Here is a 72,089-nt window from a genome sequence, read left to right on the forward strand (position 1 = left end):
TCTGCATGGTCAATGTAAAAAGCAAAACCAGTGTTAATGGCTGCCAATCATAAAATATATTGACAATCAGAAGCAAATCTGGTCCCTCACCACATAAGGATGACATATAAAGAACAATTTACTTAATTTAATATTTTTTTCTACATTTTTCTATAAGAAACTATTGGCTTAGGGGTGCCGTGAAAAAAATTCTGATACTCTAGGGTGCCGTGATTCAAAAAAGTTTGGGAACCACTGATATAGACTCTTTTTTTACAACCATTAGTCATTCAACAAAAAAGTTACCTGAAGGACACGACCCATATATTACAAATTTTGACTACAGTAGAATGGAAGAAAAGTTACATACTAGGAACAAATTACATGAAGTCACTCTACACATGTATTTCTCATGACATAGGATGTGAACATACGAGACAATATTTATCAACATCAACAAACATTCATAATAGACAGATACATTTTATCATGGACAGTATTGATTTCACTTTGCGACATAATTATTTTTGGAACAATGGAAAATTCTTCCTACAAAAATATGGAACTGCGATGGGCACATCCTTTGCCACAGGATATGCAAATTTGTTTGTTTCAAAATGGGAAGATGATCATATTTGGACAAACAATGAACACATCAATGACATTTTGATATGGATAAGATACATTGATGATGTTTTCTTCATCTGGACTGGAACAAAGGGAAATTTATTTATTGAACATAATAACAGCAATGAAATTAATCTAGAATTTACAACTTCTTCCAGCAAGGAGGCGGTCATGTTCCTAGATCTGGAAATATTCATAAAAGAAAATAAAATTTTGACAAAAACTCAAATCAAAGAAGTAAATGGGAACAATACATTGCCGGCCTCAAGTAATCATCATAGAAATTGGATAAAAAAATATCCCAATAGGTCAGTTTAGAAGATTGCGTCGCAATTGCACTAAAAATGAATCTTTTCTACAGTAGAGTACAAATATGATGGACCATTTCATACAGAAAGGCTACAAAGAAAAAAAATCTAATAGAACAAATTGAAAAGGTAGAACAACTAGATAGAAAAGAACTCATACAATATAAAAAACAACAGGAATCTGAAGACATCCAGAAGGTGTGTTTTATCACACAATTTAATAGTAATCATAATGCAATTGAAAATATGATGTCCAAACACTGGCACGTACTTAAATTAGACGATCAATTGAAAGACCATATCACAGAAAAACAAAAAACTATATACAAATGAGCCAGAACAATCAAACAAGAATTGATAAGAAGTTTTATTCCTCCAGAAGAATCCGTTCCGATAAGAAAAAAGGGGCATCATTACTGTTTAAATTGTCAAGGTTGTAAAAACAGTAGAAGAATGAGTACGAAACCAACAAGCATATTTCGATCAAACATTACGGGAAAAGAATATGAAATTAAGAAACACCAAAATTGTGACAGTGAAAATGTTATATATCTAATGCAATGCCCATGTAAACTTCAATACATTGGACAAACAAAGCGTAAAATTAGAACTAGAATATCCGAACACATATACAACATTAAAAGAGTTCTTACTACACATAGTGTCTCAAATAATTTTCTCAAAAGACACAACAAGAATCCAGTCGGACTGGAGTTTACAGTGATAGAAAAAAATAAAGAAAATTGGAGAGGAGGAGATACAATAAAACTCTAAAAGCAACATGAAAGCCGATGGATTTACGGCACCACAGGGACTAAATATAGACTTTGAATTCAATGCATTTTTAACTTAATTTCCTCCCCCAAAAAACAATACTTTTTCAATTATCATTTTCACAACTCATTAACAAAAACGTGGCATCTTCACTTTATTTTATTTTATTCCATTTTATTTTATCTGGATTGAGGAAATCCTATACAGTCTACTCTAACATGTGGTTGTCACAACTGAGGGCTGAGGCTGACTGAGGGAAGCCTCAGATGTAAGGGCTGGCGTGTAGGAGAACCGTGGAGGTGAGATTAGGTTCCTAGACATACCGGATGTTAGAACACCATGAACCTGAAGGCGTGACCACAACAACGGAGTAAAATATAACAGTCAGTTTATTGAACACACAGTATAAATCTTGGCAATGAGATATTTTCAACAGTGAGTGCAGAATGAAAATGCAGTACAGTTCTTGGGAATGCAACTGGTATTTGAGACAGTGGCTATGCACAACAAGATAACAAAGTCCTTGCCAAAATCCGGAGTTGGAAAGTCTGTGGCAACAGCTAACCGCTGTAATGAGGAACGAGCAAGTACTGCCCAGTAGGTGGTAGATAGGAGTCTGGGATAGGCACTGATACACTGAGGTTGAAGAGATGTAGATAGGATTGCCAGAGACTACCAGATGGAACCGGTGTGAGGAAAGATTTGCTGAACTCACCACTGGAGCAACAGTTCGATGATGAGCATTGATGGATACTGTGGTCCGATGTGTGGAATGATATGCAGGGCGATATATATGAATACCTCTGGAGATGACGTGAAGCACCACTGTAGGCAGATGGTAACACCAATCACTGCTGGAAGCTGAAAGCCAGTGACACTTTACCACTGAAGCTAGTGAGCGATGCCGTAGATAATGGAAGCAATAACGATACCAGGACACTGCTGGAAGCTGGAGGCAGAATAGAACCAACGCTGGAAGTCGATGTCAGGACGGCAGTAGAAAGCCAGGAAGCAGAGCTTGAACACTGCAGGAGTCAGGCTGCACCGCAGGATGGTAATTGGTGCCGGTCTCTTGGAGAAGCTGAATCACAGCAGCTGGAATACCTGGAAAGTCAAGCTGAGAATTCACCAAACAGGAGAGACATGTATGCAGGATTGACAACCAAAGCACTGACGATTATCCAGCCCTGGAGCAGGATATTTATATCAGCTGGTGAGCAGGGATTGGCTGGATAATTACACAGAGTCCAGACTGCAGCGGATAGGCTGAAAACAACATGTGATGAAAACAAACATGGCTGCACCCATGTTTGAAACTGGAGGGAAAGTCTGTTTGTATTTTACATGTGAGAATCGGCAGTAATGGCGGCGGAGGCCGCAGAGGGCAGGAGACGCCATACTTTAAATAGATGTATGTTTAATATAATGTTGCCATGTCAGCGCTGCTGCGATCACAGAGGAGAACTTTGAGACACAGATATGCAGCGCGCTGCCCGCAGACAGCACAGGTGGAACCCAGGCCTGAAACACCGGGCCAGTCTCAGAAGGCACTTAGCAGGTAAATAATGGGGGCTAACCTGGATCATGACAGTAGTTACCTCCATTTTTTCAACTTCCGGCCGCAAGTTCCGGTCAGAACAATAAAGTTTTTATGTATAAATAAACACAATTTTTAACCATCTAGTCATCCTTGAAAAAGTGCGCCAGACGTATGAAACGCATTGGAGACTACTGGAGTGGACATGCTTTTACTTGGACAGCGCCTTTACACCCGTCTTGCCGAGTGCCGCCCGTCAAGGTGATTTCATCAGCCGGAAGAACTGCCGCTGGACGCAGCGGTAGTCTCACTTGCAGCGGGAGCTGGATACCACTAACTGATCCCCGGATTGCACACCGGACTTACTGACAATTCATCTTAGAGGTAGGGACAGGTAGGGCACAAGAACTGTGTAAAGACTTTGGAAACGTCACCCACTCTATAATACAAATTCTCCAAAAGTAGTGTAAACGTTATCTAGCTTTTATTTTTTCCAACAGGTGCCACGTCACATTAGCGCTAATTTTTACATTTTTAAGGAGATGCAGGGAGTTGGAAATGAAAAGGTCATGAGTAGTGGTCAGTTTGTTGCAAACAGATTTAGCATTCCAGAGGGAACAGGATAGGGGTAGGAGTTTGTGGGAGAGATGTGAATCAGATTACCAGGGTAGCTGTAGCATTGAGGTAAGATTAATTTGGAAGGAAGGGATATAGAGGGTGTAATAATGGTGCAGGGTGTTCTGATGGTGCTAGGAAGGGAGACTTCAGGAGTGAGGCATGGAGGAAGTGCAGTATGATAGTGGCAGAGGAGAGGTGAGGTGACAGGCAGAGGAGAGAGAGAGCAGGGTTGAATAGTGTGGTAGAGAGCCTGTGAAGGTACAGAAGTAAATTGCATTGGGGAAACAAAAGAGGAGGGGAAAGGAGGCAGAGGGGAGGATGGGAGACTGAGAAGAGGAGAGAGGATGAGATGTGGGAGACTGGGAGAGAAGGATAGAGCTGGTACCAGGGGACAGAATAAAGGATTAGGAAGACAAGGATTAATGGAGGAGATAACTTGTTCCGGTGCCCTCCTAGTGGGTGTTTGAATAATGGACTGCTGTGCAACTGCCACTGACAAGGAAGTCCAGAAACAGAGCACTGTGTCCTCCCCCCTCCGCGACTTGGCATCTCTGGCACCATGCATTCTTTATAGCCCCAGCTGGGCAAGCTGTCTTAACTCTTCTCTGTGAGGAGGGAATTCCCAAGAATCATCTCACCCTTTTTAACCTCTTTGTGGGTGGAATTTTGGAAAACCCCTTCTTAGTGGGTGCCTACGTCACAAAAGCAAGCTACTGTCCAAATGTCAAGTTCCTAGTCCTTATGGTTCAGGAGATTTTGTGATGAGTCAGTGGTATTTGCCAGATAGATAAAAAGATAGATAGATAGATAGATAGATAGATAGATAGATAGATAGATAGATAGATAGATAGATAGAGATATGTATATATAGATATTATGTGTATCTACTTTATGTAGAGCAAATTAGGTCTTTGTTTTTCTTGCCTTTTGAAATGCAGTGCATGCTTTCAGCACAATTGCAATATTTGTCTCTCATTACTAAAACATCACTTGGATACAATTGCTATCAGCTGGTTCATTATGCTCTCTCAAACCTGTTTGTAGCAATAGCACACTTTCTATAGGCAGCTAAGCCTTTCGAAATTCAATATATTTGGTTAGTATGTTGTGTATCATTGCTCTGTGTTTTTTTTTTATGCAAACTTCGTTTAATATCCCCAGCAGGCTCTCTACTTTTTATTTAACAAGCAAAGGAAAAAAAAAACCTGTACATATGCTAAAGCATTACAATATCCTGTGTGGTGCTGTTGTGTGAAAATCCCATTCTTTTTTAATAGCTGTTTGTTGTCTCAGGGTACACTGTTTAGTTTCTTGTAGCGCCTTGATGTTAATGCATTTTTAATGACCGCTAACTCGCATTTTCCACAAATCTCATTTCAGCATAGAGAGAACAATTTATGGGCCGGGTTCTTGCGAGAGAAAGTCACATTATACACATTTTGGGTGGGGGGAACTAGAAGCAATGATGGCATTGTACTGGCTGTCTCACATTTCGCATGCCCCATCAAATATTCTCCTAGGAATTTCTGCTATTTCTCAGAGCCTCATTTCGTATGAAGTGTTAAAGAAATATGAAAATGATGAAGCAGGTGCCGTAGCCAACCTTAAACAGATATCGATTCCCACATGACTGGATTTTTTTCCTGTCAAGATCAGAGCTGCGAGTTTAACCTGTCTTGACAAGAAAATCCTTTGATATATATTTCTGAGCTGACAAGCTTCAAGTGTTGCAAGCATATCGCCTTCTTTATGTTTAACATCTAGAGTCGCCGTAGGAAGCTTTAAACAGTTCAAAAAGGCGGGAATGTGCGTCAATCCTCTGTCACCTAGGCAGCCGTCCCACAAGCTGTGCTATTGATGCATTGTTTTTATGCAGGAAAGAACTAAGTGTTAACTAGCCCCCATCCATATTGTTAGCGGGTGCTCACAATATAACATTTATCTACAACGAAAATGATATGTTGTCTTTTATTACAGATGTTGGACAAACAGTTCAATACATTTTCATTCGTGTATGAAAAGTTTCAAATCAATAGTTCCAACTATTATTCCAAGTCTAGACTCTCAACACTGCTTGTTATTGAAAGTTCGACTTATAGAGCTAAGTGGGTGAGTTATAGTGCCGCTGAAAAGAATCTTTGTGAAAATTGGTGCACAATTAACTGGTTAGAAGTGCGCCCTAATGGACCCAGTAATGTGTGGCAGCCTTACAACACTGAGGTCTTGGGTTCAATTTCCACCAAGGCCCTGTTTGTGTGAAGTTTGTATGATCCCCTTGTTTGTGTAACTCTCCAAATATCTCCAAACCCAACCTCTTTGATCTTTATATGATCTACATCTCTCAATTGCAGGACTTTCTTTGGGTTGCACCCACTCTGAGGAAAGCCCTCCAACACACAATAAGACTTTCCTCTACTCTCCAAACCAAGCGTTGCCTGAAAACTCACCTCTTCAGGCAAGCTTATCAAATTCCAGAACCGCCCACATAACCTTCAAAAACTTTCCTATCCAGTTACATCCCCACTAGACAGTCCACACAAATCCTCACATATTTTCTCTTTTTTTACTTTCCCATACTTTTAACCCCAGGCCAACATTGCTGTGTGACCATATCATACAGCCCACCCATAACCTTTGCAATCTGGTGGACCATTATGCAATAGATAACGCCTGTCCTTGTGTATCAATGCTTACTTCCCTTTAGATTGCAAGCTTGCGAGCAGGGCCTTCCTACCTTTATGTCTGTCTGTTATTACCCAGTTTTGTTTTATGTTTCCAATTGTAATACGCAACGGAATTTGCTGCACTATGGGGGTCATTCCGAGTTGTTCGCTAGTTGCCGATTTTCGCTATACTGCGATTAGTCGCTTACTGCGCATGCGCAAGGTTCGCAGAGCGCATGTGCTTAGTTATTTTACGCAAAAGTTAGGTATTTTACTCACGGCATAACAAAGCTTTTTCATCGCTGTGCTGATTGACAGGGAGTGGGTGTTTCTTGGCGGAAACTAGCCGTTTTCTGGGAGTGTGCGGAAAAACGCAAGCGTTCGAGTTGCAAAACGCGGGAGTGGCTGGAGAAACGGGGAAGTGGCTGGGCAAACGCTGGGTGTGTTTGTGACGTCAAACCAGGAACGAAAAGGACTGAGCTGGTCGCAATGGCTGAGTAAGTCTGTAGCTACTCAGAAACTGCGGGGTAATCGTTACGAGAAAATTAGCGAAGCTTTCGTTAGCAATTCTGCTATGTTAAGATACACTCCCAGTAGGCGGCGGCTTAGCATGTGCAATGCTGCTAAAAGCAGCTAGCGAGCGAACAACTCAGAATCACCCCCTATATAAGAAACTGTTAATAAATAAAATAAATATATAACTGCAAAACTCTGAATACTCTCATAATCCCAAAACATACTGGTGATATAGGGGGCTTTTGACAAAAAATAGAAACGTAGTGTATACGTGTATGTACATGGTGTAGGGAATATAGATTGTAAACTCCACTTGGGCAGGGACTGATGTGAGTTCTCTGTAAAGCTCTGAGTAATGTGTGTGCGCTATGTATGTCACTGTTAATGAGATGCAATAGTAACTAATCTGATGTTTGTTTTCACTTTGTAAACTGTGCTAGAAGGGGATGCAATTATGTTACCAGAAGTCCGGATCCCGGCGGTCAGGATACTGACGCCGGATTCCCGACTGCTTAAAATGCCGACACCCGGTATCCCAACATACAGGGTCTATTCCCACTCATGGGTGTCCAAGACATCCATAGAGTGGGAATAGAACCTTTGGTGAGCGCAGCGAGCTCATGTGCTCGCAGCGTGGCGAGTGTAGCAAGCCTGCAAGGGTCTCCGTTTCGCTAGCCACCCTATCGCCATTCTAGCAGCTGGGATCCCGGCGTCGGTATGCTGACCGTCGGAATCCCTACCAGCGGTCACGCATACTCAACGCGCTAGAAGTGATATATATAATTTTATTGCTTGCCAGAGGCTATTGCCCGCAGTTCTCCTAAATGTTCCGTCTGAAGCTGTTTATTTATTTTTTTGAAAGCCAAAATATTTGAATATGTTAAATCACTGCACTGCGTGCACCATGGTGAGATGTCTCTCTGTACCGCAAGAGTCTATGGGGGTCATTCCGAGTTGATCGTTCGCTAGCTACTTTTAGCAGCCATGCAAACGCATGGTCACCGCCCACGGGGGAGTGTATTTTCGCTTTGCAAGTGTGCGAACGCTTGTGCAGCCGAGTGGGACGAAAAAGGTTTTTGCAGTCTCTGAGTAGCTCTGGACTTACTCAGCCCTTGCAATCACTTCAGTCTTTTTGGTCCCGGAATTGACGTCAGACACCCGCTCTGCAAACGCCTGGACACACCTGCGTTTTTCCAAACACTCCCTGAAAACGGTCAGTTGCCACCCACAAACGTCCTCTTCCTGTCAATCTCCTTGTGATCGGCTGTGTGACTGGATTCTTCATAAAACCCATCACCCAGCAATGATTCACTTTGTACCCATACGAAGCACCTGCGCATTGTTCGCTGCAAAAAACGGCAGCGAGCGATCAACTCGGAATGACCCCCTATGTTAATACATGAAATATTTTCTGTTTGTTCTTGTTTGTTGATTACTGTGCTGCTTTGAGAAGAACGCAAATTAGGGATGACCATCGGAAAAGCACCATCGAATAGTATTGTATTTCCAAAATCATAACATGTCTTGCAATGACATGTTATTATCGCTTGTTAACCTTTTGGTGGTTTAACTATGGTCTGCTAGTGTGTACTCACAATAGGGGTCATTCCAAGTTGATCGCTCGCTAGCAGTTTTTAGCAGCCGTGCAAACGCTATGCCGCCTCCCACTGGGAGTGTATTTTAGCTTAGCAGAAGTGCGAATGAAAGGATCGCAGAGCGGCTACAAAATATTTTTGTGCAGTTTCAGAGTAGCTTCAGATCTACTCACTTCAGCCTATTCAGTTCCTGTTTTGACATCACGAACATGCCCTGCGTTCGCCCAGCCACGCCTGCGTTTTTCCTGGCATGCCTGCGTTTTTTCGAACACTCCCTGAAAACGGTCAGTTGACACCCAGAAAAGCCCACTTCATGTCAATCACTCTGCGGCCACCAGTGCGACTGAAAAGCTTCACTAGACCTTGTGTGAAACTACATTGTTCTTTGTAATAGTACGACGTACGTGCGCATTGCGCCACATATGCATGCGCAGAAGTGCCATTTTTTTTGCCTGATCGCCGCACAGCGAACGAAAGCAGCTAGCGATCAACTCGGAATGACCCCCACAACTGTAGCTAGCACATGCACAAAGGCGCTCTGCTGGATAATGCAGCAGGACTGACATCAGCTGTCATCAGAAGCACTTATTGGAAAGAAGCATGCAGTGGTGGCACCATAGCAATCCTGGCATCAACTGGCAAAAGCATCTTCAAAGGATTGGAAACATTGATGGTTGCCAACCATCAGTTTTCCAATGGCAATTGTTAATGCAAAGTTTGCAGTCACGTTCAGATGTATGAAGCTTTAACCTCTGTAATTTAAATATATAGACAAAATGAATAACAGAAAGTCTAGATGTATCAGCAGGACATGGTTGCTAAAAACATGTTCATGGGAGGTTCTTTAAAATGAAATAGCCTTTACATGTTTACAGAGAGTCTCAAGACTCGAAAAAAATGATGTTCTTTTAAAGCAGTGAGTAATGTTCCATAACTGACCCACCTTCCTTCACTGAACTTTGTAAATTAAATGTAAATGCAAAATAGCTACGTCCTCCACCCCTTCCACTGGGAAATAAGACGGCTCACCTAGGCCGCCCAGGTAAGCAGTCTATAGCCAGGACAGGGGAGGTGAGAGTAGACTATAATGCTGCGGAGGTGGGGAAGTCCGGAGTGGCACCCGCATGTCGGCGTCTGCGCACGCCTATGTTGGAATCTATATACCGGCGCCCATCATCCCGGTGGACAGAATCCTAACCACAGGATGCCGGGCACCGGAATGCAGGCAGTGGGGCAAACGCAAAAGAACCCCTTGCGGGCAGGTACCACGCTATTTCTTCTCCCTCCAGGGGTGTCGTGGACACCCCAAGAGGGAAAATAGGTGTTGGTATCCCGGCGGTCGGGATTCCAGCGCCGGTATGCTGAGCGACGAGATCCCAACAACCGGGATATTGAATGCATCATCTCTAGGATAATAGCCTCACTTGGCAGGTGCTAGGAGCGATTCCCGGACCACGAGACTCTACTCACTCGCAGAAGCAGTCTTGTTCCATCCACAACACGTTGCTGTTAAGTAGGGCTGTAACTAGGGAAATGAGAGCAGCACCTTCACACAGAGCACAGGGGCGACTCTCTTGCTGCCCTGCATCCCTGCATCTGACTAGCAGGTTGACTGGAATAGCACAATGCAGACAGTATCCTTTGGACGCAACAGACATGCACACTGCAGCCTTTACAGTAGTGCCGCTCTTCCCGGTGGCTGGCAGCCCAACCTCCTCTGCACAACATTGTGTGGTCCGGGGATATAGCTGGCACAGGGCACTGCAAAGCCCTGTTCCAGAGCTGCTGCTAAGGACAGCCACTACTGGCCATGGTTGACCAGGTCACCATTTTTTTATATCTATATAATGAAATAGACTGCTGATAAAAATGATGTCATCACATTGGCATGTAGGGACAGTTGATATGAACTGTAACTCCTCCCACCAGTAATGCACAAGAGAGAGTGAGGGGACAGTGATGGGAAGAGACAGCGTGGGAGTGAGAAGGAGAGGTGGGGAAGAGAGAAACGAGGCAGGGGGACAGAGAGAAAGTGTTTGAGGGAGAGAAAGAGAGGGGTGGTGGAGACAAAAAGATAAAAATAAACTGAACACATGAAATACATAAATTATTAAAAGAATGAAAACTAGGCAACGCCAGGCATTATAGATGGTCAGTAATAATCTGCATCAATGTTTCGCTTAATCTTCCATTATTAGTTCTGCATAGTGGTATCCTTTAATAACAATATATAGCATTTATGAGTGAGTTATTAAGGGGATTTCTACCTTCAGATTACTTTCATTTATTTGCTTGGAATGAGTTCCTGCAACTCCTACATTTTAACTAAATACCTTTCTGTATCTCTCTAGATGACTTGTGTACTGTTGTCTGAATCATCAGGCAGCCATTCTTATTTCTGTTCTCATTATATGCCTCACAATGCTGCATCGTGGTTATAATTATATTTAATGCAGAGATTACAGCAGATCCGCACCATTCAGTATCCCATGGCAACAGCAATAAACAAGCCAGCCTCATCATATACATCTATGAGTAAGCAGTGCAGATGGAGGTCAGAAAACACCCTCATCAGAGCAGACAGCAGAAAGATGTAGTGATAAGAGCTGTATAATGTCCACCCACCTCTCAGTAGAGAGTAGAGCAGCCCTTATCAGCATCTGAAACGTCTGATGGTGTGCTGTCTGCAGGGCCGAAACTAGGACTTTTGTCACTCAAGGCAAGGCAATTTGACGCCCAAGTTGCAAAGGGCCTGTCTCCGACTGTGTGATCCCCTGCTACCCTTCAATCATGCTCCTTTCCTCTCCCACCTTTCTGTCATGCTCCTTTCCTCTCCCACCCTTCTATAATGCTCCTTTCCTCTCCCACCCTTCTATCATGCTCATTTCCTCTCCCACTCTTCTATCATGCTCCTTTCCTCTCCCACCCGTCTATCATGCTCCTTTCCTCTCCCACCCTTCTATAATGCTCTTTTCCTCTCCCACCCTTCTATCATGCTCATTTCCTCTCCCACCCTTCTATCATGCTCCTTTCCCCTCCCACCCTTCTATCATGCTCATTTCCTCTCCCACCCTTCTATCATGCCCTTTCCTCTCCCACCCTTCTATCATGCTCCTTTCCTCTCCCACCCTTCTATCATGCTCATTTCCTCTCCCACTCTTCTATCATGCTCCTTTCCTCTCCCACCCTTCTATCATGCTCCTTTCCTCTCCCACCCTTCTATCATGCTCATTTCCTCTCCCACCCTTCTATCATGCTCCTTTCCTAGCCCACCCTTCTATCATGCTCATTTCCTCTCCCACCCTTCTATCATGCTCATTTCCTCTCCCACCCTTCTATCATGCTCCTTTCCTCTCCCACCCTTCTATCATGCTCATTTCCTCTCCCACTCTTCTATCATGCTCCTTTCCTCTCCCACCCTTCTATCATGCTCCTTTCCTCTCCCACCCTTCTATCATGCTCCTTTCCTCTCCCACCCTTCTATCATGCCCTTTCCTCTCCCACCCTTCTATTGTGCTCCTTTCCTCTCCCACCCTTCTATCATGCTAATTTCCTCTCCCACTCTTCTATCATGCTCCTTTCCTCTCCCACCCTTCTATCATGCTCCTTTCCTCTCCCACCCTTCTATCATGCTCATTTCCTCTCCCACCCTTCTATCATGCTCCTTTCCTCTCCCACCCTTCTATCATGCTAATTTCCTCTCCCACCCTTCTATCATGCTCCTTTCCTCTCCCACCCTTCTACCATGCTCCTTTCCTCTCCCACCCTTCTATCATGCTCATTTCCTCTCCCACTCTTCTATCATGCTCCTTTCCTCTCCCACCCTTCTGTCATGCTCCTTTCCTCTCCCACCCGTCTGTCATACTCCTTTCCTCTCCCACCCTTCTATAATGCTCATTTCCTCTCCCACCCTTCTATCATGCTCCTTTCCTCTCCCACCCTTCTATCATGCTCATTTCCTCTCCCACTCTTCTATCATGCTCCTTTCCTCTCCCACCCTTCTATCATGCTCCTTTCCTCTCCCACCCTTCTATCATGCTCCTTTCCTCTCCCACCCTTCTATCATGCTCATTTCCTCTCCCACTCTTCTATCATGCTCCTTTCCTCTCCCACCCTTCTATCATGCTCCTTTCCTCTCCCACCCTTCTATCATGCTCCTTTCCTCTCCCACCCTTCTATCATGCTCCTTTCCTCTCCCACCCTTCTATCATGCTCATTTCCTCTCCCACTCTTCTATCATGCTCCTTTCCTCTCCCACCCTTCTGTCATGCTCCTTTCCTCTCCCACCCGTCTATCATGCTCCTTTCCTCTCCCACCCTTCTATAATGCTCCTTTCCTCTCCCACCCTTCTATCATGCTCCTTTCCTCTCCCACCCTTCTGTCATGCTCCTTTCCTCTCTCATCCTTCTATCATGCCCTTTCCTCTCCCACCCTTCTGTCATGCTCCTTTCCTCTCCCCTGGTCTCCGGGCAGCATACCAGAGTCTTACACAGTGCCCCACAGTCCGGGTGCTAACCTCGAGTGGGGATACGGTCGTTAGGTCGACCCAACTTAGGTCAACACTCATTAGGTCGACTACAGAAGGTCAACATTGCCCTTAGGTCAACATGCATTAGGTCGACATGGCCATTAGTCGACATGTACTAGGTTGACAGGTCAAAAGGTCGACATGAGTTTTTCACCTTTTTTTCATTTTGTGGATTTTTTCACACTTAATGATCCACGTGGACTACGATTGGAACGGTAACCTGTGCCGAGCGAAGCGAGGCACCTTGCCCACGAGCCATGCGAGGGGACACAGTACACTAATCTGGATTCCCCGTCACTTTATGGAGAAAACTACACCAAAAACAGTAAAAAAAAACTCATGCATGTCAACCTAAGGTCAACGTCGACCTTCAGTGGTCGACCTAATGAGTGTCAACCTAAGTTGGGTCGACCCAAGGACCCATACCCGAGAGACGGCTCCCGGGGAACATGTAATGCATGCCCCCACTTATCACTTTGCGCTGGCCCTGTTGGTGGCCCCTCTAATCCGGGGCATGTTCTGGGCAGCGGATGACCACCTATTTTAATTACATTTTGCAGTCTGCACGATCTAATATGATCTGATTGGATTATACTTGGCAGTACTGGAGGGGAGGCAATGCTGACGCCTGAATCCCAACAGGCAGTGCAATGCCGCCGCCAGAATACCTGTACCACAGGCTTTTCTCCCTATGTGGGTGTCTACGACACCCATAGAGGGAGAATATAACCTGTGGCGAGCGCAGCGATCCCACAAGGGGCTTTCTAGCACTCACCCCACTGCCGGCATACTGGTAGTCGGGACGCCGCTGTCGGTATCCTGACAGTTGGCACTCCGGCCACTGGTAAATAGTATGTATTTATATATAATATCTTCTTATGACTGGCACTCCATTTCCATATTAAACATACCTGAGTGCCCTCCCACGCTGCAAACAGAACTGCTACAAGCTTGAGTAGCTGTGAAGTTATTATAAACCCGTAGAGTGCCGCTTGTTTTTTGCCTATATATATATATATATATATATATATATATATAGAAGGTCCCACACTCTCACTCAACACAGATGGCAGCTGGGGTGCCAAATCAAAGTCCAATCCAATTAGGGTCAGACTCATTGGTACAATACAGTTTATCTCCACACTTCCGTGAAGAAAGATAGCACTCTCCAGACTTAAGGTATTCAGAAAAAAAAGTCATTTAATTGCATACTTGGTTCCATATCACAAGTACAGTAAATGCACATAAACCAAAAAGAGGGGCTCACCAACGTTTCGGTCCTAGTGTTAGGACCTTTCTCAAGGTGTCTGCCAATCAGTCAATCAATCCAATAGAGGTGTCAACACTAACAACTTCAGGAAGGAACCAGGATCTGCTTACCTGCCTCCCAGGTCCCCAATTTATACCCATGTGCTGATGGACGCCGGGATCATGCGCTGTGGGTGCCGGTGCGTCACTTCCGGTAAAACCGGAAGTGCAATGCCGCCGGTGTCACGATATAGTACGATAATGTGGCTACATATTCTCGATTGTAGGCAGCGGTATGGTCAGCATAAAGCACATAAGTGCAATGGGGTGTTAAGAGTGTTAGATAGGCCCGCCGTGCGGTGTAGCAGACGCGGCCATGGTCGTCATGGTAACGCGCTAGCCCGGTACGTCACTTCCGGTTTGTGCCGGAAGTTATGCGTTCCAATAGTTTAACGTGATGCGTGTCACACCTGCGTGGACACAAAACTGACTGCTGATGTCATGTATTAATGTGGGTATATTAGAGACCTGGACAGGACTACACTAGTGTGTTAAGAGTATTCAGTAAACATGTGTGCAAGAAACATTTATAGTGAATGTAGACATTTTTTAAAAAAAGAACCTAGAGGCACCGCAGAAAATGGCACTGATATGCAACAACCAGCTAATGAAAAAATAAATGAAGTAAGGTTGATAACAATCATAATTAATTTGTCAATGCCCCTTTCTGGTGGGGTCTCGATGAGAAAATGTAAACATCAAATGAATCTGGTGTTCAGCTGTGGTATCATTCATAGATTGCTGATAAACAAAATTCGCCAAAGTGTACCAACAAGACTATGGACTACAGAATGGGATTATACGGTTAGTAGGGTACAATCAGCTCACAGTATCCAGTACTGAAGTCACAGCAGTGACATTCAATGTGTGCGGACATCCTATTGATTCCAGTGGGATAGCTGTCCCATGAGAGAGTATAGGTAATATGGACTGCACACATGGATGGCCACTCCTGTTGATAAAACTGAGTAAGTAAAACATGTTATAGGACCCTCAGGAATGATAAATAGCTATTCAAGAAATATTGAAAGCGGATTGTTCTCGTTCATTCCTCTTGGAGCAATCGTATCCAGTCTATGAATCCAATACGCTTCTTTTCTTTTTAGAGTCAGGACTCGGTCGCCTCCACGGGCCAGTGGGGGTATCCAATCGATCAATTTGCACCTGAGGTTGGATACCTGGTGTTGTTGTGACAAGAAGTGTCTGGGAACTGGTTGTTCTGCTTTTTTTGATTCAATCGCTTGATGAATTGTGGTCCTATGGTTGGCCATCCTGTCCCTAAATCGCCTTGAGGTCATACCGACGTAATATAGCCCGCATGGGCATGTGAGAATGTAGATGACGTGGTCCATAAGGCAATGTAGTTTATATTTGATCTTGATGGGACGTCCAGAGTGTGGATGTGGAAAAGTTGGTCCGGTTAGCATACTACGACAAGTGGTGCAGCCCGTACACTTAAAGCATCCAGGTTTTTGTTCTTGCAACCAAGTGGTCCTGATTGGTGCAGTAGGGCTTGTTGTAGGTCTTAACAATAGTTGCTTCAAGTTTGGTGACCTACGGTATGCCATCATGGGAGGTCGCGTATTCTTGGCTTTCAATGTGCTATCCGTGGCAATAATAGGCCACCTGTTGCGAAGGGCTTTGTTGATGACGCCAGACTGGCTATCAAATGTGGTAGTGAAGATCATCCTATCTTTCTTGGAATTGGTACTCGCGGTCGCTCCATTGGTGTTGCTGTTAGTTGGTAAAGACTTCACCCGAGCTTTATGTAGACAACGCTGGATACAGCTGTCAGAATATCCACGTTCACGGAACCTTTTTGACATATCTTGCAGTTGTTGTTCCATCTTGACTGGATTGGAGTTGTTTCTCATAACCCTTAGAAATTGTGAAATTGGCAAATTTTCTTTAAGTGCCGGAGGGTGTTGACTGGTGGAAAGCAGGAGAGTGTTTCTGTCGGTGGGCTTTCTGAAAAGCGTTGTGTTGATTCTATTATCCTCAATTGATACTGTGATGTCAAGGAAGTTAATGTGATGATCGTCGATCTGATGTGTAAATTTCACCGGATTCTCCAGGGAATTTAATGTCTCAACCATTGAGGTAAACATTTCGGCTGTTCCATTCCAAAGGATAAATATGTCATCAATGAAACGTCGGTACATTAAAATGTGAGCCCCATAGATTGGAATTATGTGCATTTTCTCATATGCCGTCATAAAAAGATTTGCATATGCTGGTGCCAAATTAGAACCCATTGCGGTGCCAGATCTTTGTACGTAGTACTTATCCAGGTAGGAAAAATGGTTAAGTTTCAATACTGCTTCAGCCAGTTGAATGATAAAGTCAATTGGTAGGTTGGCAGGGGGGTTGGTGCCCAGTGCCTGTCTCAATGTCTGTAATCCATCCTCATGTGGAATAATGGTGTATAACGAGCATACATCCATAGTTGCCAGTTTGATGTTTCCACAAAGTTGTGGTAATTCGGAGAGTTTGGCGAGGAAATCCACAGTGTCTCTGATATAGCTATCCGACTGTTGTACCAATGGTTGTAAAAATGTGTCGACAAAAACTGCTAGTGGTTGGAGCAGTGAATGTCTGGCAGAAATGATAGGCCTACCTGGTGGGTGAGAGAGTGTTTTATGGACCTTCGGCAAACTGTAAATAATAGGGCACACCGGATGTGGAACTGTGAGATAGTCAAAAGTATGTTTGTCAATCCATTTGGATTGGAGACCATGTTGTAATAGTCGGTCAACCTGGTCTTTAAACTTAGGTATGGGATTCGTGGCGCAGCATGAATATGTCGTAGTGTCGGCCAACTGTCGACAGATCTCATTATTGTAGTCATCCCACTCCTGTATAACAATGGCTCCCCCCTTGTCTGCCGGTCTGATGACTATGGAGGTGTCATCCCGCAGGGCTTTTAATGCATGCCTTTCTTGTTTAGAAAGGTTGTCAAAAGATTTTTTGGGGGTACCTGTGCTTATGTCTTGTTCCACCAGTCGAATGTAGGTCTTAATACTGGGGTTGGAGGATGGTGGATCATAAGTAGATGGGAGACGAAATGGGGACCGACTTTCCATGCTACTCTCACCAAAATGTTCACGTAGTCTCAATTTACACCCAAACTTATACATGTCGATGGTTGTTTCAAAGGGTTTATGGTGGCACGTAGGTACGAAGGATAAGCCACGGGAGAGGAGACTTATTGTGGCCTTATCAAACGGTCTACTAGTCAAATTAAAAACTAGGTTTTGTTTTTCTCCCTGCAACTTCTCCATACGTCGCCCCTTCCTTGGATGTGGTCTGCGCGTCCCCCGCTGGGCGGTAGGCCTGCGTCTGTGCTCTGGCCTAAAAAAGCTGTATTGCGTGGTCGGCGGTTATCAATTTGATCTGTGTCTGATGTGGAAGCAGATGAACCAGTATCAGAAGTGACGTACTGTCGTCGGCCCTGGCGTCGTGGTCGAAAACCTCTCTGTGGTCTAATGGGTCTTGAATCTCCTAGTAACCACCTGTAGACCGTGTGGTTCTGGTAGTCTGAGACTACTGTGGTCAATTTATTCCGCTTAAATGCAGTAAGCTCTTTTTTATAGTTGTCAATTTGGGTTTTTAACTTCTCTAGGAAGTTACCTGTTTTGTCATTCCTAATGGTGGAAAGATGTGTATGATTGAACGTGTCAATCTGGGTCTTGACTCGCTTCAGTTCGGTGCCCACTTCCTCAATAACCAATAGCATTAGATCTAATGAACATTTGTTCAAAACACCGCACCAGCGGCTACAGAACGTGGGGTTATTTCTCCCTATAGTGGGAATGTTATTAACTCGAAACCCTCTGGGGATTTGTTTTTTGCGGTGATACTCAGATAGAAATTGACCGTGAAGATTGAGGTCAATTTCTCTTTTGCTGAGTTTTAGTACCTGGTGGTACAGATCAGTGGTAGTTTCTGCAGGGAGTGCGTCAAATTCAATCTGGTCAAACAATACTTTATCAGCATCGTCATCCGTCAGTGATATGATACCATGCTCAGCCTGTGACAACAAATTGTCATCAAGAAAACCTGCACCTCCCTGTGCCATCGTCTAGTACCCCAACGGAGTACGTCTCAGGTGATATAGACTACAGTACCCAATCTTCCCGGAGGTCTCCCTTACCGGTACTGTCTGGGCCCGCACTGCTTGGCTTCCAAGTTCAGATGGAATTGGGCATAACCACTGCGGTATGACTGTAGTAACAAGCACAAAGAGTAGACTGGTGGTCACTAGGATCTGAGTCTCCTCAGTTCAAGACTGTATGCGTGAGCACGGATGATTCTGACTCGGATGTGTATACTCAAACACTATGTGTGGTCGTGCAGATGCCTAGTTCAAAATCCTGATACAATTAGTGGGTGCAGGAAAAGATACACTAAGAAGGCCGAGTGTATCCAAATAATATATATAGAAGGTCCCACACTCTCACTCAACACAGATGGCAGCTGGGGTGCCAAATCAAAGTCCAATCCAATTAGGGTCAGACTCATTGGTACAATACAGTGTATCTCCACACTTCCGTGAAGAAAGATAGCACTCTCCAGACTTAAGGTATTCAGAAAAAAAAGTCATTTAATTGCATACTTGGTTCCATATCACAAGTACAGTAAATGCACATAAACCAAAAAGAGGGGCTCACCAACGTTTCGGTCCTAGGAAGTGACGTACCGGGCTAGCGCGTTACCATGACGACCATGGCCGCGTCTGCTACACCGCACGGCGGGCCTATCTAACACTCTTAACACCCCATTGCACTTATGTGCTTTATGCTGACCATACCGCTGCCTACAATCGAGAATATGTAGCCACATTATCGTACTATATCGTGACACCGGCGGCATTGCACTTCCGGTTTTACCGGAAGTGACGCACCGGCACCCACAGCGCATGATCCCGGCGTCCATCAGCACATGGGTATAAATTGGGGACCTGGGAGGCAGGTAAGCAGATCCTGGTTCCTTCCTGAAGTTGTTAGTGTTGACACCTCTATTGGATTGATTGACTGATTGGCAGACACCTTGAGAAAGGTCCTAACACTAGGACCGAAACGTTGGTGAGCCCCTCTTTTTGGTTTATGTGCATTTACTGTACTTGTGATATGGAACCAAGTATGCAATTAAATGACTTTTTTTTCTGAATACCTTAAGTCTGGAGAGTGCTATCTTTCTTCACGGAAGTGTGGAGATACACTGTATTGTACCAATGAGTCTGACCCTAATTGGATTGGACTTTGATTTGGCACCCCAGCTGCCATCTGTGTTGAGTGAGAGTGTGGGACCTTCTATATATATTATTTGGATACACTCGGCCTTCTTAGTGTATCTTTTCCTGCACCCACTAATTGTATCAGGATTTTGAACTAGGCATCTGCACGACCACACATAGTGTTTGAGTATACACATCCGAGTCAGAATCATCCGTGCTCACGCATACAGTCTTGAACTGAGGAGACTCAGATCCTAGTGACCACCAGTCTACTCTTTGTGCTTGTTACTACAGTCATACCGCAGTGGTTATGCCCAATTCCATCTGAACTTGGAAGCCAAGCAGTGCGGGCCCAGACAGTACCGGTAAGGGAGACCTCCGGGAAGATTGGGTACTGTAGTCTATATCACCTGAGACGTACTCCGTTGGGGTACTAGACGATGGCACAGGGAGGTGCAGGTTTTCTTGATGACAATTTGTTGTCACAGGCTGAGCATGGTATCATATCACTGACGGATGACGATGCTGATAAAGTATTGTTTGACCAGATTGAATTTGACGCACTCCCTGCAGAAACTACCACTGATCTGTACCACCAGGTACTAAAACTCAGCAAAAGAGAAATTGACCTCAATCTTCACGGTCAATTTCTATCTGAGTATCACCGCAAAAAACAAATCCCCAGAGGGTTTCGAGTTAATAACATTCCCACTATAGGGAGAAATAACCCCACGTTCTGTAGCCGCTGGTGCGGTGTTTTGAACAAATGTTCATTAGATCTAATGCTATTGGTTATTGAGGAAGTGGGCACCGAACTGAAGCGAGTCAAGACCCAGATTGACACGTTCAATCATACACATCTTTCCACCATTAGGAATGACAAAACAGGTAACTTCCTAGAGAAGTTAAAAACCCAAATTGACAACTATAAAAAAGAGCTTACTGCATTTAAGCGGAATAAATTGACCACAGTAGTCTCAGACTACCAGAACCACACGGTCTACAGGTGGTTACTAGGAGATTCAAGACCCATTAGACCACAGAGAGGTTTTCGACCACGACGCCAGGGCCGACGACAGTACATCACTTCTGATACTGGTTCATCTGCTTCCACATCAGACACAGATCAAATTGATAACCGCCGACCACGCAATACAGCTTTTTTAGGCCAGAGCACAGACGCAGGCCTACCGCCCAGCGGGGGACGCGCAGACCACATCCAAGGAAGGGGCGACGTATGGAGAAGTTGCAGGGAGAAAAACAAAACCTAGTTTTTAATTTGACTAGTAGACCGTTTGATAAGGCCACAATAAGTCTCCTCTCCCGTGGCTTATCCTTCGTACCTACGTGCCCCCATAAACCCTTTGAAACAACCATCGACATGTATAAGTTTGGGCGTAAATTGAGACTACGTGAACATTTTGGTGAGAGTAGCATGGAAAGTCGGTCCCCATTTCGTCTCCCATCTACTTATGATCCACCATCCTCCAACCCCAGTATTAAGACCTACATTCGACTGGTGGAACAAGACATAAGCACAGGTACCCCCAAAAAATCTTTTGACAACCTTTCTAAACAAGAAAGGCATGCATTAAAAGCCCTGCGGGATGACACCTCCATAGTCATCAGACCGGCAGACAAGGGGGGAGCCATTGTTATACAGGAGTGGGATGACTACAATAATGAGATCTGTCGACAGTTGGCCGACACTACGACATATTCATGCTGCGCCACGAATCCCATACCTAAGTTTAAAGACCAGGTTGACCGACTATTACAACATGGTCTCCAATCCAAATGGATTGACAAACATACTTTTGACTATCTCACAGTTCCACATCCGGTGTGCCCTATTATTTACACTTTGCCGAAGGTCCATAAAACACTCTCTCACCCACCAGGTAGGCCTATCATTTCTGCCAGACATTCACTGCTCCAACCACTAGCAGTTTTTGTCGACACATTTTTACAACCATTGGTACAACAGTCGGATAGCTATATCAGAGACACTGTGGATTTCCTCGCCAAACTCTCCGAATTACCACAACTTTGTGGAAACATCAAACTGGCAACTATGGATGTATGCTCGTTATACACCATTATTCCACATGAGGATGGATTACAGACATTGAGACAGGCACTGGGCACCAACCCCCCTGCCAACCTACCAATTGACTTTATCATTCAACTGGCTGAAGCAGTATTGAAACTTAACCATTTTTCCTACCTGGATAAGTACTACGTACAAAGATCTGGCACCGCAATGGGTTCTAATTTGGCACCAGCATATGCAAATCTTTTTATGACGGCATATGAGAAAATGCACATAATTCCAATCTATGGGGCTCACATTTTAATGTACCGACGTTTCATTGATGACATATTTATCCTTTGGAATGGAACAGCCGAAATGTTTACCTCAATGGTTGAGACATTAAATTCCCTGGAGAATCCGGTGAAATTTACACATCAGATCGACGATCATCACATTAACTTCCTTGACATCACAGTATCAATTGAGGATAATAGAATCAACACAACGCTTTTCAGAAAGCCCACCGACAGAAACACTCTCCTGCTTTCCACCAGTCAACACCCTCCGGCACTTAAAGAAAATTTGCCAATTTCACAATTTCTAAGGGTTATGAGAAACAACTCCAATCCAGTCAAGATGGAACAACAACTGCAAGATATGTCAAAAAGGTTCCGTGAACGTGGATATTCTGACAGCTGTATCCAGCGTTGTCTACATAAAGCTCGGGTGAAGTCTTTACCAACTAACAGCAACACCAATGGAGCGACCGCGAGTACCAATTCCAAGAAAGATAGGATGATCTTCACTACCACATTTGATAGCCAGTCTGGCGTCATCAACAAAGCCCTTCGCAACAGGTGGCCTATTATTGCCACGGATAGCACATTGAAAGCCAAGAATACGCGACCTCCCATGATGGCATACCGTAGGTCACCAAACTTGAAGCAACTATTGTTAAGACCTACAACAAGCCCTACTGCACCAATCAGGACCACTTGGTTGCAAGAACAAAAACCTGGATGCTTTAAGTGTACGGGCTGCACCACTTGTCGTAGTATGCTAACCGGACCAACTTTTCCACATCCACACTCTGGACGTCCCATCAAGATCAAATATAAACTACATTGCCTTATGGACCATGTCATCTACATTCTCACATGCCCATGCGGGCTATATTACGTCGGTATGACCTCAAGGCGATTTAGGGACAGGATGGCCAACCATAGGACCACAATTCATCAAGCGATTGAATCAAAAAAAGCAGAACAACCAGTTCCCAGACACTTCTTGTCACAACAACACCAGGTATCCAACCTCAGGTGCAAATTGATCGATTGGATACCCCCACTGGCCCGTGGAGGCGACCGAGTCCTGACTCTAAAAAGAAAAGAAGCGTATTGGATTCATAGACTGGATACGATTGCTCCAAGAGGAATGAACGAGAACAATCCGCTTTCAATATTTCTTGAATAGCTATTTATCATTCCTGAGGGTCCTATAACATGTTTTACTTACTCAGTTTTATCAACAGGAGTGGCCATCCATGTGTGCAGTCCATATTACCTATACTCTCTCATGGGACAGCTATCCCACTGGAATCAATAGGATGTCCGCACACATTGAATGTCACTGCTGTGACTTCAGTACTGGATACTGTGAGCTGATTGTACCCTACTAACCGTATATTCCCATTCTGTAGTCCATAGTCTTGTTGGTACACTTTGGCGAATTTTGTTTATCAGCAATCTATGAATGATACCACAGCTGAACACCAGATTCATTTGATGTTTACATTTTCTCATCGAGACCCCACCAGAAAGGGGCATTGACAAATTAATTATGATTGTTATCAACCTTACTTCATTTATTTTTTCATTAGCTGGTTGTTGCATATCAGTGCCATTTTCTGCGGTGCCTCTAGGTTCTTTTTTTAAAAAATGTCTACATTCACTATAAATGTTTCTTGCACACATGTTTACTGAATACTCTTAACACACTAGTGTAGTCCTGTCCAGGTCTCTAATATACCCACATTAATACATGACATCAGCAGTCAGTTTTGTGTCCACGCAGGTGTGACACGCATCACGTTAAACTATTGGAACGCATAACTTCCGGCACAAACCGGAAGTGACGTACCGGGCTAGCGCGTTACCATGACGACCATGGCCGCGTCTGCTACACCGCACGACGGGCCTATCTAACACTCTTAACACCCCATTGCACTTATGTGCTTTATGCTGACCATACCGCTGCCTACAATCGAGAATATGTAGCCACATTATCGTACTATATCGTGACACCGGCGGCATTGCACTTCCGGTTTTACCGGAAGTGACGCACCGGCACCCACAGCGCATGATCCCGGCGTCCATCAGCACATGGGTATAAATTGGGGACCTGGGAGGCAGGTAAGCAGATCCTGGTTCCTTCCTGAAGTTGTTAGTGTTGACACCTCTATTGGATTGATTGACTGATTGGCAGACACCTTGAGAAAGGTCCTAACACTAGGACCGAAACGTTGGTGAGCCCCTCTTTTTGGTTTATGTGCATTTACTGTACTTGTGATATGGAACCAAGTATGCAATTAAATGACTTTTTTTTCTGAATACCTTAAGTCTGGAGAGTGCTATCTTTCTTCACGGAAGTGTGGAGATACACTGTATTATATATATATATATATATATATATATATATACAGGCACACACTCTACTGCACTATCTATCCCTTTAAAAAACAAATACAACATGTTACATAACCTCTGCAGGAGCAGCCTAAAACTTGTTGAGCACTATCTGCTTCCTCCCCATTGCCCATATGAGGGGAGTGGGCCAGCCGTGTGCCCCCTATTCTCAGCAACAGCAGCTACTCACCAGCAGTTGTGATTAGGGTGGCCAATCCCTGGCCATTTTTCAATCCCGGGAATCGAGATAGAAAAATGACCAACTGGAATTCCCAGATCTCACTATGAAACTGATCCTGGAGGCCAACACCTACTTAGATAAAACACTAGGCTCAGTCACATACTCAGAAATGCACCAAAAAATTCTACATAGAGCATACATCACCCCCAAGCTACGGTATCTTATCGGAGCAGCCCCCTCCTCTCACTGTTTCAAATGCACTGCTCCAGAAGCAGACCTTGTACACTGCCTATGGTCGTGCCCCAAGGTACATACACTCTGGCAGGCGCTCCAATCAGAGCCGGCCCTAACCAATATGATGCCCTAGGCAAGATTTTGGCTGGTGCCCCCTAGCACCACCGCTAGTTCCGCCTCTGACCCTACACCCTTTTCTCAGCACTATCACCCCTCACCCATTGCAGTCCTCATTTTGGTGTTCATACCCCCTATATTTTAAATAGGAAGACTGCGCACATTTGGTGCACAGCCCATAAAGGACTGTGTTCTTGCTGGTAAGGGGCATGGCCACACAATAGTACTCCCAACTGAAACACTATTGCACAACCAACCCACCCGCACACAGTACCCACATGGGCGCTAACACTGTGACCTCTGCCTCTGCTTGGATACAGATGTGTCCTCATATATCTTGCCTCAATACACCATGCAGCAGGAGATGTCTGGCATGAGCCAGCTGGCAGCTCTGCTAACGTCGGGCGCCTTTTTTGATGAAAATGCATCTTATTTGCATTGCTATATGGCTAGGATGCACAAACAGCTTCTGCTGATTAAAATGATATGCGGCATGCCTATATTCTGTGTGTGAATGTGACTGTATCTGCATATGGAATGCTACGTTACAGTGATTTTCAGGAATCCACTGTAGCGTAGCATTTAGCATGCAGATACAGTCGCAGTCCCACACAGAATATAGGCATGCCGCATATCATTTTAATCAGCAGAAGCTGCTTGTGCCCCTAGGCATGCCAAATGCCCTAGGCATTTGCCTAGTTTGCCTATGCCTAGGGCCGGCTCTGGCTCCAATCATATATCACGACAGACTTACAGCTACAATTTACCATTACTAAGACGTGGGCATTCTGGGGCATATTCCCGAAACAACACACCCTCGATCTGTCCAAGGGACAACGCATTCTATTAATTAAACTGGCAGCGGCTACAAAAAAAACGATTCTCTCACAATGGATATCCACTGACCCTAACCCCATCTCACTATTACATCCTAGGATCTCTCATCTATTCCATCTAGATTGGACCAATACCGCTTTACAGAAAGACAAACTGACCGAGAAATTCTTCCATATTTGGCTACCCTATGTCCAGATCCTCCCCCAGGTTACAAAGGAGGCCCTGCGGAAATGTTTCAAAGATACTAAATGGTACTTGCTAGAAACCTTGGACTCCACACCTCCCCCCTTTTGAGCCTAAGACTCTATGTCACTTATATATACCAGCTAAATCTCCTATAATCCAGATATAGACACACACCCTCTACTGTTTCAATAATATGGTTACCTAGGGCTTACATGGAGTATAATCATATTTATTGGTACTAAATGTCTGTGCTATACTGATTATTTAATGCATATTGTAAATCTTGTCTTACTGTTACCTCACTGGTCAATAAAAACACTTTAAAAAAAATTACAAACAAAAAAATTTTTGACAAAAAAACATGGGGTATATAGATGTTTGGGATGCACGACTTTTACATATTTGGAAGTAGGAAATTACTTCTTGCATCCATTCACTGGCAGGAAAATATTGATTAAGCATGTTTTAACGTGCAGTAGTAGGTATATAGTTAATTATATCCGATGTCCGTGTGACAAACTATATGTTGGAAAATCAATTAGGACTTTTAAAGAAAGGATGGCACAACATAGGAGCGCAATTCAACAGTGCCTTATGGGAAAAAACATAGACCAACCAGTTGCAAAACATTTTAAAGAGGCTGGTCATACACTAGCACAACTTACCGTAAATATAAAATGATTGACCATGTCCCTGAAAATATTAGAGGAGGAGATCGTGATAGAATTCTCCTTCAGAAAGAAACTCGGTGGATTTATGTGTTAAACACTTTACAACCGAATGGGTTAAATGAATATTTATCATATAGCTGTTTTCAATAAAGTTGTTACTTTTATGTAATGCTGACATTATATGTATTTTATATTGTTCAGTTAAACGTTGCCTGTAATAGAATTACGGATCACGTGTTTTGAATAATGTGAAGCTGATTCCTCTGACTGTCTCTATGGTGATGGGTATAAACACAATTAGTCTAATTAGCGCAGATGCAGATGTGGTGGGCGAGAGTCTGCTTCAGATGACGTCTGCTCCCATTAGAAGTGGCGCGCTGATGCACCGATACACTGGGTGTGTGATTACTATTTAAGGTGAAGGGTTGTTGTACTATTTTATTCCTGATGACGGTTTTGATGAATAAAACCGAAACGTAGAAGCTAAAAAAAAATGCAATGTCCGCCACCTCTGTCCTGCACTGCCCCGCCCTGCTCAGTCCACATAATAACTTACCCTCATCTGACTGGTGGCAGGGTGGGTCCACCTGCTGCTGAGTTGCGGGCCAGTGCAGATGCTGAGGTCCGAGTGGCGGGCGGTGAGCGGCTGCCTGCGCAACGTGACCTCTGACTTCACGTCACACTGCAAAGAGCGCACAGCGGGGCGGCAGAGGGAGGTGAGCAGGGGGAGCCGGGCATCGTCTGAGCCTCCCAGGGACGCTTAACACTGCCCAACATTGAAAAAACAAATGGGCTTCCTAATCCAGAAATTCCTGGGATTGGAAGCTCCAATCCAGGGATTGATCACGGGCAATTTTAGGCGTATATTCCGGGATCCTGCCAATTCCGATCCCAAGATTGGCCACCATAGTCATGATCATCAGCTTCTCCTTCAGTTTGGCTGCTCCTGCTTGGGTGCTGGGGAACTTTCTTGATAGGTCACCTCACACTACATCATGCCACGCCCCCCCTCAGTAAGGCAGATCTGATAGCTGCCTCCCCTTGTGCTGTATTTTGCAGTATCGCCCCCAGCTCCAGGCAATGTCTGACTATCACAGAGGGGAGGCGGACCTCACAGCTGCCTCACCTCTGCTCTCTCCCTGACAGTTTCTGTATTTCCAGCAGAGCGCTGTAAAATAAATAGAATAATACAAAGATGATATTTATAAGTTCTAATCATTTTCTATGTATTATTTTAATCATTTTATAGTCAAAACTCTGGAGCATTCTGGAGTATGACAGATGAGGCTCTGCCTACCCTGACTGCACGTCACTTGCACTCAGGTCAAGTTGTCTGATGTGCCTGGCCATCTTAGCAATATGTTCTATTTACAGATATCAAGGACTAGATCTGGGGGCAGTGGCGTAACTCCCACCACTGCAGAGGCTTGGAGGTGCAGGGCTGCGGGGGCGCCGCCACTGATTGCTGCTGTGAGTTCGGGAAGGAGCCAGAGGGCACAGCGCGCCTTGGTCTCCGGCGGCAACGGCGGCATGTCTGTCAAATGAAGTGCCGGTTCGTGAGCCAATCAGACTCACAGAACGGCAGCCAATCAGGAGCCGCAGCTGTCGGTCCTCGAGTTCTGATTGGCTCACGAACCGGCACTTAATTTGACAGACACGCCACTGGAGACACAAGAGAGGCGCACGCTGTGCCCTCCGGCTCCTTCCCAGACTCACAGACTGTGCCCACCTTCCTGAACAGCAGCGGGGGGTAGGTGTGTACCTGGCACTGGTGGGGCATATTTGGCACTGGGGGCATATGTATAGCTGGCACTGAGGGGGCATATGTGTATCTGGTACTGGGGGCATATGTGTTTCTGGCACTATGGAGGTATATTTTTATCTGGCACTGGGGGCATATGTGGCAGTGGGAGCACAGCCATAGCAACAAACATTACGCCCTGGTAACAAGCACAACACCCAGCTCATGTAATCCCCAGCGACAAGCATGACCCCCTAGCAACGAGCATGACACCCAGTGCATGAAAACCCTGGCAACGAATTTTACCTCCTGGCAATGAGCTTGACACCCAGCACATGATACCCCTGGCAACAAGCATAACACCTAGCGCATGAAACCCCTCGCAACGAGCATGACACCCTGATCATGAAAACCCCTGGCAACAAGCAGGTAATTTAAAAGTAATTAAAAACCTTACTGTAGGGCTTAATGTGTAATGGGCATTGCGGTGTGTGACATAATGTATACCGGACATTGCGGTGTGTGGCATAATGTATCACGGACATTGCGGTGTGTCATAATGCGTCACAGGCATTACGTGTGTGGTATACTATATCACGGGCATTGTGGTATGTGGTATAATGTCTCAGGGGCATTGCAGCATTTGGCATAATGTATAACGGGCATTGCGGTGTGTAGCATAAGGTATAACGGCCATTGCTGTATGTGTCACAGGAATTACAGTGTGTGGTATACTATATCACAGGCATTGTGGTATGTGGTATAATGTCTCAGGGGTATTGCAGTGTGTGGCATAATGTATAACGGGCATGGCGGTGTGTGTCATAATGTGTCACAGGCATGACAGTGTGTGATGTACTGTATCCCAGGCATTGTATGTGCTATAGTGTCTCAGGTGCATTGCAGTGTGTAGCATAATATATAACGGGCATTGCGATGCGTGGCAAAATGTGTCACAAGCATTACGGTGTGTGGCATAATGTGTCAGGGGCATTACAATGTGTGGCATATTGTGAAATGGCCATTATTGTGTATGGCATAATGTCTAAGGGCCATTGCAGTGTGTGGCATAATGTATACTGGGTATTACTATAAGGAGGAAAAATAACGTAAGAGGCATGATTCAGGATTATTTTTTTCCTGTGGTGGCCAACGTCTGGGCGTGCAGGTTGCAAAACTGGGGTATAAGGTAGTCTTTTCCTGTGATGCCATGCCCCTTTATGCAAAGCACGCCCATTTCAGCAAGGCCACACCCTCTTTTTGCAACTCGCACGGATTCATCACTTTACTAGTGGCAAATTTCTAGTTATGCCACTGTCTGGGAGGCTCTAAGCTCACTTCCCATATGAAAAACTTTTTGCGTGTAAAGTTTTGCTCGAAATGTCTACCACTTTATACACATTGGCCCTCATTACATAGAAACATAGAATTTGTTGGCAGATAAGAACCACTTGGCCCATCTAGTCTGCCCCTTTTTTTATCCTTTAGGCAATCTCAACCCTTTTACGAGTTGATCGCTCGCTGGATAGTTTTAGCAGCCGTGCAGATGCTATGCTGCCGCCCACTGGGGAGTGTATTTTAGCTTAGCAGAAGTGCGAACGCATGTGCAGCCGAGTTCTGCAAAAACAGTTTGTGCAGTTTCTGAGTAGCTCTGAACCTACTCAGCGCTTGTGATCACTTCAGCCTATTCGTGTCCGGATTTGACGTCATACACCCGCCCAGCGAACGCCCAGCCAAGCCTGCGTTTTTTCAGACACGCCTGCATTTTTGCAAACACTGCCTGAAAACGGTCAGTTGACACCCAGAAACACCCCCTTCCTGTCAATATTCTTGGGGCGTCAGTGCGACTGAAAACTTCGCCAGAACCTGTGCACAACCACAAAAACCTTTGTACCCGTATGTCGCACGTGCGCATTGCGGTGCATACGCATACGCAGAAATGCTGATTTTTATCCTGATCGCTGCGCTGTGAACAACGGCAGCTAGTGGTCAACTCGGAATGACCGCCATTGTCCATGCGCATTTGGAAAGATCATCATATTATTGAGAAATATTGATAAATTGTACTAGATTGATCAAAGCCTTTCTTTGTATGTTGCCATGTAAGTAAATAATATCCTTTCTCTAAATCAGACAATAGCTGGGATTGATATGGGTTATTCACAAAAGCATATTTTTAATAAACCCCCGCTGTGTTCTTTACGGGTGCACATATTTTGTGTCTGTTACATTGACATAAATAAAAAAAATTGTGATAATGCTAAGTATTGCTAAGCCATCTTATTGTGCTCATTGACATATTAGCTCACAATATAAATACTGTCCAATGCTATGTTTATAAAAAAAAACATATTAATGAATGAAGTCAGCATGAACTCACCTTGCCTTGGGGTTTCCCTGCCAAAATTTCCTTGTAAAGCAGTTAAAAAAACAGGCTGGTTACGTGCCATACCCATTCAATGCTTATATATGTTGTTGTTTTTTACAGTCTAGCACTTTAAAACTTTAATGGATCTGTAATTTAAGTAACACATGCTAATTTTGAATTAATTTTTTTAAAAATGTACTTTAACAAAATGTACAGGAAACGTGCCTGTGTTTATACAATGTTGAATTAATCTGTCTTCTTCATGCTTGAAAGCCGTCGATATGATACCAAAGCATTAAAACATTCCGTTTGAAATACAGCCTGCAGCCATTTCACTTATAAACAAATTTACAGTCATTTATTTATGGTATTAATACATTTGCTCCAAATGTGTATGCATTATTTACAAATGCACCATGGAACTTTTGCTTTGTAAATCTTATTTGGAATTGAACAGTAATAATTTCAAGGAGTAGGTAGTTGTGAATGTGTTTGATTGAGGGGTATGAATAAATCCATTTGTACCTTTTATCAAGGAGGTAATCCTTATTGATCAGAAGGCGTTGGAATAAAGCTATTTTTTACAATCAAGAAAAAAAATGCCAGCAGTGCCGTTTAGCTCCTCTGGTGAAGGAAATGAGCGGCTGATCTCATTTCACCAGCAACTAGACATCCCATTGCAGCAGCTCCTCTGGTGTTTGAGCAGCTAATCATGTTGCACCAGCAGCTGGACATCCCACTGCAGCACCTCTGTGTCTGAATGAGCAGCTGATCCCATTGCACCAGCAGCTGGACATCCCATTGCAGCACCTTCTCTGGTGTCTGAATGAGCAGCTGATCATGTTGCACCAGCAGCTGGACATCCCATTGCAGCACCTTCTATGGTGTCTGAATGAGCAGCTGATCATGTTGCACCTACAGCTGAACATCCCATTGCAGCACCTCCTTTGGTGTCTGAATGAGCAGCTGATCATGTTGTACCAGCAACTTGACATCCCACTGCAGCACCTCCTCTGGTGTCTGAATGAGCAGCTGATCATGTTGTACCAGCACCTTGACATCCCACTGCAGCTCCTCCTCTGGTGTCTGAATGAGCAGCTGACCCCATTGCACCAGCAGCTGGACATCCCATTGCAGCACCTAATCTGGTGTCTGAATGAGCAGCTGATCATGTTGCACCAGCAGCTGGACATCCCATTGCAGCACCTCCTCTGGTGTCTGAATGAGCAGCTGATCATGTTGCACCAGCAGCTGGACATCCCATTGCAGCACCTCCTCTGGTGTCTGAATGAGCAGCTGATCATGTTGTACCAGCAACTTGACATCCCATTGCAGCTCCTCCTCTGGTGTCTGAATGAGTAGCTGATCATGCTGCACTAGCAGCTGGACATCCCACTGCAGCACCTCCTCTGGTGTCTGAATGAGCAGCTGATCATGCTGCACTAGCAGCTGGACATCCCACTGCAGCACCTCCTCTGGTGTCTGGATGAGCAGCTGACCCCATTGCACCAGCAGCTGGACATCCCATTGCAGCACCTCCTATGGTGTCTGAATGAGCAGCTGATCATGTTGCACCAGCAGCTGTACATCCCATTGCAGCACCTCCAATGGTGTCTGAATGAGCTCATCCCATTGCACCAGCAGCAGGACAGTACACCTGTTTCAAGGGGGCACTACCTGGACCCACTGATAGCTAGAATAAGCTAGAAATGAAGGCTGTCCAATATGTGTATCACTGAACACATTGGGGTGTGCTTTGCTCTCATCAATGTCCTACAACCACCCTCTGAAGCTGGCCGTAAACTGCAATGTAATAATGCAGACCAGCCAAATAAATTACTGGTTTGAACAATTATTGTTCAGTGTATGTGGTACTGAATGATGACCATTCACAGTCTGAAAATGGCTGAAGAATGGTCTAGAACATTCAATTTTGTTTTCAAGCCTGTTCTATCCACCCAACAATCATTCAGCCAATTTCAGGCTTTGAATGGAGATCGCCTTGAAACATTATGGCGTTTATGGAGGAACTCTATCTATTATCCCAAAAGATAGAGTTCCTCCATAAACGCCATAATGTTTCATCCCGTCTGCTCCTACCCTTGTCCCTGTCACCTGGCCAGCTGCCCTATGGCCAAGAATATAGCCAGCTTTATACTCTGCTTATAGCACAGGTTACTGAAATGTCATGAACAGTAGGATGATCTGCATAGAGGTCAACGGTGGAGTAAGCAGAGCACTTCCCAGCTCATCTAGAAGCCTCTAGTTCAGTGCTCCACATATTCAGTGCTCTCTATTTTGTGGGGTCAACCTGCCAAGTATAAATGAGAATTTACACTTTATGTAACTGAAAAGCTCAATTATCAGGTTTTGTTTTGCTTTGCTGCAAGCTTTGAAAATTAATCTTTAAAAAATCTAATATATTGTGATGGACAGTATCAGGGGCGCTTTAAGAGAGGAGCCTCCTATGCTCGGGCCCCCTCCTCTCTGCCGGCAGCGCTGAGAGTTTGAGCACTAGTGCGCACAGACTCTACTGCGCATGCGCAGATCTCAATGAAAATGGCACGGCGGCCATTTTCCCTGAGATTTCTCTACTGCGCATGCGCAGAACTCCGTGAAAATGGCCGCTGGGCTATTTTCACAGAGTTTTAATACCGCTGTGGACGTCGCCGTGGGACTCCGGAGCGGTGAGTATTTAGAAAATGGGTGCAGCGTGTGCGGTGGGGGCCCCCTCTGGACTCAGGGGCCCGTGTGCACCGCACACACTGCACCCATTATAGATAACGCCAGTGGACGGTATATAAAAGACCTCTCCCCCAATAAACACTCCGATACCTGTAGTGGCATTTGTACACAGCCAGCTCCACCCGCAGCCACCATTGCACTAGCCACTGTTGGCAGGAGGGACCATGATGATTATAATGGTGAGAGCGGCAGAGAAAGCCCGTTGTCTTGTGTTTTGAGGAACTTATGGACCTGGTCAGGCACTGAGTAATATCAGACTCTACACCCTGCCTGAAACTGTATGTTTAATATTTACATTTCTTAGCCAATGCGGACAGCTGCAAAGTGCCATGAAACTGTCTGTGCCCAGTTCCCTAGCATGATGATACCAGCTCTTCGCAGAGCAAGTGCAGGTGGTGCCAGATTAACGATAGGATGGATGGGACTATAGCCCCAGGCTTTCTAATAAAAATAGTCCCACCATCATTACAGTATGTGGATTACCAGATGCCTATCTGACCACGCAGCAGGTCATATGTATTACATTTGTATTTCTTTTTTCCTCCCAAACATGCATTATTATTTTTTCACTTTTAGGTATTTAGGAAGACATTGGGTCTAATATGGCAGGGGTGTACATGCCTACATGACACTAGTCACAGCTCCTCCTCTTCTCACAATCGGCTTTTAATCCTTTTCAACCTCAGGTCCAAGTGGCCCTTAATCTGATCCTGACTCCATGGACAGAAGCCTGTTGGCATGTTCGTTGGATAGACAGAACCAGTAGAAGCACCCAGGTCACCCCTACCCCTAAAGGCACTTCAGCTTACCCAATTTTAGGCTCTGTCACCCCCCCCCCCCCCCCCCCCTTCTAATAACTTCTGGGAGTAGCAGTATCTTCTGTTCCCCAGTCAGACTGGGAGTGACATTGGTAAGAAAAGCAGCTGAATGTATACACTGAACCAGCCATACATTATAAATGGTTACCTGCAAAGGCTAATTTCTATGCCGACACAGAGATAAAACAGCACACCGATAGTAAAGGGTTAATAATTTTGCTGAAGCAGTTTTCTTTATTGAGCTACGTAAGTGTTAAAATCTATTTCACCATTTATTAGACCTTTGTAATGATTTAAGCACATTGAAATAAGGGAGCCCCTTTAAATCTTATTAAACACTTTTCCAGCACTTTGACTTAAATAAAAAGGAAACATTGTAAAATAGCGATGTATAATCAAAGCCAGCTCTAGTAAAACAGACGGAGACTGACCGTTACTGCCTGTCCTATTTTTCTTTTGTCACCATACTTACAAAAGGGAACAAACGAGCTCTATTTACTTAAAATTAGCTTTTTATCTCTTTCTTTTCAATGTGTATTTATTAAGAATGACAATTTATGCACCTATTAGATATGTATCACTACTACACAAAACTCCTGTAGAGGAGCGCCCAACTGCCTGAAGTGGTAACTGCAATTCTGTTACACCAGTTGTATCATTTGTACATGGGGCCTTATTCAGCACAGATTGCAAAATTGAGAAAACGCAATACGGACGATTATCAATCGACTGCGCATGCGTAGTGATTGGATTGCGTGTACGCACACGTGAATTGCGATTATTTCTGCGGACGCATTGTGCTTCAATGCAATTGCATTTGATTGACAGGAAGCCAGCGTTTAGGGGAGGAAACATGGCATTTTGTGGGTGTGTTTGTAAAAACGCAGGAGTGACCAGACGTTTTTCGGGTGGGTCTCTGACGTCAGCAATGACCACTTCCAGCCTCTTGCATATGCAGAATTGTGGATGACCTTGCCTGGCGCAGATGGAAAAACTCTTTGATGTTCCGGCATTTGCGTATAGTCATGCGCTCACATCACACATTACGATGCGTTCGCAATATCTGCAATGGACATTTTTTCTTTATTTCTGGGCGCTAACTAATTGATCGCAGCAACTGCTTTTAAGCAAATTAGTGATCCGTGCTGAATAGGGTCCACAGTGTACAATCTTGCAGCAAACAGAATGCAATAATGAAAATACAACAGGAATAATTTAGACCCGCAGAATGTTTGTCTTTAATGGCAGCAAACGGGGAGAGGTGCCACCCATTAAAATGTGTCAGGCTCCGATGCACAGAAATTGGATCTGCGGTGTTTGAAAACTTTGAAATAATGTTTACACTGATTTAACAACTGGACCTGCAGTGAATCTGAACATGTCAGAAACTGTCACATTGCAAGCCAGAGAAAATAACAGAAACAGCTCAAATTGCTTCACAAACTATAACAGCAGTGTTATTTATAACACCTTTATTCAGGACGAATGTGTGTCGTGTCCAGGTACAATAAGTCATTTGGTTTAGCTGTTACACAAAGTGCAACACCAGCAATTTTATGTTTATTAAGAACCCGTTCCGCTGTAATGTGTTTACTCTTACACTGTAATGTTTTCAACCAGGTACAGTATTCTGTACTCAAATAACAAGATTACTTTACAATATGTGCCATTATTTTCTCCAGTAATTATTTATTTATTTGTTACTATGGGGGTGATTTAGCATTGATCATAGATGTGCTAAAATGAGCACATCTACGATCATATTCTGACATTTGGGGGACACCCAGCACAGGGTTAGTCCGGCCCGCATGTCAGGCCCTACATCCCCCCCCCCCCCCCCCGCACAGGTGCGAGAGCATCGCGCGGCGTCAATGCTTTCGCACCCGCCAAGTAGCACCTTGCCTGACGCTTGCAGGTGGCTACCCGTCACGTTTTGGGTCACAGCGGCTGCCTGTGACATCACGCAGCCGCTGCGGCCCGCTCCAGCAACAGTCCGGACTGCCGCGGCCTACCTGCGTTGTCTGGACTGTGCCCCTCAACGGCTTTCTAGCACTGTTGGCACACCCCCTCCAGCCCCGAGATCGCCTCTGCCTGTCAATCAGGCAGAGGCGATCGCACCAGTGAGATACTTTCGCATTCCACTCTACAAAAGCCTTTAGAGTGCGATTGCTGCCGTTGCAGGGAACGCCTCTGAATTACCCCCTGTGTTTCCTTTATGAGTGTAAAGAGTAGTGATTCTATTGACTGTTGTATTGTTGACCAGGTTCAAAAAATGTATTGTTCTACCATAATTAATCTACTGTTATGTTTTACATTTAGGTACAGTCAGTTAGTGGGTGACTATGGGGTAAATTTACTAAGGTGGGAGGTTTTTTTTTAGAACTGGTGATGTTGCAACCAATCAGATTCTATCTATTATCTTCAACAAGCAGCTAGATAAATGTTAAGTAGAATCTGATTGATTGCTATGAGCAACATCGCCAGTTCTTAAAAAAACTCCCACCTTAGTTAATTTACCCCTATGTATGCACAATTACTATTTATATCTATTCCAAACTCCAGTCATTATATCCACATGAGAAAATAAGCTCCATTGATGATTTATCGGCTAAGTTTCCACTATGCTAACATTTGACTATTATCTGTGGAAATACAGAATGTGTTCTACATGCACAACATAAGTTTTGCTTAAATAAACTATTAATTTGTTAGGTGTAATATGCCTAACTGATTTATAGCTATGTCTAACCAAACACATTTTTTTATCCATTGCAACAGCTGTAAATACAGTGGAAAAAACACTATGTCTTCCAGTTATCATGGTTGTTTTGAATCTAAGTTATGCATTAAAACAGCTGCACTTCCAGAATACTTGTAATGTGTGTAGAAGAGTAATCTGTGAAGCTTTAAGAAAATATAACAACCTAGCCTGCCGGAGCCTCTAGTACAAGTGTTATAATCTATATGTGGTGTAAGAAAGCTGCCCAATTCAACAATTGTCACTCTAATAGGCCCTACACACTGTGCGATATTAGTGAAAGATACCGTTCATATCTTTCAGTGTGGAGGCACCAGTGATGAACGATGCGCGGCCCCACGCTCGTTTATCGCTGGTGCCCCGTCGCTTGTGCATGCAGGCCAATATGGACGATCTCGTTCATATTTGCCTGCACTGCTATGGAGCCGGGTGACGGGGGGAGTGCAGAAACTTCACTCCCCCCCACCACTGTGCCCACGCCGCCGGATTGGCCGCATCCACCGTCGGGCAGCTCGGCGGCGGATCGCGCAGTATGTAGGGCCCTTTAGGCTTCTGAGGATGTAGCCTCGGATCGTCCTTATGATCATCGGTCACGAATCCCGATGGTTTCAGGCACCGGACAGCCTGTTTAATCTCAAGTTTACTCAGACTGGGCACCGGAACCAGACACCGGGGTCTAGGAAGTCTGCATCCAACCACAAAGACCAGGGACCCGTCACACCTTCAAAACGGGCTAGTGGTGTTTGTATGCAAACCGTCAGGTGTATGCAATGATTGTGAATCATGGCTGACTTGTGTTACACTCAACTCCCATGTGTACTATAATAGTTTTATCACCCACTTGGTAAATCATGGGTAACTAAAAGTTTTGAACCTACTGTATGTTGCCTGGATTGCCCTTTAAAATCTTTCACATTATTAATTATTTAGACTAATTAGGTTGATACAAGAATTTGCCTGTTAGTTTAAGCTACAACACTAAAGTGCTGTTGTTTTTGTAGAACATAAGCAAGTTTAGTTTTCACCACCGTGTTTTGTTTGAATGTAGTCGGCTATGACAAGTTTAACACAACATTGATCGGACACAATTCTGCTGACGGCCTACAGATGGCAGAACAATATAGGTGATGAAAGGTCTGGCGTACACTAGCCTAAAAGAGAGGCTTTACATTTTCTATGCAGGAATGGAATACAAAATAGTTTCGGGGGAAATCAGTGTTTATTTAAGTCATATACAATTGCAGTTTACTAATGTGTTATGCAAGTCAAACATCACGCTTTATGTTGGTTATTAGGTTAGGATTACGATTGCAGGTGTCAGATCTGATACATTCCCAGTGGCTTAAGTCATACAGGGTAAAGCACATAATGCATTTCTGTTTTGTGAATTTGTTTAAATGAACAGTCATTCTGAAATCGTCCCAAATTGAGGCACTTCTGAAACGTGTCGCATATGAAAGCAGTCTTTCAATTACTGCAGTCAGGAGTTGACGTATTAATGAGACATTGCTATGCAGAAGTTCAAAAAGAGATTGATCATATATTGACTGAAGGGTAAATTTACTAAATCTTTTAAAAGTGAAAAGAGGTGATATTGGTGGTCATTCCGAGTTGTTCGCTCGCTAGCAGTCTTTAGCAGCCGTGCAAACGCTATGCCGCCACCCACTGGGAGTGTATTTTAGCTTAGCAGAAGTGCAAACGAAAGGATCGCAGAGCGGCTACAAACATTTTTTGTGCAGTTTCAGAGTAGCTTCAAACCTACTTAGCACTTGCGATCACTTCAGACTTTTCAGTTCCTGTTTTGCCGTCACGAACACGCCCTGCGTTCGCCCAGCCACGCCTGAATTTTTCCTGGCATGCCTGCGTTTTTTTGAACACTCCCTGAAAACGGTCAGTTGACACCCAGAAACGCCCTCTTCCTGTCAATCATTCTGCGGCCAGCAGTGCAACTGAAAAGCTTCGCTAGACCCTGTGTGAAACTACATCGTTCTTTGTAATAGTACGATGCCCGTGCGCATTGCGCCGCATACGCATGCGCAGAAGTTACTTTTTTTGCCTCATCGCTTCACAGCGACCGAAAGCAGCTAGCGATCAACTTGGAATGACCACCTTTGCCCATAGTGACTAATCAGATTCTATCATTTCTCTGTTGCATGCTAGAAAATGATAGACAGAATCTGAATGGTTGCTGCGGTCAACATCTCCTATTTTCACTTTTAGAGGCTTTAGTAAATTTACCATTAAGGATACACACACACACACACACACACACTGCCTATTTCTTGGTAAGTTTTGTATAGCAGTGGTTGCTCTTTGTTATGTAATAGACTCAAAGTATATTATTTAGTTAGATAATTTATTACTTTAGATTGCTTTCCATTATGTATATGGGTTAAAGCTCTTCAGCTCTTTCTCCTGGTGTGTAGCTAATTTCTCCTATCAATATCTGATGAACTTGTCTATGCCAAATTGAATTGCCCGATGTTCAGACCTTCTGCACCTTTGTTTAAAGGGGATGTAGTTGCTTCCGACATTCCGGCAGCTGGATCACGTGGTGGGGATGTTGACCTCCGGGATCCCGACTGCCGACATTACAGCCCCGATCCGTTTAAAGGATGTTTGGATAAAATGACTGTGGGGTCTCCAATGAATTCTGGTTACCTGTATAATGCTTCGGCTTGTCGGACTGCTTATAAGGAAGAAATTATATTTAATTTTCCTAAAACCAAGACATTGAGCATGAGTTAAATCTGGGACATTCAATGAAAAAGGGGAATTTAAGGTTTCACAAATACATTTCAGGTCATCTGGTGAAAATCTGATGGCCACATAGACTGATTCTGTTGCTCAGTACAAATACTGATGCCAGGGACCATTCCCAATTTGGGAATGGCCAAATTAGATGGGGTTAGACAGTTAGACATTAACAGGGAGGTACACAAATGTGCTGTTCCACGAAATCCCAGCTTTTCATGGGGATGTAGTTATGTGACCTGGCCGCCCCTCACTATACCAACACCAGGATCCCAAACAATTGAAAGACCAACAGCAGGCATGCTAACTAACAGGCACTATTCCCGCTCGTGGGTGTCCATGAAACCCATAGAGTGGGAACAGAACCTGCCCCCTGCATGGCAGGCGCAGCAAGCCCGCAAGGGGCTTTGTTATGCTCGCCCCCCCCCCTCCCTGCCGGAAATCTAAACCTCGGGATCCAGGCCTCGGTTTGGTAACTGGCGGGATCCCGAACGCTGATCACCCATACCCAACCCCATCCATGCAATATAAAAAATGTTCTATTTGTGATTAGGCCATGCCCCCTGAAAAGTAACTGGGCCCAACCAGGCTCTCTTCTGCCCTGGTTGCAATGTTACATTGCGTGCAGCACTCAGCTCCTGTCATAGTGTAGTAGCCAGCATGGCTCCCGGACAGTCTCCGGTGGCAGCCCAGTATCTCCGGAAAGCCCAGTCTCCGGCCACACCCCTTTCCCACAAGGCCATGCCCCCTTGTTTTCGGCTGAGGGTATTTACACCGCACAAGGTGTCACAGACCATAATTTTACCCCTATTTCTAACTTAGAGGGAACGTGAACCAACTGTGATACCACCACTGGAAACTTTATTAGCTCACCGCACGTCCCTGCAATGCGCCATTAATGATTGAGAGTCTGGGTATTGTATTATCCTTGTATCACCTCACCAAATAACTATATGTACTATTACTATTCCTATTATTGTAATGACTCATTTTATTGTTGCTGTCATTTATTAGTAGCAGTGAATGCATAAAACAATGGCCCTCATTCCGAGTTGATCGGTCGCAAGGCGAATTTAGCAGAGTTACACACGCTAAGCCGCCGCCTACTGGGAGTGAATCTTAGCTTCTTAAAATTGCGACCGATGTATTCGCAATATTGCGATTACTAACTACTTAGCAGTTTCAGAGTAGCTCCAGACTTACTCTGCCTGTGCGATCAGTTCAGTGCTTGTCGTTCCTGGTTGACGTCACAAACACACCCAGCGTTCGCCCAGGCACTCCCACCGTTTCCCCGGCCACTCCTGCGTTTTTTTCCGGAAACGGTAGCGTTTTCAGCCACACGCCCCTGAAACGCCGTGTTTCCGCCCAGTAACACCCATTTCCTGTCAATCACATTACGATCGCCGGAGCGAAGAAAAAGCCGTGAGTAAAAATACTATCTTCATAGTAAAGTTACTTGGCGCAGTCGCAGTGCGAACATTGCGCATGCGTACTAAGCGGATTTTCACTGCGATGCGATGAAAAATACCGAGCGAACAACTCGGAATGAGGGCCAATATGCGTGTATGGCTATGTGGGATAATGAATGTGTACTGCGCACAAAGGCAATATTTGTTTTGCATGTTATTGCTTTCATTTCTAGATTTCCTTTAGAGAAGTGGAAAAAACTGTTTATAAGTGAGCAGATTGCACTGCAGACCGGCTGGTTACATTTTATAACCTACTTAGACTAACTTAGTAATGTTTTACAGTATGTGTTTTGTGTCACTTGGTGGAGGTTTTACAGCCTATGTGGTATATTACTAAGGGCTATTTTATAGTTCGCTGTGTCCAGCCGTGTGCTGCTGAGAGGATTTGTAAGCAATGGCACCATACCAAGTCAGTGAAAGAATTGCCACCTGGATAAACATTTCAAATACAAGTTTCCTTTAAGCAGTCAGTGATGTATAAGTAGTGTGCTGTAGACTATAGCTGGGAGGCTGCGAGGGGTGACGTAGGCACAGCTCTCACAGACATGCCTGGAATCAACAGACATTCAGTTTGCACATGGTCTATCAAACACATTGATTTTGAAGAGGTTTCTTTTTATTATTATTATTATTATTATTATTATTATTATTATTATTATCATCATCATCATCATCATCATCATCATCATCGTCATCATCACTATTATATAGTGGTTTGCAAACTGTGGGGCCTATTCTGGAATATATATTGCATGATTTACCCCCGACAAGTGGAAGCAAGGAAGAGGAAAATAACTACCAACCAGTGAGCCTTACACCAGTAGTAGGGGAAATAATGGAAACACTCTTAAAAGAAAGAGTTGCGGAATATATCAAATCTAACAATTTACAGGATCCCAAACAGCACTGATTTAGTGAAGGGAGTGTTAGGCGCCGGGGTCCGCGATGTCCTCGCGGCCCGGCGCCTAGCAACTAGGGACGCCAAGCGTGCTAGCCGCCGGGTCCCTAGCAACGCTGGGACGCCGTGCATGCGTAGCCACCGGCTCCCTAGCAACGCAGGGACGCCGGGCGCGATGTGCCGCCTGGACCCTAGCAACGGGGACGCCACGGGCGGACCGCGTTCCCCGTTGCAGGGTCAATTTAGTACACACGCACACTGATCTTCTGGGCGTGCAGCAGGGCAGCTGCACAGCATTTAGGGCAATCAGACTCTGAACATCTGATTGGAGGACTCCTTGCTAAATACTTTCTCAGTGCTTCACACAGACGCCGGTAATAGCTTCCTGCATGCTGCTTAGGTTTGCTGAACGTCTGTTCCAGTCCTGCTGTGTCCGGTCATTCCTGTCCTCGGAGTTCCTGAATCTTGGAGTTGTCATCTCATCCCAAGAAGTCTTCTGGTCCTCTATTGTCCGCCACGGTTGCCAGAGAATCTCGTGTGGTGTTCGTGAGTTGCGGCTCTGCCGTGTGCTGCGGCTCAGCCCGCTTTATTTTGTATTCTGTTTCGGAGCATTTGCGGAGGGTTCCGCTTCCACAAGTCCTCTCCGGAACTCGGCGGTGCCGGGTAGGAGAGTGGACAAGTGGATATTTTGGTTGTCCTTTTCCCTGGCGGTTTTTCCGCACATATTCTAGTTTTAAGTTAGCTTGTAGCCCCTGGCTTTGTTGCTGAGTTAGAGGGCCCCTTGTTATCACCCTGTCTCGGATTTCCCTTTGTCTCCCATTAAGACCTGAGGGGGCATCGGAGTTGGGCAGACGTAATCCGCCCTTCAAACGCGGCTGCCATGGGCTCAAGCAACCATAGTCTCGCAAGGGATTTCTGACAGCACGGGCGAGACAACGGAGTTAGGGCGCAAGGGGCTATTTTCCATTCCCGCTCCCTTTCCCAGCATTACGTTCCAGTGCTCAGGTCCTTGTTATAAGATCTCCTCAGACCAGAGTGCTGGAATCATAACATTATTACCGGCCCTACCAAAACTTAAAATTAAACAGGGTTTAATTTTTTCTCATTCTATTTTTGTGAGACTTTATCGGCCTCATGAATCCGACAGGTTTAGGGCCAAATCCCGGTCAGCTCTTAGTCAACCAGATTCAAGAACTTACTCAGATGGTTCAGGATCTTTCTCTTCGGGTGAGATCGCAGGAAGATCTTTTGCGAGCCTCCCCGAAGGTAGTCCCTGAACCAAAGATGCATTTGCCCGACCGTTTTTCCGGTGATAGAAAATAATTTTTTAATTTTAAAGAATCCTGTAAACTTTATTTTCGTTTAAGACCTACATCCTCTGGTAATGAATCTCAGCGGGTTGGGATTATTATTTCTTTACTCCAGGGGGGTCCTCAGACCTGGGCATTTGGTTTAAGAGCAGAGGATCCTGCATTGTTATCTGTAGACGCCTTTTTTAAGTCTTTAGGGCTCTTGTATGATGACCCAGATAGAGAGGCATCCGCTGAGAGTCAGCTGCGCGCTCTCAAACAAGGTAGAAATCCTGCGGAGGTTTATTGTACCGAGTTTCGCCGTTGGTCGAACGACTGTGGCTGGAATGACCCGGCCCTGCGCAGTCAGTTTCGCCTCGGTTTATCTGAATTTATTAAAGACAGTCTCCTCCAGTACCCCGCTCCTGAGACTCTCGATAAACTCATGGAGCTTGCTATAAAGATTGATCGTCGTCTCCGAGAGCGGAGGGCTGAAAGAGGAACATCTGTAAGGTCTAGTCCTTGTGTATATTCCTTTCCAGAGGACGTCGAGGAGCCCATGCAGATGGGTCTCTCCCGGCTGTCTCCTAAGGAAAAAAACGGAAGACAAAATTCCGGTCTTTGTCTATACTGTGGTGGTAAGGGACATTTTGCTCGTAATTGCCCGAACAAGTCGGGAAACGCTTTGACCAGGTGAATTGTGAGGGGGTTCACTTAGGTCTGCAGCTTATCTCCTCGAACAACTCTTTTTTAGTCCCTGTTAAGGTTTCCTTTGGCAGCCTCAGTTCTTTGGTGTCGGCTATTGTCGACAGTGGAGCTGCAGGAAACTTTATGGATTTAACTTGGGCTAAGGCCTTAGGCATCCCACAGTTATCATTAGATAGATGTATCACCATGCACGGCTTAGATGGGGGTCCACTTTCCAATGGGGTAATTACTCACCGTACACCTCCAGTAGTACTTACAGTAGGAGCCTTACATTCCGAAGATATTGAATTCTACCTTACACATTGCCCGGCAGTTCCTGTTGTTCTGGGTCACCCTTGGCTTGCCTTTCATAATCCCACCATTGATTGGCGGTCCGGGGAGATTTCCCATTGGGGTACATTTTGTGCTAAGGAATGTATTTCGTATCCAGTCAGAGTTGCAGCAATCGTTCCAGAGCTCATTCCTGTGGAATACCAAGAGTTTGCCGATGTCTTCTCCAAAGGCAATGCGGACATTCTGCCTCCCCATCGGCCTTATGATTGTGCAATTGAGCTAGTTCCAGGTGCCACTTTGCCTAAGGGGAGATTATATGCCTTGTCCGGGCCAGAAACTACGGCCATGAATAATTATATTCAGGAAAGCCTAGAGAAGGGATTTATTAGACCATCAAAATCTCCTTTAAGTGCAGGTTTTTTCTTTGTGGAGAAAAAAGATGGCTCGCTTAGACCATGCATTGACTTTAGGGCCCTGAATAAAATCTCCGTTAAAAACACCTATCCTTTGCCGTTAATTTCTGTACTTTTTGATCAGTTACGTTCTGCTGTGATTTTTTCTAAAATTGACCTTAGAGGAGCTTACAACCTCATCCGAATTAAATCTGGGGATGAGTGGAAGACGGCTTTCAGCACTCATTCGGGTCACTACGAATACCTGGTGATGCCGTTCGGCCTGACTAATGCTCCGGCAGTTTTTCAAGACCTCATTAACGATGTTCTCCGTGACTTCCTAGGGAAATTCGTGGTCGTTTATTTAGACGACATCTTGATTTATTCTGAATCGATGGAACAACATGTTACCCAGGTGTGTCTGGTTCTTCAAAAGTTACGTGAGAATCATTTATATGCCAAGCTGGAAAAGTGTGATTTTCACGTCACGGAAGTATCTTTTTTAGGGTACATAATTTCTCCTCAGGGATTTTCCATGGAACCAAAGAAGCTCCAGGCCATCCTTAATTGGGCGCAACCCACTAATTTAAAAGCCATTCAGCACTTTTTAGGGTTTGCGAATTATTATAGGAGGTTCATTCATTCTTTTTCTGACCTGGTTGCTCCCATAGTAGCTCTGACAAAAAAAGGAGCGGATCCAACCAACTGGTCGCATGAAGCTGAATTGTCCTTCCAGGCCTTGAAACAAGCCTTTGTCTCGGCTCCAGTCCTTAGACATCCTAATCCGGAATTGCCCTTTGTTGTGGAGGTTGATGCCTCAGAAGTTGGAGTGGGGGCTGTCCTTTCTCAAGAGGATCCGGAGTCTCTGGAGTTACATCCTTGTGCCTTTATGTCCAGGAAATTCTCCTCCGCTGAATCCAACTATGATGTTGGTAATCGGGAGTTACTGGCAGTGAAATGGGCTTTCGAGGAGTGGAGGCATTGGCTGGAGGGAGCTAAACATACTATTTCGGTTTTGACTGACCATAAGAACCTGCAATATATTGAATCAGCTAAATGGCTTAATGCTCGGCAGGCACGTTGGGCATTATTTTTTACTCATTTCAGGTTTATAATCACTTTCAGGCCTGGTTCCAAGAATACAAAAGCTGATGCCCTGTCACGTAGCTTTCTTCCGGTTCACAATAGCAATCCTGTTGTTACCCCCATACTTCCGTCTTCAGTCATCCGGGCAGGCCTCACACAGGATTTATTTACCCAGTTAAACCAGCTTCAACACCAAGCTCCTAGACTTACTTCTGCTGGTCGTCTTTATGTCCCTGAATTTTTGAGAGCCACTGTTTTAACTGAATTTCATGACAACAAAGTCTCAGGGCATCCGGGAATCACTAAGACATTGGAATTGGTCTCTCGCTCAGTGTGGTAGCCTAGTCTTTCTAAAGACGTTAAGGAATTCGTTCATTCATGCCAGGTTTGTGCACAGCATAAGGTTCCTCGTTCGTTGCCTATCGGGCAACTCATGCCTTTAGCTGTTCCTCTCAGGCCATGGTCTCATATTTCCATGGATTTTGTGGTTGACCTTCCCCTTTCAGCCGGATTCCGAGTCATTTGGGTGGTAGTGGACCGTTTTAGTAAAATGGCTCATTTTATTGCTCTTCTCCGATTGCCTTCTGCTCAAGGGTTGGCAGTTTTGTTCCTCCGCCATGTGTTCAGGCTTCATGGGTTGCCCACTGATATTGTTTCTGATCGGGGTCCACAATTCATCGCACAATTCTGGAAATGTTTTTGTGCCTCGTTGAAGATGAAACTGTCTGTAACATCTGGTTACCACCCACAGTCTAACGGGAAAACCGAACGAGTCAACCAGTCATTAAAACAATATTTGCGTTTGTATTCAGCCAAACTCCAGAATGATTGGTCCGAGTTTCTCCCTTTGGCTGAATTTGCTTACAATAACTCTTGTCATTCCTTCACCAAAGAGTCTCCATTCTTTTCAGTTTTTGGTTTTCACCCCAGAGCCAATTCTTTTTTTTATCATTCTCCAGTCTCCTCGCTAACCTTGACCTCCCATCTCAGAGCAATTTGGAAAAAAGTGCACCTTGCTCTCAGAAAAGCGGCCTTCCGAGAGAAGAAATTTTCTGACAGGCTCCGACGTCCTTGCACTTTTAAGGTGGGAGATAAAGTGTGGTTGTCAACTCGCAACATCAGGCTTCGACAATCCTCGGCTAGACTGGGACCCAAATTTATTGGACCGTTTCTTATTATTAAGAAGGTCAACCCAGTAGCCTTTCGGCTACGTTTACCAAAATCTCTCAAGATTGGAAATACTTTTCACTGTTCCCTGTTGAAACAATACGTTTCTTCCAGTAGATTTCCTCTGAGGATCTCTCAGGGTAGATCTCCAGTGGATGTACAGGGACAACAGGAGTTTTTGGTAGAGAAAGTTCTTGATTCCAAATTGTCCCAGGGTCAGCTTTATTTTTTAGTTCATTGGAAAGGCTATGGTCCGGAGGAAAGGTCTTGGGTCCTGGATAAGGATCTTCATGCCCCTAGGCTCAAGAGGGCATTTTTTCGGGAATTTCCTCAGAAACCTGGCTTTAGGGGTTCCTTGAACCCTCCTCAAGGGGGGGGTACTGTTAGGCGCCGGGGTCCGCGATGTCCTCGCGGCCCGGCGCCTAGCAACTAGGGACGCCAAGCGTGCTAGCCGCCGGGTCCCTAGCAACGCTGGGACGCCGTGCGTGCGTAGCTACCGGCTCCCTAGCAACGCAGGGACGCCGGGCGCGATGAGCCGCCTGGACCCTAGCAACGGGGACGCCACGGGCGGACTGCGTTCCCCGTTGCAGGGTCAATTTAGTACACACACACACTGATCTTCTGGGCGTGCAGCAGGGCAGCTGCACAGCATTTAGGGCAATCAGACTCTGAACATCTGATTGGAGGACTCCTTGTTAAATACTTTCTCAGTGCTTCACACAGACGCCGGTAATAGCTTCCTGCATGCTGCTTAGGTTTGCTGAACGTCTGTTCCAGTCCTGCTGTGTCCTGTCATTCCTGTCCTCAGAGTTCCTGAATCTTGGAGTTGTCATCTCATCCCAAGAAGTCTTCTGGTCCTCTATTGTCCGCCACGGTCGCCAGAGAATCTCGTGTGGTGTTCGTGAGTTGCGGCTCTGCCGTGTGCTGCGGCTCAGCCCGCTTTATTTTGTATTCTGTTTCGGAGCATTTGCGGAGGGTTCCGCTTCCACAAGTCCTCTCCGGAACTCGGCGGTGCCGGGTAGGAGAGTGGACAAGTGGATATTTTGGTTGTCCTTTTCCCTGGCGGTTTTTCCGCACATATTCTAGTTTTAAGTTAGCTTGTAGCCCCTGGCTTTGTTGCTGAGTTAGAGGGCCCCTTGTTATCACCCTGTCTCGGATTTCCCTTTGTCTCCCATTAAGACCTGAGGGGGCATCGGAGTTGGGCAGACGTAATCCGCCCTTCAAACGCGGGTGCCATGGGCTCAAGCAACCATAGTCTCGCAAGGGATTTCTGACAGCACGGGCGAGACAACGGAGTTAGGGCGCAAGGGGCTATTTTCCATTCCCGCTCCCTTTCCCAGCATTACGTTCCAGTGCTCAGGTCCTTGTTATAAGATCTCCTCAGACCAGAGTGCTGGAATCATAACAGGGAGATTATGTTAAACAAATCTATATGGACTGGGTGACTGAAGTAATAGATCAAGGGGGGACGGTAATATAGCTTATCTAGACTTTAGTAAGGCTTCTGTCACGGTCCTGCCGCAGACTGTTAAATAAACTCAAAAGCCTGGGATTGGATACTAAGATGGTAGAATGGATAAGATCTTGGCTGCAGGATAGGAAACAAAGAGTTGTAGTAAATTGAGAGCATTCACAGGAGTAATAGGGTAACCAACGATGACTCCAGGGATCTGTACTTGGACCAGTGCTTTTTAATATCTTTGTCGGTGACATTGAAAATGGTACTGAAGGGAAAGTATGCCTTTTTGCAGGTGACACAAAGGTATGCAACAGGGTAGACACACCAGGAGGGGTAAAACAAATGGTTGAGAATCTAGATAGACTAGAGGTATGGTCAAGAGCATGGCAATTACAGTTTAATGGCAAAAAATGTAAAATCATGCACTTGGGTCTCAAAAACCCAAATGCTAAATATAGTATCAAGGGCACTATAATGGAAAATACTGAGGGGGAAAGGGATTCAGGAGTCACATGAAAAGGTTGACATGAGTCTTTCATGTTTTTTTTTGCGTCAAATTTGAGCTTCCAGCACATGGAACCCCGATTAGTGAACTGCATCCCCTCGCATGGTGGGCAAGGTGTCTCATTAGACTGCGCTCGGCACAGGTTTCTGTTCCCAATTGTTGTCCATGTAGATGCTGAAGTATGGAAATATCAAACAACTTTAAAAAAAAGTAATGTCGACCATATGTTGTGTCAACCATTGTCATGTTGACCATTTGAACCTGTCGACCTTTTGACCATGTCGACCAGACAGATATATAGATGAATAGGTAGATAAATTGTTAATTGCTATGTGCTGTCTCCTGTGGGTTATTATGCATGAGTCATCTGTCTAAATAACATCAAATGCCTGAGTAAATGTTATTCACCAAAACTTAAAGGTCAGACTGTCTAGTCTCCAGATGCAGGACTTGTTTACATGTCTCTACAAAAGTATATACATGTGCTCAGTCTGTCACTGTGTTATTGGAGCAACACAGTGCTGTACCACTTAGCATGATGTCCTGGTAGTAACATACAAAACAAAATATATGAATAGATTTATAGATAAATACAAGAAGATAAAAAGAAATAGATTAATTTCAGAGGTAACATACTGTAGCAATTATTAAGTCAGAGGGGCCCTAGGAAGGGGTGACGCCAGGTCACTCTTTCCTGCACTGGATTTAAACATCTAACCAATATGCAGCACTTATATTAATGCAATACATTGGATACAACAATATAAATAAAATAGAAAACAGAGCATGTTTGAGTGAAATAAAAATAGCAGTAATTATCATAGGCATAAGTGGGGATAGAACAATCATATATCCTGCAGATTAAAGTAAAAGCGACTCCTAAGTGGAGATTAGTGACGAAAAAGCTGAATAACCTTGTTTAATTTTCCTTGGTAAGATTGATGGCGCAGCCACAACTTTAGAAGTAGTAGTTATTGTTAATTTATGTTATGTCAAATGGAAAATATTATATAGATTCCTGTTCCACCGCCAAACAAAGTATTTATTGCTATCAGGCTACCGCTGGCCTTCAGTCTACTGATTTATGCTTCCAGACTACATTTGAGGGTCTTGAAGAAGAATGATGCAACAATCTAGGTATGAGGGCATTAATTACCTTCCAACATAATCTGATTTATCCAGCAGCGGGTCTTTTCTCTCGCAGTAAAAATAAGAGAGAAACATTATTAAAAATGCACGTGCTTTGCAATACGATGCTGCCTGTGTTTACTTGTTGTTGATTGTACAGTAGACCACGTTTTTGCCAAATAATAAAAAATTTATATTTATACTTTGTCAGAAGACTGATAACACAATTACAACGTATATGTATATACTGTGTATATATATATATATATATATATAGACACACACACGCACATGGGATATCTTTTACAATGCAACTTTTGATTTGATGGCTGTATCGTGTCGTTGTTATAATTACATTTTATGTAGAAGTTTATTTTGCAATGTTATTTTATTATTATTACTATTATTACCAGTTATTTATATAGCGCACACATATTCCGCAGCGCTTTACAGAGAGAATATTTGGCCATTCACATCGGTTTTTTATATATAATTATTTTATATATAATAGTCTCATTACACTAACTGCAAACATTAATTATTGCATTATTATTGGCCATAAGATAAACTAATGATAAAGATTATAAACTATAGAGGTAAAATATTTTTTTAAATGGTGAGAATATCCTACGAGCACAGAAGTGCACATTTAGATTATAATTTATTGTTTTTCAATGAAAAAAAAAAAAGTAATAAATCAGTTTGTAAAGGAACACATAATTTTATTAATTTATAATAATGTTACAATAGTTAAGGCTTAGCAAGCTAAACTTTTTGCTAATTAAGTACTGTGTTTGCCGGGTATACAAAACAGAGTTATAATCTTCATTAATTCTCAAACATTGGCCCTCATTCCGAGTCGTTCGCTCGGTATTTTTCATCGCATCGCAGTGAAATTCCGCTTAGTGCGCATGCGCAATATTCGCACTGCGACTGCGCCAAGTATCTTTGCTATGAAGATAGTATTTTTACTCACGGCTTTTTCATCGCTCCGGCGATCGTAATGTGATTGACAGGAAATGGGTGTTACTGGGCGGAAACAGGCCGTTTTATGGGAGTGTGGCTGAAAACGCTACCGTTTCCGGAAAAAACGCAGGAGTGGCCGGAGAAACGGGGGAGTGGTTGGGCGAACGCTGGGTGTGTTTGTGACGTCAAACCAGGAACGACAAGCACTGAACTGATCGCAGATGCCGAGTAAGTGTGGAGTTACTCAGAAACTGCACAGAGATGTCTTATCACAATATTGCGAATCTTTCGTTCGCAATTTTAAGAAGCTAAGATTCACTCCCAGTAGGCGGCGGCTTAGCGTGTGCAAAGCTGCTAAAAGCAGCTTGCGAGCGAACAACTCGGAATGACCCCCTTTTAGTGCGCCAGAATTCTGCACAGGCAGAGTAAGTCTGGAGCTACTCAGAAACTGCTAAGTAGTTTGTGAGCGCAATATTGCGAATACATCGGTCGCAATTTTAAGATGCTAAGATACACTCCCAGTAGGCGGCGGCTTAGCGTGTGTAACTCTGCTAAATTCACCTTGCGACCGATCAACTCGGAATGAGGGCCATTATTTTTAGGAAAGGTCAGAAAAATGTGTTATAAACAAACAACCAAAATACCTATGTGTGCCCATGTAATATGGAATATGGGGCCTATTTCAGATCTGTTCGCTCTCTAGCTATTTTTTGCAGCGCTGCGAACAGATAGACGCCGCCTATAGGGGAGTGTATTTTAGCTTTGCAAGTGTGCGAACGCGTGTGCAGCCGCGCTGTACAAAAACAGCTTGTGCAGTTTCTGAGTAGCTCTGACCTTACTCAGCCGCTGCGATCAATTCAGCCTATTCGAGCCCGGAATTGACGTCAGACACCCGCCCTGCAAACGCTTTGACACGCCTGCATTTTTCTAAACACTCCCAGAAAACGGTCAGTTGCCACCCACAAAAGCCTTCTTTCTGTCACTCTCCTTGCGAACAGCTGTGCGCATGGTTTCTTCGCTAGAACAACAACGATCCGCTTTGTAACCGTACGGCGCACCTGCGCATTGTGGTGCATACGCATGCGCAGTAGTTACCTGATCGTTGCTCAGCGAAAAAAGCTAGCGAGCGAACAGATCTGAATTAGGTCCATAGATTGTAAGCTCTTTTGGTACAGGAACTGATGTGAATGGCTAAGTGTTCTCTTTAAAGCTCAGCATAATGGGGGTAATTAAGATCTGATGGCTGGGCTGCGTGTTTTGCTGTCGCCGCCTACAAGGGGAATGTTTTTTTCGCTGTGCAAGTGTGCGATCACATGCGTTAGCAGAGCTACTAAAAATCAGTTTGTGAAGTCTCTGCGCAGCCCAGGACTTACTCTTCCAGTGTGATTGAATCCTGCTGATTGGGGCTGGAGCTGACGTCAGACACCCTCCCTCAAAACGCTTGGACACGCCTACGTTTTTCCTGACACTCCCTGTAAATGGTCAGTTTCCTCCCGCAAACAGCCTCTTCCTGTCAATCACCTTGCGTGCGAATGTATCCTTTGCACCATCCAGTCGCTGACCAGCAATGCCCGTTGTAGCTGTCCGACGCACCTGCACATTGCGGTGCATACGCATGCACAGCTTGGACCTGATCGCCCGCTATGTGAAAACGCACAGCAGCGATCAGATCTAAATCACCCCCAATATGTGTGCACTATGTAAATACTGTAACTTTTAATAAATAAAGGATAAAAGGAGCTAGTCAGTACATAGTATGGCTATCAGATGGGTGACCAGCTCTTAGAGATGTCGCCCCACCATGGATTATTTGTAATGGGGTCCTGCAGGGCTGATAACCTGACACCAATTATCAAAATGACTCAAAAGAATATTAGGAGTCAGGTTTCCTAGGTTACTATTAATGGAAAGGCGGCAGCAGAGCCGGCCCTAACCAATATGATGCCCTAGGCAAGATTTTGGCTAGTGCCCCCTAGCACTGCCGCTAGTTCTGCAGGAGATGCCTGGCATGAGTCAGCTGGCAGCTCTGCTAACGTTGGGGCGCCTTTTGTTTATGAAAATGCATCTTATTTGCACTGCTATATGGCTAGAATGAACAAGCAGCTTCTGCTGATTAAAATGATATGCGGCATGCCTATATTCTGTGTGCGACTGCGGCTGTATCTGCATATGTAATGCTACATTACAGTGATTTCCGGGAATACACACAACGTAGCATTTCATATGCAGATACAGCCGCAGTCATACAGAAAATATAGGCATGCCACATATCATTTTAATCAGCAGAAGCTGCTGGTGCCCCTAAGCATACCAAATGCCCTAGACATTTGCCTAGTTTGCCTATACCTAAGGCCGGCTCTGGGTGGCAGTGTTCTTTCCAGAAATCCACCTAGTTCCACTGCTCTTTTCTCCTATTCCTGGACATTGAGCCTAATTCAGACCTGATCGTAGATGTGCTAAATTTAGCACTTCTAAGATCAGTCACACAGACATGCAATTAAAGAAGGGAACACTAAAAGTGTTTCTACTCACAGGCGCTTGATGCGAGGTTCTCCACTGCAGCTATATATAAACAAGGGTTGGTCAGACCCCAAATAATAAACAATATAAAAAGATATTAGCGCTTAGGTCACAAATGCAAAGTGTGTCACATTCAAATCACAATTTAATGAAAAGGTAAAATGCAATACATATAGTGGTTTATAACCACATAAAAGGTAAATTAATATAAATAAAATTGTGTAGCTCCCAGTATTATTAAGGCCTGTTGGAAATTAGTAAACAGCATGGACCTGTTCCTATGATAGTCCCCTTTGGAGAGAAAAGTTCAATGTCCCAATTGTGGATTGAATAGTTACCACCAGCGTGTCGCGAGGCAATTAAGCGAAGCTGCGTCCGCAAAGGTGCTGTTCCTCGGTGGGTGATGAACAGATGGCGTTCCACAGTATTAGGGAGATCCTTAATGTCCAAGGAACATTCAACGGGGGCTTGGTCCAGGTCCAGAGGTTCCAAAGGTGTGGGAGGACACACAAATAGGCAGGCTACACCGACGCGTTTCGTTGTATCTAGTCCGCCCCGCATGTCAGACCCGACCCCCCCCGCACAAGTACAAAAGCATCGCTTTTGTACTTTAGGAGTAGGTCTCCACCAGCACAGATCCTGCGCGCTGGCACGAGCTACTCGTCGCTGTGAGGGTCGCTCTGGCTACGTGTGACATGGACCGCGCCCCCTAAACGGCAGCCAAATGCCGCTGGCCTGCCCCCTCCCACCCAGCGACCGCCTCTGCCTGTTGGTGCATGCGCAGTTCAGACCTGATCGGCTCGCACATCAGGTCTGAATTAGGCCCATTGTCCTGCACATCTGTGCATCATTTTATGCACCCACACATGCATGTGCAAGGAAATATATGGGCTTGTAAAAGAGAATTCCAAAAATTCCATGTAGGGTAATAACTGATTGTTAGGCAGGGCTCTCTTAACAGCACCCTGTAGTATAGACCCTGGGCAAAGCAATGTACTGGGGCACCTACCCACCCATTAACACCCATTAACGGGAACAAACGGTTAAAAAAAATCTTAATTTACCCCTACTGTGGTCCTGCACTGTTTCTCCACATTCTTCCATACAGTGAATGGCTGTCAGCACTCTGATTGGTGGACAGCTCCAGTCCTCCACCAATCTGCATGGTGACAGTCACTCACTGTCTAGTTGCAGGCTGGGAGGAACTTGCTGCATTCACAATCAGAGCGGCTGTGCATCATACTCTACCTGCCTCTAAAGAAGCTCTAGAGGTACAAGCCCGGGAAGGGGCGGGGGGGGGGGGGGGTTGCATGGCAGATGGCAACCCCTGCTCAAAGGCCCCCAGCCTTCCTCCCTGTATGTGAAGATGGCCCTGCTGTGAGTATGTCAGAGAGGGGTCCGTATACTGTACAGTTGAATAGACGGATCTTACCACCTTTCTCACTCTGCATGCAGGGAAATGGTCCGTCTTATGGGCGTGTTATGGGAATGTCATGGGCGCGTTGCTAAAGTGTTTCCATACACTTCATCTTTCACATAGGAGGCCAGACTCAGGTGGAAAATCTGTACCTGCCATAGTGCTGCTGCAAGTTTTGATGGTGAGACCGAAGGTGGTATCCAAAGATGCAACAGGTAGTATTTTAGCATCTACAGACACTCAAAGTGGGCACCTGTCCTTGTGTAAATTCATATGCACGAATGTACAATAGGGAAGGACTGTATAGCAGCATTTGCATAAAATCCGCCTTTGAATCCGGCCCTTACAGAGATTACACATGCTAGAACCATGGGGCATATACTGTACTAAAGGGAGACTTACTACTTATATTCAGCGGTGGTTCTACTGTACATTCACCAGTGGTGCGTTGCTATGGTGAAAGTACATAGAACTGGGTATCCATTGATCACTATAATAAATGGATTATTATGAGTCACTCTATAACAGTGGACTATAAGATAGACTAGTGGGTGTCGGTGGGTTGACGCAGTGGTGTGCTGGGGACAGATTCTGGAGCAGAGACAAGAAGACATTGATGTTTGGATATTGGCTTCATAATAGCAGCATATCAGAGCAGTGCCATAACTAGGCATTTTAGCACTGTGTGCAAGAAACGGCATTGGTGCCCCATCCCGCTATGCAAGATAGGGGCAGTGCGTGCCTTAGGCGCGTGAAAAATATATAGGGCGTGGCTTCATGGGGAAGGGGTGTGGCCACAAAATAATACCAATTCATACTACATACTACGCGTATAGCGGAAGTAGTGCCTATATTCAAAAAGGGAAGTAAAGCTGAACCAGGTAATTATAGACCAGTTAGTCTTACATCTATAGTGGGGAAAGTATTGGAAGGTATTCTAAGAGATAGTATTCAGAAGTTCCTTGAAACCAATAAGGTCATTAAAAGGAATCAACATGGGTTTATGAAGGACAGATCCTGTCAAACCAACTTACTTGGCATTTATGAAACAGTAAGCGCAAACCTAGATCAGGGTAAAGACGCGGATGTAATCTTTTTAGACTTTGCCAAAGCGTTCGATACTGTACCACACATGAGACTTATCTACAAGCTACAAGAATCAGGGCTAGGAAGCACAATATGCACTTGGGTCAAAAACTGGTTAGATAATAGGAAGCAGCGCGTTGTGGTTAATGGATCTTTTTCAACTTGGACTGAAGTGCTAAGTGGTGTGCCGCAAGGCTCAGTATTAGGACCGCTATTGTTCAATATTTTCATTAACGACCTAACAGAAGGTCTAGAGAGCATGGTGTCAATTTTTGCAGATGATACCAAATTGTGTAAGGCTATAAATACAGAGGAGGATGCCGAGTCTCTTCAGAACGACTTAGTTAAATTAGAAGCATGGGCAGCCAGATGGAGAATGCGCTTCAACACAGACAAGTGTAAGGTAATGCACTGTGGTAACAAGAACATAAATTACACCTACCTACTAAATGGGGTAAAATTAGGGGATTCTGTACTGGAAAAGGACTTAGGTGTCCTCATAGATAGCAAGCTAAGCAGTAGTACCCAAAGTAGGACTGCAGCAAAGAAGGCTAATAAGATATTAGCATGCATAACACAGGGTATTGATGCTAGGGACGAGAGTATTATACTCCCGTTATATAAATCACTAGTGAGGCCACACCTTGAATACTGTGTACAATTCTGGGCACCGTACTACAAAAAGGATATCCTGGAGCTTGAAAAGGTACAGAGGAGGGCGACCAAACTAATTAAGGGCATGGAGACGATGGAATAAAAGGAAAGGCTTGAAAGACTAGGCATGTTTACATAGGAAAAGCGGAGACTAAGAGGGGATATGATCAACATCTACAAATATATAAGGGGACAATACACAGAGCTTTCGCGGGACCTGTTTTTGGTTAGATCAACACAGAGGACTCGTGGACACTCGCTCAGGTTAGAGGAGAGGAGATTCCGCACAATACGGCGTAAAGGCTTTTTCACGGTAAGGACAATACATGTTTGGAATTCCCTGCCCGAGGGAGTTGTAATGGCGGAATCTTTCAACACCTTTAAGAATGGGTTAGATAAATTCCTAATGGATAAGGATATCCAGGGGTATGGTGCATAGTCATGCATTATAGTTACTATAAATAGGGATAAAATGTAACGGCTGACAGCAGCATCAGTCAGAAATTTTAGTCAAATCATCATGCATAGGAGACCACAAATAGGTTGAACTCGATGGACAATTGTCTTTTTTCAACCTCAGATACTATGTTACTATGTTACTACGGTGCACAGTAGTCTCCATTATTCAAATTACGCTGCACAGTAGCGCCACTACACCAGGTAGAGCCCGTTTTACACATTACGGCAGACAGTCCCCCTTTTTACACATTACGGCAGACAGCGTCCCCCTTTTTACACATTACGGTAGACAGCACCTCCTTTTTACACATTACAGCAGACAGCATGCCCTTTTTACACATTACGGCAGACAGCATCCCCCTTTTTACACATTACGGCAGACAGTGTCCCCTTTTTACACATTACGGCAGACAGCATCCTCTTTTTACACATTACGGCAGACAGCATCATCCCTTTTTACACATTACGACAGACAGCGTCCCCCTTTTTACACATTACGGCAGACAGCGTCCCCCTTTTTACACATTACAGCAGACAGAGTCCCCTTTTTACACATTACGGCAGACAGTGTCCCTCTTTTTACACATTATGGTAGACAGCATCCCCCTTTTTACACATTACGGCAGACAGAATAGATAGAGAGATAGATAGAGAGAGAGAGCGGGATGTACTAAGCGGAAAATGCGGTAAACCCCCTGTTTACCGAATTTTCCTGATGTACTATCCCCCGGCCGCCAGGTCAGCGCCGCGGCTGGGTTCGCCAGCTTTAGCTGGCAATAGTCCATAGAAGCCTATGGGCTTCTCTCCGCGGCGCTGTGTGAGGGATCCGATTGGATCCCTCCCAGCATGCCCTGCGGCCGCCCCTGTCACCCCGCGCATGCGCAGACTGACTTCTGGGGCCGAATCCCAGAAGTCAGGCTGCCGCTGTGCATCGCGGAGGACAGCTCTTATCGGTAGAGCTGTCCTCTGCAATGCTGATCGCATATGTTAGTACATATGCGATCAACATCGTGGCGCAGGGCGGCAATGGGCGGCGATGTACATTAGTACATCCCGCCCAGAGAGAGAGAGAGATAGGCAGACAGATAGATAGATAGATACTTACCATCTCCCCCCGCTGGCAGTCAGGCTCCTCGGTGCTGGCAGGTCCCAGGCAGGGGGGAAGGAGTAGGAGGGGGGGGGACTGGAGCCGCAGCAGCGCTATGTAATTGGTAGAGGCTCCGCTGCAGCTGTCCCTCTGCTTCCGCATTGGCTGCCTGACGCAGCTGTGAATGCTGGGATGAGCGCCTGCGCTGCTGCTCTCCTCCCCTGCCTCCGGCTTCTCCAGCGCGGCGCAACCAGCACAGCAGAGGCAGCTTGTAATGAGTCAATTTGAGTCATTACAAGCTGCTGGCCATTGCGCCCTCAGGGCGACTGCGCTGTGTGCCAGGCACTCCTGGTACACCCATAGTTACGGCGCTGTATCAGAGCATTAAGATATTAAAAGGAAAATAAAATCATCTACTGCAGATTGAAGATGTGAAAGAAACACTAATTAGATCATCTTGAATAATTAATTATTTATATTTTTAAAGGGATTAGAGGCTTATAGTGTGTTTACATGCCTCGTTCACTGATAGACGTAGAAGGCTTCCAGCTTCTCTTCCCGATTGCTTGTAAGAAATCATTTTATGGTGGAATTAATGTGGTATCCCTAAATGCAAAAAAAAAAAAAAACAAGGGGACATTATAGTAAATACTTATGATAAGTGCATGAACATATTATACAACCATTAGTATTTTTAGATGTTACATAATTACAATTTTTACATATTCATAGCCATTTGTAGTAAACCTCTCTATCATTAAGACGCTGTAAATGATATTTCAGGACGTACCCTAAACCCCCGCTGTTATGATTTATGATATAATGCAACAATAATCCCTCCATTTACGGTGTTTAAAGATTTAAAAATGCATTAACAGTATATTATACTTAAACTACACAAGCCCAATTGTGATGTTATTTTAAATGTAGCACGGAGGACATTGAGCAAATCCCACACATATTAGTAACTATCTCTGCATTTAAACGGATTTCCTATGCATTATCCTCGTCAGTATTGACATAAGAGTCAGTTGACTACTCTCAGTACATTTTTGAATAAAGCGTGAAATGTGGAAAATGTAGGAAGTGTTTGTAAGGATTCCAATATGTGACTTTGAGAATAGGTTACATTGTTGGTAGCGTGCCACCTTGTTGTTTATTTGTGTTGTGCTATATACAGTACTGTATATTTTCAGTACCACTAAGAAGCCAAAAAAATAAAGAACCTTATCAAATATGTTTTGGAAAACTAATAAGGTGGTTGTTGGAAATATGTGTATACAGGCTTGTGGTTGTGGCAGAGTTCCTGTACACACAAAAAGATAATAATACTAATACTAATAATAATAATAATAATAATAATAATTGTTATTATTATTATTATTATTATTATTATCCTTTATTTATATGACGCCACATGAGATCCTCAGCACCCAATTACAGAGTAAACAAATAAGCAAAACATGAAGACAGCGACTTGCAATTCAATACAATATAGGACAAGTACAGGGTATATAAACATACAGTAGCTGCGTCAGTAAACAGCACTGACATAAGCATACCTCCCAACTGTCCCGATTTTCGCGGGACAGCCCCGTTTTTTTGGGACTGTCCCGCTGTCCCACCCGCGGGTCGCAGTGTCCCGCGGTGTGGAAGAGGAAGTTGGGAGGCTCCTGTCATCGTTGCTCTGCTTAGCAGAGCAGCGGTGAATAGACGCTGTGCGCATGCGCACAGCGTCTATTCAGTGAAGACAGGGAGAGGGGGCATGCCAGCGGCTCACAGAGCGCTGGTCATGCCCCCTTTAGTGATGAAAAACGGGGGCGTGACTCGCGATCGCGGCAGTGCCACGAGGCCACGCCCCTTTCGGTTAGGTCACACCCCTTTTCGGGCGCGCGCTACGCGCGCGCAGGAGTCCCTCTTTAAGCAGGCAGAATGTTGGGAGGTATGACATAAGTATCAGGGTGGCAAAAAACTGAGGGATTTGGTGGCAGTATTGAAAAGAAGATAGGTTAAGTAAGAGACATAAAAGCACATGAGGGAAGAGGACCCTGCTTGTGAGAGCTTACATTCTAAAGAAAAGAGGCAGACAGGCAGGAGTAACACAGATGGGGTAGAAAGTGAGCGTAAGCCACAGAGGGCTTGGGATAAGAGATGGCTGGGTTTGGTGAAGAAGCAGGTTTTGAGAGCCCATTTGAAGTTTTGTAGTGAGGTGGAGAGGTCTGAGGGGGAGAGGTAGGGAATTCCAGTGAAAGGGAGCAGCACATGAAACATCTTGGAGGTAGGAGTGGGAGGAGGTAATCAGTAGGCAGGAGAGTCGGCGTGCATTAGTAGAGAGAAGAGGATGGGTGGGAGTGAGATGTAACTGGGAGAGGAGTGGGTGAGGCTTTGTAAATGAGTGTGAGAAGCTTGAAATGGATTCTGAAGGGGAAGGGGAGCCAGTGAAGGTCTTGTAAGAGAGGGGAGGTGGATGTAGTGAGTTTGGTGAGAAAGATGATCCGCGCAGCAGCATTGAGCATAGATTTGAGTGGAGAGGGGTATGTGTTAGGGATGCCAGTCAGGAGGAGATTACAGTAGTACAGTCTGGAGATGACCAGTGAGTGGATTAGGGTCTTAGTGGCATCCTGGGTGAGTAAGGGTCTGATCCTGGAAATATTTTTGAGATAAAAATGACATGTTTGTGAGAGGTGCTAAATGTGAGGTTTGAAGGAGATTACTCCAAGACAGCGCACTTGGGGGCTACAGGAGATAGTAGTGCCATCTATAGATAATGACATTTTGGGAGGTGAGGTTGTGCGGGAGGGTGGGAAGATAATTTATAACTACAAATAGCCCAGCTACTTAACTAGTGGAGTGCTTTATTGAAGATAAAGCAGGTATAGCCGTACTCACTGTTATATACACTGATAGATGGAGTGGAGCTTGAGCAGAGTGTGGTGTCATACAGCTCACCAGCTGGTTTCACCAGAGCTAAGTGGAATATTGTCTTAAGGCCCATATAGACGGGCCGATGCGGGAGAGATGTGTGCTGAGCGAACCGCTCAGCACACATCTCTCCCGCCGCTCAGCACAGCGCGATCTGTGCTGAGCTTGCGGGGGGTAGACGGGGGGCGCTCATTTCACCCAGCGGGTGAAGTGAGCGACCCGCTAGATTGGCCTGCATGCAGGCAAATCTAGCACCAGCGATAGCGATGCACGGGGCTGCGCATCGCTATAGCTGTAGGGGGTACACAGAGCAATAATGCTCAAATTCTAAGAAATCTGGTCAGATTGCTTAGAATATCGCTCCGTGAGTACCTCCCTTTACACTGTGGCACTTTCACGCAGTCTCAAGATGACTCTGCACATTGCTCAGCAGTAGCCTCAGCAGCCATCTTGGTACAGGGAATGAAGCTTCCCTTGAGGTGTAACAACATGGAGTTTGCGCAGTAGTGCATTCCATTTTCAACTAGTGATGTGCACCGGACATTTTTCGGGTTTTGTGTTTTGGTTTTGGACTCGGTTCCGCGGCCGTGTTTTGGATTCGGGCGCATTTTGGCAAAACCTCCCTGAAAATTTTTTGTCGGATTCGGGTGTGTTTTGGATTCGGGTGTTTTTTTACAAAAAAAACATCAAAAACAGCTTAAATCATAGAATTTGGGGGTCATTTTGATCCCATAGTATTATTAACCTCAATAACCATAATTTCCACTCATTTCCAGTCTATTCTGAACACCTCACACCTCACAATATTGGGGGTAATTCCAAGTTGATCGCAGCAGGAAATTTTTTAGCAGTTGGGCAAAACCATGTGCACTGCAGGTGGGGCAGATATAACATTTGCAGAGAGACTTACATTTGGGTGGGTTATTTTGTTTCTGTGCAGGGTAAATACTGGCTGCTTTATTTTTACACTGCAATTTAGATTGCAGATTGAACACACCACACCCAAATCTCTCTCTCTCTGTACATGTTATATCTGCCTCCCCTGCAGTGCACATGGTTTTGCCCAAATGCTAAAAAATTTCCTGCTGCGATAAACTTGGAATTACCCCCATTATTTTTAGTCCTAAAATTTGCACCGAGGTCGCTGAATGACTAAGCTAAGCGACCCAAGTGGCCGACACAAACACCTGGCCCATCTAGGAGTGGCACTGCAGTGTGAGACAGGATGGCAGATTTAAAAAATAGTCCCCAAACAGCACATGATGCAAAGAAAAAAAGAGGTGCAATGAGGTAGCTGTGTGGCTAAGCTAAGCGACCCAAGTGGCCGACACAAACACCTGGCCCATCTAGGAGTGGCACTGCAGTGTCAGACAGGATGGCAGATTTAAAAAATAGTCCCCAAACAGCACATGATGCAAAGAAAAAAAGAGGTGCACCAAGGTCGCTGGATGGTTAAGCTAAGCGACCCAAGTGGCCGACACAAACAACTGGCCCATCTAGGAGTGGCACTGCAGGGTCAGACAGGATGGCAGATTTAAAAAATAGTCCCCAAACAGCACATGATGCAAAGAAAAAAAGAGGTGCAATGAGGTAGCTGTGTGGCTAAGCTAAGCGACCCAAGTGGCCGACACAAACACCTGGCCCATCTAGGAGTGGCACTGCAGTGTCAGACAGGATGGCAGATTTAAAAAATAGTACCCAAACAGCACATGATGCAAAGAAAAAAAGAGGTGCATTGAGGTAGCTGTGTGGCTAAGCTAAGCGACCCAAGTGGCCGACACAAACACCTGGCCCATCTAGGAGTGGCACTGCAATGTCAGACAGGATGGCAGATTTAAAAAATAGTCCCCAAACAGCACATGATGCAAAGAAAAAATGAGGTGCACCAAGGTGTGGCTAAGCTAAGTGACCCAAGTGGCCGACACAAACACCTGGCCCATCTAGGAGTGGCACTGCAGTGTCAGACAGGATGGCAGATTTAAAAAATAGTCCCCAAACAGCACATGATGCAAAGAAAAAAAGAGGTGCACCAAGGTCGCTGGATGGTTAAGCTATGCGACCCAAGTGGCCGACACAAACAACTGGCCCATCTAGGAGTGGCACTGCAGTGTCAGACAGGATGGCAGATTTAAAAAATAGTCCCCAAACAGCACATGATGCAAAGAAAAAAAAGAGATTCAATGAGGTAGCTGTGTGGCTAAGCTAAGCGACCCAAGTGGCCGACACAAACACCTGGCCCATCTAGGAGTGGCACTGCAGTGTCAGACAGGATGGCAGATTTAAAAAATAGTCCCCAAACAGCACATGATGCAAAGAAAAAAAGAGGTGCACCAAGGTCGCTGGATGGTTAAGCTAAGCGACCCAAGTGGCCGACACAAACAACTGGCCCATCTAGGAGTGGCACTGCAGTGTCAGACAGGATTGCAGATTTAAAAAATAGTCCCCAAACAGCACATGATGCAAAGATAAATTAAAGAAAAAAAGAGGTGCAAGATGGAATTGTCCTTGGGCCCTCCCACCCACCCTTATGTTGTATAAACAGGACATGCACACTTTAACAAACCCATCATTTCAGCGACAGGGTCTGCCACACGACTGTGACTGAAATGACTGGTTGGTTTGGGCCCCCACCAAAAAAGAAGCAATCAATCTTTCCTTGTACAAACTGGCTCTACAGAGGCAAGATGTCTACCTCCTCCTCATCCTCCGATTCCTCACCCCTTTCACTGTGTACATCCCCCTCCTCACAGATTATTAATTCGTCCCCACTGGAATCCACCATCTCAGGTCCCTGTGTACTTTCTGGAGGCAATTGCTGGTGAATGTCTCCACGGAGGAATTGATTATAATTCATTTTGATGAACATCATCTTCTCCACATTTTCTGGAAGTAACCTCGTACGCCGATTACTGACAAGGTGAGCGGCTGCACTAAACACTCTTTTGGAGTACACACTGGAGGGGGGCAACTTAGGTAAAATAAAGCCAGTTTGTGCAAGGGCCTCCAAATTGCCTCTTTTTCCTGCCAGTATACGTACGGACTGTCTGACGTGCCTACTTGGATGCGGTCACTCATATAATCCTCCACCATTCTTTCAATGGTGACAAATCATATGCAGTGACAGTAGACGACATGTCAGTAATCGTTGGCAGGTCCTTCAGTCCGGACCAGATGTCAGCACTCGCTCCAGACTGCCCTGCATCACCGCCAGCGGGTGGGCTCGGAATTCTTAGCCTTTTCCTCGCAGCCCCAGTTGCGGGAGAATGTGAAGGAGGAGCTGTTGACGGGTCACATTCCGCTTGACTTGACAATGTTCTCACCAGCAGGTCTTTGAACCTCTGCAGACTTGTGTCTGCCGGAAAGAGAGATCCAACGTAGGTTTTAAATCTAGGATCGAGCATGGTGGCCAAAATGTAGTGCTCTGATTTCAACAGATTGACCACCCGTGAATCCTGGTTAAGCGAATTAAGGGCTCCATCCACAAGTCCCACATGCCTAGCGGAATCGCTCTGTTTTAGCTCCTTCTTCAATCTCTCCAGCTTCTTCTGCAGAAGCCTGATGAGGGGAATGACCTGACTCAGGCTGGCAGTGTCTGAACTGACTTCACGTGTGGCAAGTTCAAAGGGTTGCAGAACCTTGCACAACGTTGAAATCATTCTCCACTGCGCTTGAGTCAGGTGCATTCCCCCTCCTTTGCCTATATCGTAGGTAGCTGTATAGGCTTGAATGGCCTTTTGCTCCTCCTCCATCCTCTGAAGCATATAGAGGGTTGAATTCCACCTCGTTACCACCTCTTGCTTCAGATGATGGCGGGGCAGGTTCAGGACTGTTTGCTGGTGCTCCAGTCTTCGGCACGTGGTGGCTGAATGCCGAAAGTGGCCCGCAATTCCTCGGGCCACCGACAGCATCTCTTGCACGCCCCTGTCATTTTTTTAAATAATTCTGCACCACCAAATTCAATGTATGTGCAAAATATGGGACGTGCTGGAATTTGCCCACATGTAATGCACGCACAATATTGGTGGCGTTGTCCGATGTCACAAATCCCCAGGAGAGTCCAGTTGGGGTAAGCCATTCTGCGATGATGTTCCTCAGTTTCCGTAAAAGGTTGACAGCTGTGTGCCTCTTCTGGAAAGCGGTGATACAAAGCATAGCCTGCGTAGGAACGAATTGGCATTTGCGAGATGCTGCTACTGGTGCCGCTGCTGCTGTGCTTGCTGCGGGAGGCAATACATCTACCCAGTGGGCTGTCACAGTCATATAGTCCTTAGTCTGCACTGCTCCACTTGTCCACATGTCTGTGGTTAAGTGGACATTGGGTACAACTGCATTTTTAAGGACACTGGTGACTCTTTTTCTGAGGTCTGTGTACATTCTCGGTTTCGCCTGCCTAGAGAAATGGAACCTAGATGGTATTTGGTACCAGGGACACAGTACCTCAAGCAAATCTCTAGTTTCCTGTGAATTAACGGTGGATACCGGAAACACGTTTAACACCACCCAGGCTGCCAAGGCCTGAGTTATCCGCTTTGCAGCAGAATGACTGCTGTGATATTTCATCTTCCTCGCAAAGGACTGTTGGACAGTCAATTGCTTACTGGAAGTAGTACAAGTGGTCTTCCGACTTCCCCTCTGGGATGACGTTCGACTCCCAGCAGCAACAACAGCAGCGCCAGCAGCAGTAGGCGTTACACTCAAGGATGCATCGGAGGAATCCCAGGCAGGAGAGGACTCGTCAGACTTGACTGTGACATGGCCTGCAGGACTATTGGCATTCCTGTCTAAGGAGGAAATTGACACTGAGGGAGTTGGTGGTGTGGTTTGCAGGAGCTTGGTTACAAGAGGAAGGGATTTAGTTGTCAGTGGACTGCTTCCGCTGTCACCCAAAGTTTTTGAACTTGTCAATGACTTCTGATGAATGTGCTCCAGGTGACGTATAAGGGAGGATGTTCCTAGGTGGTTAACGTCCTTACCCCTACTTATTATAGGTTGACGAAGGCAACACACGGCTTGACAAATGTTGTCCGCATTTCTGTTAAAATAATTCCACACCGACGAGGTGATTTGTTTTGTAATGTGACATGTCAATGGCCATATTCGTCCCACGGACAACAGGTGTCTCCCTGGGTGCCTGACTTAAACAAACCACCTCACCATCAGAATCCTCCTTGTCAATTTCCTCCTCAGCGCTAGCAACACCCATATCCTCATCCTGGGGTACTTCAACAGTGACATCTTCATTTTGACTATCAGGAACTGGACTGCGGGTGCTCCTTCCAGCACTTGCAGGGGGCGTGCAAATGATGGAAGGCGCCACCTCTTCCCGTCCAGTGTTGGGAAGGTCAGGCATCGCAACCTACACAATTTTGGACTCTCCTTGGGGATTTGTGATTTAGTAGAACGCACAGTTCTTTGCTGTGCTTTTGCCAGCTTAAGTCTTTTCATTTTTCTAGTGGGAGGATGAGTGCTTCCATCCTCATGTGAAGCTGACCCACTAGTCATGAGGAACATAGGAGAGGGCCTCAGCCGTTCCTTGCCACTCCGTGTCGTAAATGGCATATTGGCAAGTTTACGCTTCTCCTCAGACGCTTTTAATTTAGATTTTTGGGTCATTTTACTGAACTTTTGTTTTTTGGATTTTACATGCTCTCTTCGATGACATTGGGCATCGGCCTTGGCAGACGACGTTGATGGCATTTCATTGTCTCGGCCATGACTAGTGGCAGCAGCTTCAGAACGAGGTGGAAGTGGATCTTGATCTTTCCCTATTTTACCCTCCACATTTTTGTTCTCCATTTTTTAATGTGTGGAATTATATGCCAGTAATATATCAATAGCAATGGCCTACTGTACCGTACTGCTATATATTATATACTGGTGGTCAGCAAAATGATGCACTGTCCTCCTACTACTGTGCACAACAACTAAAATGCACCACAGGTATGGATGGATAGTATACTTGACGACACAGAGGTAGGTAGAGCAGTGGACTACTGTACCATACTGATATAATACTGGTGGTCACTGGTCAGCAAAATTCTGCACTGTCCTCCTACTATATACTACAATGAAGCACAGATATGGAGCGTTTTTCAGGCAGAGAACGTATAATACTGGTGGTCACTGGTCAGCAAAACGCTGCACTGTCCTCCTACTATATAATACTGGTGGTCCCCAGTGCCCACAATAAAGCACACTGAGCACAGATATTTGCAGCACACTGAGCACAGATATGGAGCGTTTTTCAGGCAGAGAACGTAGATATTTTCAGCACACTGATCACAGATATTTGCAAGCACACTGAGCACAGATATTTGCAGCACACTGAGCACAGATATTTGCAGCACACTGAACACAACTGAGAGAATGCTGCACACGTCCTCTCCCTATCATCTCCAATGCATGAGTGAAAATGGCGGCGACGCGCGGCTCCTTATGTAGAATACAAATCTCGCGAGAATCCGACAGCGGGATGACGACGTTCGGGCGCGCTCGGGTTAACCGAGCAAGGCGGGAGGATCCGAGTCTGCCTCGGACCCGTGTAAAATGGGTGAAGTTCGGGGGGGTTCGGATTACGAGGAACCGAACCCGCTCATCTCTACTTTCAACAGGGGTAACAGTGATACTTGAAACAAAATAATCCCATTAGTTGTCAATAAAAGGTACTCGGTGACTGGGGCAGCTTCACCAGTAAGTATTATTCTGTATGCAGGAAGTATAATGTGCGCAGACAAAATGCTTCCCCACCATGTAAACAATTGTCCGCTCTCATTCTTCCTGCATTTTTTCAAATGAAAACTAAATTGATATAAAAATAAATTACTTGATCAATTTTGAACAATAAATTTGTTTAAATTGTCATATTATTTTTAAGAACCCAAGAAGGGTGTTCCTGACTCTGCACTTTGAATTTGAAGATGTGGAAGACCATAAACACCTGCTCAGGTTGATTGAAAAGTGCTGTGCAGGAGTAGTACAAAAAAAGAGTAATATTCTCTCAAGGCATTATGGCACATGCTGCTTTGTTTAAAATGTTCATTATTATTATTATTATTATCCTTTATTTATATGGTGCCACAAGGGTTCCGCAGCGCCCAATTACAGAATAATCAAACAGGAAAACAGCAACTTACAGTTGATGACAGTATAGGACAAGTACAGGGTAAATAAACATAGTTACATCAGCAGATGACACTGGAATAAGTATCAGGTGGCAGAAGACTGCTGGAGTTGATGAAGTTGAAGATTATTAAAGTAAGAAAGGATAAGCACATGAGGGAAGAGGGCCCTGCTCGTGAGAGCTTAAATTCTAAAGGGGAGGGGTAGACAGACAGGGGTGACACAGATGGGGTACATAGAGAGTGTAGAACAGAGGGTTAGGATGAGATTTGGCTGGGTTTGGTGAAGAAGTGGGTCTTGAGAGCCCGTTTGAAGTTTTGTAGAGAGGTGGAGAGTCTGAGGGGGAGAGGTAGGGAATTCCAGAGAAGTGGTGCAGCACGCAAAAAATCTTGGAGGTAGGAGTGGGAGGAAGTAATCCATAGGCAGGAAAGTCATCGTGCATTAGCAGAGCGAAGAGGACGGGTGGGAGTGTAAAGGGAGATAAGGTCAGAGATGTAGATGGGAGAGGAGTGGGTGAGGGCTTTGTAAGCGAGTGTGAGAAGCATGAAATGGATTCTGAAAGGGAAGGGGAGCCAGTGAAGGTCTATTAAGAGAGGAGAGGTAGACGTAGTGCGTTTGGTGAGGAAAATGAGCCGGGCAGCAGCATTGAGGATAGATTGGAGTGGAGAGAGGTATTTGTTAGGAATGCCAGACAGGAGGCGATTACAGTAGTCCAGTCTGGAGATGACCAGTGAGTGGATAAGAGTCTTAGTAGCATCCTGGGTCAGAAAGGGTCTGATCCTGGAAATATTTTTTAGATGAAAACGGCAGGTTTGTGAGAGGTGCTGAATGTGTGGTTTGAAGGAGAGGGAGGAGTCAAGGATTACTCCAAGACAGGGGGGCACTTGGGGGCTAGAGGAGATAGTAGTGTCATCAATAGATAATGAGATTGTGAGAGGTGAGGTTATGCGGGAGGGAGGAAGGATGATCAGCTCGGTCTTAGACATGTTAAGTTTAAGAAAGCACTGGGACATCCAGGAAGAGGTAGCAGAGAAACAGTTGGAGATACGAGTGAGGAGAGCAGGGGAGAGGTCTGGAGAGGAAAGTTAGATTTGGGTGTCATCAGCATAGAGATGATATTGGAAACCAAAATAACTAATGAGCTTACCTAGTGAGGATGTATAGAGAGAGAAGAGGAGAGGACCAAGGACAGAACCTTGGGGTACACCTACAGTTAGTGGAAGTGAGGGGGAGGTGGAGTCATGAGAAGAGACAGAAAATGAACGGTCAGAGAGGTAGGAAGACAGCCAAGAGAGGGCAGTGTCGCGCAGACCAATGGAGTGAAGGATTTGCAGTAGGAGAGGATGGTCCACAGTGTCAAAAGCAGCAGAGAGTTGAAGCTGAAGTTGTTCTTTACTATAGGGGAGAATGGGGTAAGATGAGTCAGTGGATAAGTTAACCCACCCCTTGTATCTAGGCAACACTTGTCTCTTCTTGTGACCATATATTCAGGAAGCACCCATCATATCTGTATGGTTCTGATGGAGAGATGGACATGGTAAAGTGTATGTTTTACTCATAAGAAACTGTTTTTGATTATTAAAGTAAATGTTCTACATGTCCAGTATAGTGACAGTAATGTTAAAGCAAAGTTATCAGGTCTAAAAATATATATCATACATGTTGGTGATTTGCCAAAGTATAAAACCATGTGAATCATTTAGCAAAATGGTGGCTGTGGGGCAGTGGTGCAAGTGGGCGGGTACAGGTGGGTACGGCGTACCCGTAAGAATTTAGCCGTGGGTACGCCATACCCACACCGACGGGCCGCCGCTCCTTTTCCCTCCCTCCCTCTGCTGCTCCACGCCGCACCCGCCGTCCCCGCCGCACCGCCGCTGATGTGAGGGGAGGAGAGCGCAGCCTGCGCCTCTCCTTCCCCTCAGTCTCCGGCGGGTGTCTCAGTTTAATTCAGCGCCGATCCGTGAGCCAATCAGAGCACCGCGAGCTCTGATTGGCTCACGGATCGGCGCTGAATTAAACTGAGACACCCGCCGGAGACTGAGGGGAAGGAGAGGCGCAGGCTGTGCTCTCCTCCCCTCACACAGACAGACGGCAGTGGCAGCGGTGAGCAGGGGAGGAGGGGGGAGGGAAACGTATACCTGACACTGGGGGATATCTGGCACTGGGGGGGCATGTTATACCTGGCACTGGGGGATATCTGGCACTGGGGGGGCATGTTATACCTGGCACTGGGGGATATCTGGCACTGGGGGGGCATGTTATACCTGGCACTGGGGGATATCTGGCACTGGGGGGGCATGTATACCTGGCACTGGGGGATATCTGGCACTGGGGGCATATCTGGCACAGGGGGGCATATATGCCTGGCACTGGGGGATATCTGGCACAGGGGGGCATGTATACCTGGCACTGGGGGATATCTGGCACTGAGGGGGCATGTTATACCTGGCACTGGGGGATATCTGGCACTGGGGGGGCATGTATACCTGGCACTGGGGGATATCTGGCACTGGGGGCATATCTGGCACAGGGGGGCATATATACCTGGCACTGGGGGATATCTGGCACAGGGGGGCATGTATACCTGGCACTGGGGGATATCTGGCACTGGGTGGGCATGTATACCTGGCACTGGGGGATATCTGGCACTGGGGGCATATCTGGCACAGGGGGGCATATATACCTGGCACTGGGGGATATCTGGCACTGGGGGAATATCTGGCACTGTAGGGGCACTTCTGTATCTGGCACGGGGGGCAATGTATATCTGACACAGTGGGGGCATTTGTGTATCTGGCACTGTGGGGCAATGTGTATCTGACACTGTGAGGCAATGTATGGCACTCTGGGGGCATTTCTGTATCTGGCACTGTGGGGCAATGTGTATCTGGCACTGTGAGGCAATGTGTATCTGGCACTCTGGGGACATTTGTGTATCTGGCACTCTGGGGACATTTGTGTATGTGGCGCTGTGGGGCAATGTGTATCTGGCACTGTGGGGTAATGTGTATCTGGCACTGTGGGGCAATGTGTATCTGACACAGTGAGGCAATGTGTATCTGGCACTGTGGGGGCATTTCTGTATCTGGCACTGTGGGGCAATGTGTATCTGGCACTGTGAGGCAATATGTATCTGACACTCTGGGGACATTTGTGTATCTGGCACTCTGGGGACATTTGTGTATCTGGCACTGTGGGGCAATGTGTATCTGGCACTGTGGGGCAATGTGCATCTGGCACTGTGGGGCAATGTGCATCTGGCACTGTGGGGCAATGTGCGTCTGGCACTGTGAGGCAATGTGTGTCTGACACTGTGAGGCAATGTGTATCTGACACTCTGGGGACATTTGTGTATCTGGCACTCTGGGGACATTTGTGTATCTGGCACTGGGACAATGTGCATCTGGCACTGTGGGGCAATGTGCATCTGGCACTGTGGGGTAATGTGTATCTGGCACTGGGGCAATGTATATCTGGCACTGTGGGGCAACGTGTATCTGGCACTATTGGGGTCATACGTGTATCTGCCCCTCCCCCCATATGTGTATCACGCCCCCATTTTCATTGGCCAAGCCCCATGTGGCATTTGGCCACACCCATTTTTTTGCGCGCGCGCGCGCACAGTACCAGTAAGACATTTTTTATACTTGCACCACTGCTGTGGGGT

The 72,089-nt window shown here is 45.3% G+C and overlaps 2 pseudogenes; one reads left to right on the top strand and one right to left on the bottom strand.

Moving 5' to 3' along the window:
* Positions 1-18,568: 18,568 nt before the first annotated feature.
* On the bottom strand, positions 18,569-18,685 carry LOC135052592 (5S ribosomal RNA; annotated as a pseudogene).
* Positions 18,686-19,975: 1,290 nt separating this feature from the next.
* Positions 19,976-20,092, top strand: LOC135052594 (5S ribosomal RNA; annotated as a pseudogene).
* Positions 20,093-72,089: the final 51,997 nt, after the last annotated feature.

Source organism: Pseudophryne corroboree, chromosome 2 (genome assembly GCF_028390025.1).
Source record: "Pseudophryne corroboree isolate aPseCor3 chromosome 2, aPseCor3.hap2, whole genome shotgun sequence".
Taxonomy (NCBI): Eukaryota; Metazoa; Chordata; class Amphibia; order Anura; family Myobatrachidae; genus Pseudophryne; species Pseudophryne corroboree.